The 71,925-nt window shown below is 49.9% G+C and overlaps 1 protein-coding gene across 1 annotated transcript; it reads right to left on the bottom strand.

The window, feature by feature from the left end:
- Positions 1–34,080: 34,080 nt before the first annotated feature.
- On the bottom strand, positions 34,081–35,436 carry LOC123356684 (zinc finger protein 271-like; the record flags this gene model as incomplete). Its single annotated transcript, XM_045000090.1, has 1 exon — positions 34,081–35,436. A coding segment is annotated over one exon (1,356 nt), but the record flags the coding sequence as incomplete, so codon positions are not given.
- Positions 35,437–71,925: the final 36,489 nt, after the last annotated feature.

Here is a 71,925-nt window from a genome sequence, read left to right as displayed (position 1 = left end):
GGAACTATACAAAAATGAGGGGGTTAGTTAAACAAAAGTTAAAAGATACAGTGACTAAAGTGAAATCCCTGCAAGTTGCATGGGCCCTTTTAAAGGACACCATAATAGAGGCCCAACTTCAATGTATACCCCAAATTAAGAAACACAGTAAAAGAACTAAAAAAGAGCCACTGTGGCTTAACAACCATGTAAAAGAAGCAGTGAGAGATAAAAAGACTTCCTTTAAAAAGTGGAAGTCAAATCCTAGTAAGGCAAATAGAAAGAACAAACACTGACAACTTAAGTGCAAGAGTGTAATAAGAAAAGCCAAAGAGGAGTTTGAAGAATGGCTAGCCAAAAACTCCAAAGGTGGTAATAAAATGTTTTTTAAGTACATCAGAAGCAGGAAGCCTGCTAAACAACCAGTGGGGCCCCTTGACGATCGAAATACAAAAGGAGCGCTTAAAGACGATAAAGTCATTGCGGAGAAACTAAATGGATTCTTTGCTTCAGTCTTCACGGCTGAGGATGTTAGGGAGATTCCCAAACCTGAGCTAGCTTTTGTAGGTGACAAATCTGAGGAACTGTCACAGATTGCAGTGTCACTAGAGGTGGTTTTGGAATTAATTGATAAACTCAACATTAACAAGTCACCGGGACCAGATGGCATTCACCCAAGAGTTCTGAAAGAACTCAAATGTGAAGTTGCGGAACTTTTACCAAAGTTTGTAACCTGTCCTTTAAATCGGCTTTGGTACCCAATGACTGGAAGTTAGCTAATGTAACGCCAATATTTAAAAAGGGCTCTAGAGGTGATACCGGCCATTACAGACCGGTAAGTCTAACATCGGTACCGGGCAAATTAGTCGAAAAAATAGTTAAGAATAAAATTGTAAGACACATAGAAAAACAAACTGTTGAGCAATAGTCAACATGGTTTCTGTAAAGGGAAAACATGTCTTACTAATCTATTAGAGTTCTTTGAAGGGATCAACAAACATGTGGACAAGGGGGATCCGGTGGATATAGTGTACTTGGATTTCCAGAAAGCCTTTGACAAGGTCCCTCACCAAAGGCTCTTACGTAAATTAAGCTGTCATGGGATAAAAGGGAAGGTCCTTTCATGGACTGAGAACTGGTTAAAAGAGAGAACAAAGGGTAGGAATTAATGGTAAATTCTCAGAATGGAGAGGGATAACTAGTGGTGTTCCCCAAGGGTCAGTCCTAGGACCAATCCTATTCAATTTATTCATAAATGATCTGGAGAAAGGGGTAAACAGTGAGGTGGCAAAGTTTGCAGATGATACTAAACTGCTCAAGATAGTTAAAACCAAAGCAGATTGTGAAGAACTTCAAAAAGATCTCACAAAACTAAGTGACTGGGCAACAAAATGGCAAATTTAATTTAATGTGGATAAATGTAAAGTAATGCACATTGGAAAAAATAACCCCAACTATACATACAATATGATGGGGGCTAATTTAGCTACAATGAGTCAGGAAAAAGATCTTGGAGTCATCGTGGACAGTTCTCTGAAGACGTCCACGCAGTGTGCAGAGGAGGTCAAAAAAGCAAACAGGATGTTAGGAATCATTAAAAAGGGGATAGAGAATAAGACTGAGAATATATTATTGCCCTTATATAAATCCATGGTATACCCGCATCTCAAATATTGTGTACAGATGTGGTCTCCTCACCTCAAAAAAGATATTCTAGTACTAGAAAAGGTTCAGAAAAGGGCAACTAAAATGATGAGGGGTTTGGAGAGGGTCCCATACGAGGAAAGATTAAAGAGGCTAGGACTCTTCAGCATGGAAAAGAGGAGACTAAGGGGTGATATGATAGAGGTCTATAAAATCATGAGTGATGTTGAGAAAGTGGGTAAGGAAAAGTTATTTACTTATTCCCATAATACAAGAACTAGGGGTCACCAAATGAAATTAATAGGCAGCAGGTTTAAAACAAATAAAAGGAAGTTCTTCTTCACGCAGTGCACAGTCAACTTGTGGAACTCCTTACCTGAGGAGGTTGTGAAGGCCAGGACTATAACAATGTTTAAAAGGGAACTGGATAAATTCATTGGTCACTGTCGGTAGACAGATACTGGGCTAGATGGACCTTTGGTCTGACCCGGTACGGCCGTTCTTATGTTCTCCCGTGCCATGGAGTAGGCGTTCCACAGCTCCTTCACTTTGACCCTGCCTTGCAGCGTGTCCCGGTCATGGCCCCTTTCTGTCATGCATCGTGAAATCTGTGCATATGTATCATAATTTCTAAGGCTGGAGCACAGCTGGGACTGGACAGTGTAGCCTGATTTGAGGTGTGTTAGTGGTGTTGATTTAATTTATTGACTTAATTCAATTTTATTTAATTAATTTAATTGATATTAATAATCATTATTATGGATATTAATTAATATGGGTTTAGGCTTGCCAATGTGTTTGATTAGAAGATAACGTTTGTTTTGAATTAGGCTTTACAGAGTTTATAAAAGGACCTTTGGGGGTATGACAGGAAGCTCACACTCAGACAGGTATAGTTATAAAGACTTTTTATTAAAATCAATTAAATAATAAGTAAATGGTAAATCAGTTAGAATTACAAAATTATAATTGTATCACAGTTATTCAAGATATCTATATATATGGTAATACACGATATTGTGCTGCAAAGCTTTGGTTAATACTCACACCCTGTTTTGATGACCTGGTGTTGAAAGATATCGGATCACACCTTTGGTGGTGCCTCTGGCAGAGGAAACTAATGTCACACTTCTGACGAGGAAGCTAATGCAAAACCTGTTAAAGCTGTTTACGTTCTAACTATGCAAATAAGCATATTAATCCTTAGACAGCAACAGCCTCCTCTCCCCAAATGCTGAGGAGGTCCAGCAGCTCAACATTGCTCCAAACGGAGGATCGCCTAGTACATTAAAAAAACCAAACCGAAAAACCAATGCAGAAAAGCTCCCATCACGCATCCATCACCATTGTAGATTTTGACATCTCCTGCCTGATGTGACATCTTTGCTTTGCAAACAAGAGACCTGGAGAAGTCTGTGGCTGTTACCCTCTAACTGGGTAAAAGGTTACACATACTGTCTCAAGTAATTTTCCTCTTAACAGAAGATTTAAAATTTATCAAAAATTCCATTTGAAATAGAAATAATTACAGTCTATCCTGGGTCTCTATTCTCACACATGCTATTTCTCTCACCTATTCCCCCACTTTAATTCCTTTGGAGTGAGAGTTTAATTTCAGGATTAGCCACCATTTCCTGTATAGTAGGAGGGGGCAGGGAAGAGAACAAGAAAACCTGAATTATATTGTAACACTGAAAGTTAGCACGTAATCAGCCTCTTCCTAATACTAATTAACTTCATGTTTAATTTCATTGTCGCTGGTACCAATTTATTCAACAATTACAACATATAAACCCAGAGGGCAGTTTTCTCTTAATTCCCATTTCCACCCAGTCAGCTTTGTGTGAAGACACATTCTGCAATAACCTAGGAGCCTTCCATTTCTGTGAGTTCATTTCTCCCTGGGGCTTCTCCCAGAAGTGTGGGGGGGAAGGGGTCTCACACGACGTGGGAAGGCTGCATCATGAGAAAAACCACCTGTGCTCTATTTTCACACTTTCTAATCCTTCAAAGTAGCAGCAGGAGGAGAAGCGATACAAATGCATCAGATGCTAGAGCAAAACTAAGACACCAAACCACAGACTCTGGACTCCGCATTCATGTATCCTGCAGTCTGAACTTGGAATCTGATACATTCTCTCATTGGCTACCATCATTTGCCCAGCATGGAAGTGCTTCTTGTCCAACAAGGCAGCCAGATTGGGACCCATAGGCATGGAATGGCTCTGAAGGAATCAGCTGTTTCTCTCTGTGCTTCATGAAACTTTGGTAAAGACAGTTGTGCCCAATTTAATCATGGTATCCTTCAGGAGTGTGACCAATGCCACTTAACTAGGGAGCAGATTCTAAAGACAGTTTACCTGAGCCACAGGTCACCGCAGCTTCCATCTCGGGGGTGAAAATCAACCAGCACTATCTGCAATTTCTACTTGAGTTCTTGTCACACCTTTGACGTTACTTGGAGTAATTTGACACTTCTCTGGCGTAGAATTCTTCACCAACTGCACAACAGATCAGTGGCGATAGTGAGGTACAACTCCCCCAACTATGATCTTTTATTTCTTTAATCTGGTGCCACAAATTTAAATTAGGGACTAAATTCAGGTGCGGCTTAGAATCCCTGTAAGACACCAAATGTCAGGTCTCTATTAAAAATAGTTATATTTCTGCAGCTATAGCACATTCAACACAGGATTTCATTTTCTACACATTTGCAGCATCTCCCGGGGGGAGCTGAACGAAAATGTCACTTCCATTTTCCCATCCCTACCTAGACAGGGATTGCATTTCCCAAATAATAGGCAACATGCACCTGATTAGGAAGGAGATCTCTTCAGGAGTGACCTCCTGCAGGGCCTGGGCCACAACTGCTTTGGGAGCCCAATGCCTGGGTATTTTGCTTAGTTCCAAGTCATTTAGGAGGGAATCCTCTTCCCAGCCCTTTAGAAAAAATATTGACCTAACCAACTGAACAACAGGGGGACTGGGAAAGTGATGGGGAATAAGGGAATCCCTCTGATTTACCCCATCTTCCTCTGCTGTTACAGAGGGTGACATGACATTTTCCCCTAGCCCTGTCCTGTTCCTGCTCTTTGTTATAGTTCAATATATTTGAAGTGAGGAAAATGGTAGCAAAAATATCTGCTCTGCAGCACAACCTGAAGCAACAGCAGAGCAACTGGGACTGAAACAATTTGTTCCCAAAGGGGGGAACTTGATGACTAAGAATTGCTTTGAAATGGGGGAACAGTATAGCCGTGATGCTCAGGGTTTGTTTAGGTCAGGTCACGGGGAAAGCTAATGCCAACCCCTGCACCTGGGCTGCAACTGCTCTACAACTATAATTGTCTTTTTACACCAAGATCACTAACTTGAGCAGCCGACGCCATGTGCAGCCCTAGTGGATGTCAGGCACAGGTAGTTTTTGCCTCAGGGTACCCCACCTGGAGCGGATGAACATTCCTGGCAGGAGGGACACACACTCCTGTGACTCAAAAGGAAAGCAGTTGATAGAAAAGATCATGGGACTGACCCCAAAGAAGGGTGAGCTGCAAAAGGCAGAAGCAGGCAATTCATCTGGTGGACCTGAGAGACCACAGTGAAGATGGTGCACAGATCACTATGTGAGAATTAGCAAATGTGATTTTTTTTAATCTTTTCCCAGCCCTAATCAAGGCATTTGTAACAGTTCTCCAATGTGGATTTTGCGATGTCTAATAAGATGTGAGCTCTTTTTGAAGCTTTTCCCGCACTCAGCACATGTGTAGGGCATCTCTCCTGTGTGGAGTCTCCGATGTGTGATAAGGTTTGAACACTGACTAAAGCTTTTCCCACATTCAAAGCATCCATAAGGTTTCTCACCCGTATGGATTCTCCGATGTGTGCTCAGGGCAGAGCTGTGATTAAAGCTTTTCCCGCACTCAGCGCATGTGTAGGGCTTCTCTCCTGTGTGGATTCGCTGATGCGTGATCAGGTGTGAGCTCCGATTGAAGCTTTTCCCACACTCAAAGCATCCATAAGGTTTCTCACCCATGTGGATTCGCCGGTGTCTGCTCAGGGCAGAGCTCTGATTAAAGCTTTTTCCACAGTCAGAGCATGTGTAGGGCGTCTCTCCCGTGTGGAGTCTTTGATGTGAGATAAGGTGTGAACGCTGACCGAAGCTTTTCCCGCACTCAGAGCATCCATAAGGTTTCTCACCCGTGTGGATTCTCCTATGTGTGCTCAGGGCAGAGCTCCGATTAAAGCTTTTCCCGCACTCAGAGCATCCATAAGGTTTCTGACCCGTGTGGATTCTGCTGTGTGCGCTCAGGGTAGAGCTGTGATTAAAGCTTTTCCCGCACTCAGCACATGTGTAGGTCATCTCTCCTGTGTGGGTTCTACGATGTGTGATAAGGTTTGAATGCCGACTGAAGCTTTTCCCGCACTCAGCGCATGTGTAGGGCGTCTCTCCTGTGTGGATTCTATGATGTACGAGAAGGTCTGAGCTCCGACTGAAGCTTTTCCCACACTCATGGCATGTGTAGCATCTCCCTTCCAAGTGGATTCTGTTGCGGGTTATAAGGTCTGAGTGGCTACTGAAGTTTTCCTCTGGCCTCTGCTGAATCTCACAGGCTTTTGCTTTTTCTGGGAGTGCACAACTCCCATAAACATTCCCTTTGGATCTTCCCGATAACGTTCCATGTGGTTCTACTTGCTGAGCGTCTTCCTGCTGGGGTTTCTCCTCCTCATTCTCACTCACCATCCCATCACCTGATGGGAGAGAGAGAGAATCCAGACATAGGTCACTCCCTGTGCCGGAAAGAAAGGAAATCTCAGAGAGAGGAATGCCTGAACAAGCAGCAGGCAGGGAGGCAGGCAGGTAAGCTGGGGCAAGGGGGAGGGGAGGTGCGGCCGGGTGGCGCGGCTCGGCTCCTGCCCCGGCCCCGGGGTCGGGCCGGGCGGCGCGGCAGGGCTCGGCTCCTGCCCCGGGGTCCGGCCGGGCGGCGCGGCGCGGCAGGGCTCGGCTCCTGCCCCGGAGTCGGGCCGGGCGGCGCAGCGCAGCGGGGCTCGGCTCCTGCCCCGGCGTCAGGGTCCCAGCCCCAGCCCACCTGGGCCCCCATTTTCAGGCAGCAAGGTAAGGGAGCAGGGAGGGCAGGGGAGTTGGGGGGGGTGGATTAATGTTGGAGCAGTCAGAGGGCAGGGAACAGGGGGATTGAATGGGGGCAAGGGTCCCGGGGGGGCAGTCAGAAAGGAGCAGGGGTTGGATGGGGCGGTGGGGGGCAGTTAGGGGTAGGGATTCCAGGGACAGTCAGGGGACAGAGAGAAGGGGTGGTTGGATGGGGTAGGGGTCCTGGGTGCCATCAGGAATGAGAGAAGGGGTTGGATGGGGTGGCAAGGGGCAGTCAGGGGACAGGGAAGGTGGTGGATGGGGCACGGGTCCGGGGGGGGGGGGCTGTCAAGGAACATGGGGGGGTTGGATGGGACAGGAGTCAGGGGAGGGGCATGACCCCTCACGGGGTGAGGAGGAGGGAACCGGTTGTTAATATTTTGGCAGCTCATCACTGATTTTGTCCCTTAGAATCACTGGAGACATTGGGGTTTGTGCTTTTTGTTTCACCTTTTCCTCCCTCCCCCCCTTCCTCCTTTCTCTTTGTCTCTTGCGTATTTTGTCCTTTCTCCTGTTCCCCTCCCAGTACCACCTCTGTGTGTGTGTGTGTGTGTGTGTGTGTGTGTGTGTGTGTTGCAGGGGAGGGCTCTGCAGCTCCCACTGTGGGAGGTCCGCCCAAAACTGTGGGGCTGAAATAGTGCTCGGGCAGTGATCCCCACCGGTGACCTGGGCCATCCTTTGGGCTCTCTGGTGAGAACCCTCAGCCTCCCGTCCTCAGTCTCTACCCTGATTAGCTGAGCAGGGGGTTATTGACAGGGAGGAGACTCAGGTCCTTGTTGTTCTCTTTCAAGACCAAAAGTAGGAGTGGGCTGATAAAGTTTGCGGATGACACGAAGTTGGGAGGTATTGCCAATTCGGAGAAGGATCGGGATATCCTCCAGGGAGATTTGGATGACCTTGTAAACTGGAGTATTAGTAATAAGATGAAATACAATAGTGAGAAGTGTAAGTTTATGCATTTAGGGATGACTAACAGGAATTTTAGTTATAAGCTGGGGACGCACCAGCTGGAAGTAACGGAAGAGGAGAAGGACCTCGGAGTCCTGGTTGATCGCAGGATGACTATGAGTTGGCAATGTGATGTGGCCGTTAAAAAAGCTAATGCGGTCTTGGGATGCATTAGGCGAGGTATTTCTAGTAGAGATAAGGAGGTGCTAGTCCCGTTATACAAGGCGTTGGTGAGACCTCATTTGGAGTACTGTGTGCAGTTTTGGTCTCCCATGTTTAAGAAGGATGAATTCAAGCTGGAACGGGTACAAAGAAGGGCCACTAGAATGATCCGAGGAATGGAAAGCCTGTCGTATGAAAGGAGACTTGAGGAGCTCGGTTTGTTTTCCTTAATCAAAAGAAGGTTGAGAGGAGATATGATTGCTCTCTTTAAATATATCAGAGGGATAAATACCAGGGAGGGAGAGGAATTATTTCAGCTCAGTACTAATGTGGACACGAGAACAAATGGATATAAATTGGCAGTCGGGAAGTTTAGGCTTGAAATTAGACGAAGGTTTCTAACCATCAGGGGAGTGAAATTCTGGAACAGCCTACCGAGGGAAACAGTGGGGGCGAAGGACCTCTCTGGCTTTAAGATTAAGCTTGATAAGTTTATGGAGGGAATGGTTTGATAGGATAACGTGATTTAGTCAATAGGTCAATAACGTGCGACCACTGGTAATTAGTTCCGAGGGTCAATGTTGGGATATTGAAAGTCTTTTTCCTGAGTGTCTGGCTGGAGAGTCTTGCCCGCATGCTCGGGGTTCAGCTGATCTCCATATTTGGGGTCAGGAAGGAATTTTCCTCCAGGGTAGATTGGCAGTGGCCCTGGAGGTTTTTCGCCTTCCTCCGCAGCATGGGGCAGGGGTCGCTTGCTGGAGGATTATCTGCTACTTGAAGTCTTTAAATCAGGATTTGGGGACTTCAACAGCTGAGTCAAGGGAGAGAATTATTTCAGGAATGGGTGGGTCAGCTTTTGTGGCCTGCATCTTGCGGGAGGTCAGACTAGATGATCATAATGGTCCCTTCTGATCTTAAGTTCTATGATTCTATGAAATAAGTCAGAACCAGTTACATGTTTGATGAATTTTGCTGCTTCTGTACATTAATGTTCTCTGAGCAGTTCATGATTCTCTCTAACATTGCAGTTCTCCTGAGATACTTGCTGAATAATTCCTGTGCACTGTTGTTGGTCTGGAGCTCATCTGAGAGCACTTTACTCAGGTCATTCAATGTCTGAAATTCAAGATCCGATGGTTAGTTTGAAAATCAGGGCTCTTGGGTCCTATTCCCAACTCTGCCCCTGACTGGCTGTGTGACCTCAGACAACTCAATTCTCCTTTCTCAGCCTGAGCTTCTCCCTCTTTCAAGTAGGGATAATAATGATCCGCTCCTACCTACCTCACGGTGCGTGGAGGCAGGGCCGGTTCTAGGTTTTTTGCCGTCCCAAGCAAAAAAAAATTTTTGGCTGCCCCCACCCCAGCCCTGGGCTCCCCCCTACACCTCCCTGCCATCCCAGCCCTGGGCTCTCCCCCCCACCTGCACCTCCCTGCCATCCCAGCCCTGGGCTCTCCCCCTCACCTGCACCCCCTGCCATCCCAGCCCTGGGCTCTCCCCCCCACCTGCACCCCCTGCCACCCCAGCCCTGGGCTCTCCCCCCCACCTGCACCCCCTGCCACCCCAGACCTGGGCTCTGCTCCCTCCACCCGCACCCCCTGCCATCCCAGCCCTGGGCTCTCCCCCCCACCTGCACCCCCTGCCATCCCAGCCCTGGGCTCTCCCCCCCACCTGCACCCCCTGCCATACCAGCCCTGGGCTCTCCCCCCCACCTGCACCCCCTGCCACCCCAGCCCTGGGCTCTCCCCCCCACATACCCCATGCTGCCCCAGCTCTTGCCTTCGCCCTTTCCCCCCACTGCTCCCCCACCGACACACCCCCTGCCACCCCAGCCCTGGGCTCTCCCCACACACACACACCCCCTGCACTCTCCTTCCACCCCAGCCCTGGGTCACTGGTAACTTGCTCCCAGGGTGGGTCACTCAGCAGGAATTTTGGATGTGCACAGAACACAGACAGGATTGGTTCCCATATGGTTACAAAACTGCAGTAAAATGGAACAATTTTCAGCTTGTGTGATTGGAGGAGATCTGGATGCATATTATAAGCCTGTCCTCCATAAATGAGGAAAAGTTGAGGTGTCTTTATTATTCTTTTGTTCCACTCCTTCTTTCTCTGGGGAATTTGCCAATGCAATATGACTGTCTTCCTTTTAAACAAATAAAACAAAAACAAACAAAAAGGCAATGGCTGTTGAAAATTGCAATTCCTCCTAATAACCCCTGGGAAGCATTTCTTGCTCAATTTTATCCTACTTTTTCTACAGCAAATGACAGCGGATCAGCATATTTGATTTGGGAGAAATGAAGTAACAGCTGCCCAAATTGAGCTGGAGCACTCCTGAATGTTGAGGTGTTCAAATCTGGAAGGCAGGCGCTAGATTCCCTTTCTGAACATTAGCTAAATCCAGAAAGGAAAAGTCAATTCCTGCTTCCATGGCTCAGGAGTGGAAATCCACCTACATGCCTGGTGCTGTATCTAGAGCTGCCCAGGTCCAGTAGAGCCTCCCCTCCCTCACTTTTCATTTTAAATTCTGGTGGGATCCACGTACCTCCCTTGCCAGGCTTCAGCTAGAGAGGGGCCCTGTCCATTTAGCCCCCCCCCCAGTTCCTTCTTTGGGGGCTGCCAGGTGAGGTCACAGCAGCATCCCTCAGCCAGTCTGGGGGTGTCTTCTGAAGGGGAGATCTGGGGCAAAGCTTTCTAGTCCAAAACGTCGGTGGCTGGAGGGGAGCGCCATTTTCAGTAGTTTAATGTTTGGTGCTGCAGTGAGTGACTGCTGGGTGCAGTGATATAGTGACCCCTGGGTCTCTGAATGAGGCTTTAACTTGGGGGGCGGGGTGAGGAGGCAAGCGGCGAGTTGGCGGATGGAGAGGGGCAAATCTCCCAGCTTCAAAATCTGGGACAGTGTCTGTTGGTCCTTTTTGCTGTGTTTCTCTGGGTTGGGGGTTGTCCCAGTGCTGCACAGAGGGGGTTCCCACAGGAAGGTGCTTGCTCCTAACCCCCGAGGCCGTCAGTGGGTCGGCTCTTCTCTAGCCAGCCCACTTGCCAAGTCTGACTGGCCTTGGTCGGGCTCCCAGCCCCTCTCCAAGGGTTGCAGCTGTCTGGAGGTGCTGCCTTCCTCAGTCCCACCTCATTCACTCCACAGGGCGACGGGTTACCAAGTGGGGGGAAGATCTTATTCTACTTCTAGCAAAAAGACATTTTTCTATTACCTTAATTGCACTACCTTAGGGGCACCCTATAACATATTACCAAGGTTCAATACAAAGTCATAGACAAGTTATACAAAAATGCGTAATGCAGAGATTTATCTACAACCGCATTGAGTGACTGCTGTGTGCAGTGATATAGTGACCCCTGGGTCTCTGAATGGGGCTTTATACTTGGGGGGGTTGAGGGGGCAAGTGGGGAGCAGGTGGGTGAGCGGGTGGGCAAGTGGCAGGTGGGCACAGAGGTGAGCAGTGAGCCAGCAGGGGCTCTAGGGGCGGGCAGGGGGGTTTCTGGCAGGGGAGGGAGGAGGTGAAAGGAGGTGAGTGGTGGGTGGGGGACTGACTAGCAGGAGATGCAGCAGGCCAGTGGGGGGCTAGGGGGTGAAGAGGGGTGTGATGGTGAGATCTGGTCACCCTATGGGGGCCGTTTCTTCTCCCTCCCCCAAACCTTCCTTTTCGGCCCACAGCTGTTTCGGGGGGGCGGAGCTGGGGAAGGAGGGTTTGTTTCTGTGGGGCGGGCAGCGCTGGGGGAGGGTTGTTTCCACAGGGATGGGTGGTGCAGAGGGGGTGTTTCAAGGGGGGCTGGATGGCAGAGCAGGGGGGGCACAATTTTATATTCTTGCCTTGGGTGTAAAAATAGCTAGTTACGGCTCTGGGACCCCATATTGCGCTAGGTGCTGTACAATCCCTGGCCAACACTGGGACACCCAGGGGGTTCCCCTCAATCTCCCTGAGCCTCTGCTGCCCAACTGCTTCTGACTCCATCTGGCTCACCCCACCCCTCGCAAAAAACCCACCTTTCCAAACAGTCCTTCTTTCCCTGCCCCCTGATTCTGCTTTCACACCCTGGGCCCATCTCCTCTCTTCGTCCCTCCCCGCCCCCCCCCCGGGTGATTAGAGATGGAGGCAACTTCAGCCACTGGAGCCAGCCCCAGCGAGTGCTGCAGCCCGCCCGGGGGGTGTTTGCAGACACAGGAAGGGAGCAGCTGGGAGCGGTGGGTGCTGGGAAGTAGGAGGCGGGAGAACAAATCCCAGAGACTCAACACTGGGCAGCTCCTGGGGGCGGGGCTCTGGCACAGGCTGGGGGCGGGGCTCCGGCACAGGCCGGGGCGGGGCAGCTCCTGGGGGCGGGGCTCTGGCACAGCCCGGGGGCGGGGCAGCTCCTGGGGGCGGGGCTCTGGCACAGCCCGGGGGCGGGGCTCTGGCACAGCCCGGGGGCGGGGAAGCTCCTGGGGGCGGGGCTCTGGCACAGCCTGGGGGCGGGGCAGCTCCTGGGGGCGGGGCTCTGGCACATTGTGATGCAGGAGCCCGGGCTCAGCAGCTGCTCCCTGGTGGCCACGTGCTGCCAGCAGCGCTGGAGCCGCCCGGGCCGGAGCGGAGCCGCTGTTCTCAGCTGCAGCAGGAGCTGCCCCCGCCCCGCTGGGCTCCAGGTGGGGACAGAGCCTGGGGCCCGGGGCTCCCCTGGGTGCGGCTGGCGGGAGGGGAGGGGAGAGGCCGGAGCTGCAGGCGGGGAAGGGCGGGGGGGCAGGCGGGGGGTTGATCGGTCTCTGGGCACCAGGGGAGCCCCGGGGCAGAGTGTGTGTGTGAGTGTCCCGGGCCCAGGCGTGCGCAGGGGGGGAGCCCCGGCACCCCAATGCCCTGAGCCCCGGCTGGGGAGGCTGCTCCCCCCCTCCCGTGGGGGCTCCGGGGGGGGAGGAGGCTGCGGTGGCTGCAGGCGGGTGCTCGGGCCCCCCGGGAATGACCCGCTGCCGGCAGCTTGTGGCGCCTCCTCCACGGAGCTTTTCCCCGGGGTGGCCTGGGCGCAGCTGCGATCAGCTGTTTGCTGGGCAGGCTCCGCTCCGCTGTTCCCCCCTGCTCCTGGGGGGCTGAGTGAGCCCCCCCCAAACAGCCCCAGGGGTCGGTGGGGGGCGGGGCCAGCAGCAGCAGAGCCCCCCCTTGCTCCCCTGGGGCTGCCCCGCCCCGCTCGGGCTGGGGGCTCTGCCAGGGTCTGCGTGAATCGCTGCTCCCTGCCCGCCAGGCTCGGCTCCGGCCACAGCAGCGGCGGGTGCCCCGGGGAGCCCAGCTGGGCTGGGGCTGGGGCAGGGGGAGGTTGGGGGGAGGAGAAGCTCCAGATACCGGCGTGTGGGGGGAGGAGCTGAGCTGGAGAAGCCCCTTACTGGGCTGGAGCTATGCTGGGGGCCCAGCCCCATCACGCAGCCATGGATGGATTTAGCCCAGGAGGCAGGGTCAGTGTTGGCCCCATTGGGCAGGTGGGATCTAGGGCACAACGAGGTGAAGTGACTTTCCCAAGGCTAAGCAGGGAGTCTGTGGCAGAGCAGGTTTCAGAGTAGCAGCTGTGTTAGTCTGTATCCGCAAAAAGAACAGGAGTACTTGTGGCACCTTAAAGACTATTTGTTAGTCTTTAAGGTGCCACAAGTACTCCTGTTCTTTTTGTGGCAGAGCAGAGACTCAAACCCAGAACACCTGAGCCTGAGTCCTGTGCCTGAACCTCCTCCGCACCTTTGAGTGTGTGAGTGGGAGCAGCCACTAGACAGAGCTGCCAGGAGGTGGGAGGGGGAGGGGGGTTGGATAGTTGTGGGGGTGATTAGGGGGTGGGTGGGTCTCTGGAGGGGGCGGTCAAGGGACAAGGAGCAGGGGGGTTGGATGGGTTGAGGGTTCGGGGGGTGCCTGTCTGGGGGTGGGGGGCGGAGTGGGGTCGGGGCAGGCAGGGAGCAGAGGGAGTTGGATGGGTCGGGAGTTCTTGGGGTCCTGTCAGGGGGTGGGGAGCAGTTGGATGGGGCGTGGGATTCCCGGGGATTTGTCTGGGGTTGGGGGTGTAGATAAGGGTCAGGGGGACAGGGGGGTAGGGTCCTAGGAGGCAGTTACAGTGGTAACTGGAGGGGGCAGTCAGGGGACAAGGAGCAGGGGGGTTGGGGGTTCTGAGGGGGGCAGGAAGGGGGAGGCAGTGGATGGGGTGGGGCTAGGGCGAGGCTCCCTGGGTGCACACCCTAATGAAATGTGCTGCACATGCCTATGGTCACGGGGGTGAGCCACTTGCATCCTTTTCCTGTTTGTGCCGTTTCTTTCCATCTCAAACGTGAGAACAATTCTCTCTGGTTCTTCCCCTTTTCTCTCCCCTCCCCACATGTGGCTAGAAAATCCAAGGAGATTCCCTCGTTTTCCCTAAAATTATTGACTCTCTAGTCTCTTATTTTCCCTATTTTGTCCATAATTCTTCAATTCTCCTCAGCTTTGGGATGTGAACCCAGCCCATTTTATCTGCAACAATTTGCCCTTGGGTAGGTGGGAATTTGCTGTCCTGTGTCATTCCCTGTGATGTTATTGATATAAACTGGGACCATATAGAATATGGTTTGCAACCAAGGTCCTGTAGTGCCACCAAATCTTATGTAAAAAGGGGTCATATAAGGTGTCTAAGGCCAGGTTATGGGTTGCTGGTTATTATTATGCTGTCTGTGTGTGTGTATCATTTTGTAGTTGAAGTTATGAATATTGGCTCTATACTGTCTGTATTTCAAGCTAGTGCTGTGCTTCTGGGAGACATCGCAGACAAGTTGGTGTTAGCTCTGCCTAGCCTGCTTGATGGCCCATTAAGGACCATCGGCTACACAATTGACCCATGGAGAGAAGGCAGATACGCCTTGTGACTCAGCAAAGTATGCAGGGACTGGCCCATGTGACTCCAGACTCCATTTTGCTGTAATTTTCCACAGTAAGGAACAAAGAGGTTCTTACACCTGGAAAAGCCTATATAAGGCTAATGCCTCATCTCCATCTTGTCTTCAATCCTGCTTCTTACCTCTGGAGGGACTTTGCTACAAACTGAAGCTCTACACAAGGGACTGACTGACCCATCCCAGAGGAGGATGTACTCCAGAGACTTGATTTGAACCTGCAGTTTACTCCATCACTGCTACAAGCCTGAACTAAGAACTTTGCCTTTACTGTCTGTAATTGATTCAATTTAACCTATTCTAGCTCTCATCTCTACCTTTTCCCCTTTATGAATAAACCTTTAGATTTTAGATTCTAAAGGATTGGCAACAGCATGATTTGTGGGTAAGAGCTGATTTGTATATTGACCTGGGTCTGGGGCTTTATTCCTTGGGATCGAGAGATCCGTTTTCTTTTATTGGGGTGTTGGTTTTCATAACCATTCATCCACAGGACGAGTGGCCCTGGTGGTGATACTGGGAGACTGGAGTGTCTAAGTTTCAGAATAGGTGTATTCTATTTGCTACCCAAGATCCATAAACCTGGAAATCCTGGACACCCCATCATCTCAAACATTGGCACCTTAACAGCAGGATTGTCTGGCTATGTGGACTCTCTCCTCAGGCCCTATGCTACCAGCACTCCCAGCTATCTTCGAGACACCACTGACTTCCTGAAGAAACTATAATCCCTTGGTGATCTTCCAGAAAGCACCATTCTGGCCACTATGGATGTGGAAGCCCTCTACACCAACATTCCACACAAAGATGGACTACAGGCCATCAGGAACAGTATCCCCGATAATATCATGGCAAACCTGCAGCCTGAACTTAGTGACTTTGTCCTCACCCATAACTATTTCACATTTGGGGACAATGTTTACCTTCAAGTCAGTGGCATTGCTATGGGTACCCGCATGGCCCCACAGTATGCCAACATCTTTATGGCTGACTTAGAACAACGCTTCCTTAACTCTCCCTAACGCCCCTACTCTACTTGCGCTACACTGCTGACATCTTCATCATCTGGACTCATAGAAAAGAAGCCCTCGAGGAATTCCACCGTGATTTTAACAATTTCCATCCCACCATCAACTTCAGCCTAGACCAATCCACACAAGCAGTCCATTTCCTAGACACTACTGTGCTAATAAGCGATGGTCACATAAACACCACCCTATACCGGAAACCCGCTGACCGCTAATACTTACCTACATGCCTCCAGCTTCCATCTCGGACACACCACACGATCCATTGTCTACAGCCAAGCTCTAAGATACAACCGTATTTGCTCCAATCCCTCAGACAGAGATAAACACCTACAAGATCTCTATCAAGCATTCTTAAAACTACAATACCCACCTGCTGAAGTGAAGAAGCAGATTAACAGAGCCAGAAGAGTACCCAGAAGCCACCTACTACAGGACAGGCCTAACAAAGAAAATAACAGAACGCCACTAGCCATCACCTACAGCCCCCAACTAAAACCTCTCCAGCGCATCATCAAAGATCTACAACCTATCCTTAAAGATGATCCCTCACTCTCACAGATCTTGGGAGACAGGCCAGTCCTTGCTTACAGACAGCCTCCCAACCTGAAGCAAATACTCACCAGCAACCGCACACCATACAACATAAACACTAACCCAGGAACCTGTCCTTGCAACAAAGCCCGATGCCAGCTCTGTCCACATCTATTCAAGTGACACCATCATAGGACCTAATCACATCAGACACGCCATCAGGGGCTCGTTCACCTGCACATCTACCAACGTGATATATGCCATCATGTGCCAGCAATGCCCCTCTGCCATGTACATTGGCCAAACCAGACAGTCTCTACGCAAAAGAATAAATGGACACAAATCTGGCATCAGGAATCATAACATTCAAAAACCAGTGGGAGAACACTTCAACCTCTCTAACCACTCAGTGACAGACTTGAAGGTGGCAATTTTGCAACAAAAAAACTTCAAAAACAGACTCCAAAGAGAAACTGCTGAACTGGAATTAATATGCAAATTAGATACAATTAACTCTGGCCTAAACAGAGACTGGGAATGGTTGGGTCATTACACTAATTGAATCTATTTCCCTATGTTAAGTTCTCCTCACACCTCCTATGGATCATCTTAATTACCACTTCAAAAAAATTTTCCTCCTGCTGATGATAGCTCATCTCAATTGATTAGACTTTTCTGGTTGGTATGCATACTTCCACCTTTTCATGTTCTCTGTATGTATAAATATCTCCTGTCTGTGTGTTCCATTCTATGCATCTGAAGAAATGAGCTGTAGCTCACGCTAAAATAAATTTGTTAGTCTCTAAGGTGCCACAAGTACTCCTGTTCTTTTTGTGGAGTGTCTAAGGAAATTGCTTGTGTGACTTGTGGTTAGCCAGTGGTGTGAAACCAAACTCCTCTTTGGCTGGCTGGTTTGGTTTGCCTTACAGGTGGAAAAACCCCAGCCTAAGGCTGTAACTGCCCTGTTTAAGCAATTGGTCCTGAACTGGCACTCTCAGTTGGGTCCCGCCAGGACCGTATCGTCACACCCAACAAGCTACACTGAGGCAAAAACTACCTGTGCCTTCCATCCACTAGGGCTGTACATGGCGTTAGCTGCTCAAGTTAGTGATCTTGGGGTAAAAAGGAAATTTTTAGTTGTAGAGCAGATGTAGCCCAGGTGCAGTGGTTGGCATTGGCTTACCCCTTGACCTGACCTAAACTCCATCACTGTTCCTAGTCTAAACAAACCCTGAGCATCACGGTTATACTGTTCCCCCATTTCACAGCAATTGTTAGTCATCAAGTTCCCCCTTCAGAAACCAATTGTTTCATTCCCAGTTGCTCTGATGTTGCTTCAGGTTGTGCTGGGGAGCAGATATTTTTGCTACCATTTTCCTCACTTAAATATATTGAACTATAACAAAGTGCAGGAACAGCATAGGGATAGGGGAAAATGTCATTTCTCCTCTATAACAGCAGAAGAACATAGGGAATCCCTCTGATTGAAGATATGGAATGAAGATATGGGGATAGACATTACGGTATCTGAGGTAGAAGCCAAACTTGAACAGCTTAACGGAAGTAAATCAGGGGGCCCGGATAATCTTCATCCTAGAATATTAAGGGAATTGGCGAGTGAAATTGCAAGCCCGTTAGCGATGATTTTTAATAAATCTCTAAACTCGGGGGTTGTACCATTTGACTGGAGATTAGCTAATATAGTTCCTATATTCAAGAAGGGGAAAAAAAGTGACCCGGGTAACTACAGGCCTGTTAGTTTAACATCTGTAGTATGCAAAGTCATGGAAAAAATTTTAAAGGAGAGAGTAGTTACGGACCTTGAGGCCGATGGCAACTGGGACAAATTACAGCATGGTTTTACGAAAGGTAGATCGTGCCAAACCAACCTGATCTCCTTCTTTGAGAAAGTAACAGATTTTTTAGACAAGGGAAATGCGGTGGATCTAATATATCTTGATTCCAGTAAGGCGTTTGATGCGGTACCGCATGAGGAATTACTGGTTAAATTGGAAAAGATGGGGATCGAAATGAAAATCCAGAGGTGGATAAGGAGCTGGTTAAAGGGGAGACTGCAGAGGGTCGTATTGAAGGGTGATCTGTCGGGTTGGAGGGGGGTTACCAGTGGAGTTCCTCAAGGTTCGGTTTTGGGTCCGATTTTATTTAATCTATTTATCGCTGACCTCGGAACCAAAAGTAGGAGTGGGCTGATAAAGTTTGCGGATGACACCAAGTTGGGAGGTATTGCCAATTCGGAAAAGGATCGGGATATCCTCCAGGGAGATTTGGATGACGTTGTAAACTGGAGTATTAGTAATAGGATGAAATTCAATAATGAGAAGTGTAAGGTTATGCATTTAGGGATGACTAACAAGAATTTTAGTTATAAGCTGGGGACGCACCAGTTGGAAGTAACGGAGGAGGAGAAGGACCTAGGAGTCCTGGTTGATCGTACGATGACTATGAGTAGGCAATGTGATGTGGCCGTTAAAAAAGCTAATGCGGTCTTGGGATGCATTAGGCGAGGTATTTCTAGTAGAGATAAGGAGGTGCTAGTCCCGTTATATAAGGCGTTGGTGAGACCTCATTTGGAGTATTGTGTGCAGTTTTGGTCTCCCATGTTTAAGAAGGATGAATTCAAACTGTAACGGGTACAAAGAAGGGCCACTAGAATGATCCGAGGAATGGAAAGCCTGTCGTATGAAAGGAGACTTGAGGAGCTCGGTTTGTTTTCCTTAACCAAAAGAAGGATAAGATGAGATATGATTGCACTCTTTAAATATATCAGAGGGATAAATACCAGGGAAGGAGAGGAATTATTTCAGCTCAGTACTAATGTGGACACGAGGACAAACGGATATAAATTGTCAGTCAGGAAATTTAGGCTTCTCTGCATTAATGGTCTCTGAGCAGTTCATGATTCTCTCTAACATTGCAGTTCTCCTCAAATACTTGCTGAATAATTACTGTGCACTGTTGTTGGTCTGGAGCTCATCTGAGAGCACTTTACTCAGCATCTCTCTGTGAGGTCACCACCTCCCCACCACCTTGGACCAATAGTCTGAGGTCCTGCAAAAGGCCTTTGTGATGTCACTGCCACACCCCTCCCTTGCTGTGCTAATGTCCTGCCCCTGGCCAGGCACTTTGGAGGTTTGAGCTACTCCCTGGGGATCACCCCACTCCAGGAGCGTTCGTTCTAGGCAGCAAGCCGGCTAGACAGGAAAACATCAGACGCTGCTCCCAATGCTACACTCCGTTTTTCAGAAATTAGTCGACTTTATGGCCAGAAGAGACCATTAGAGCTCACTAGAAGGCATTTTTCTCCAGCCCTCAGAACATTTGGTGGCTCTTTGCTGCCTCAGCTCCAGTTTCACAACATCTTTTTCAAATGAGGAAACCAAACCTGGAGGCTATTCCAGTATCGGTCTCACAGATGCCGTGTCACCTCCTGTGACTTTATTGACATAATCTGTAACTGTATAGATCACCGTTGCGACCACTGTTCTATATTTGCAGCCAATATTGTAGAATGGTTGTCGTGTAAGGGGTCTATGAAGAGGTTCTGATTGGCTGATTATAATGATGCTATCTCTAGATGTGTATCATTTTTGTAGTTGATGTTATGAATATTGGCTCTATGCTGTCTGTATTTCAAACTTGTGCCATAATGGAGGAGTAAACAGCTACCTTGTTAGAAGTGGCTTTACCAATAGATGGAACCTGGGATTTAAAATCTAAATGATCACACTGTGTTTGGGATCCATTTGAATTCCCCTTCCAGGTCTTTGACACTTTCATCTCCACTCATAGCGACTCTGATATAGGATTAAAGAATTCAAAGCATCATCTCCAAGCACAGACAACAGAGAATGCTTCATCACATGACACTTTGAGAAGTGGATGGATAGAATGTGATAAAGATAAACTCTGCCTGGCTCAGACAAAGGGTAACAGTTCTGCAGTGATGAGGAAGGAGGGAATCTCTGAGTCACCCGTCCACGGTCGGGTCTTCCCAGTGCTCCCGAGCTGGAGAGTAAAGAACACCATCGGTCCCGCCGTGAGACTGAGGAACAGGAGGCCTGTCACCCCCATTCCTGCCGTCCTGCATTCCTGGTGTCCAGCCTCCCACAGGGCCTCCCTGCCAGCGAGGAAACCCACCCGTCGTCTGGACGCCCCAGGGCTCCTCCTCAACGGCTCTAAACCAGCCAGAGAGTGGAAGGTCCTGGGCCTCGCGCCGGCCCATGGGATCCGCTGCACCTGCACAGGGGGGAAAGGTTTCTGTGCTGGGGCATCGTTTAATGTTTTCCGGTTTCCAAGGGAGGGTTTCTGGGCCTGAGCGTTAAGCTCCCAAAGCCAGTCACTGTTTCATTGGATTCATTGTTTGCATTTTCCCCTCTTCCCCCAGTTTTCTGTACCTTTACCCTGACTACACTGACCTTTGTTTGTGCCAAACCACCTTGTCTCCTCTTTATTTTATTTACAGCTCACAAGGAGGGAGGCTAAATCCACTGGTGATAGAGACAGGAGGGAGTCGAGTTTGTATCTTCTGAGAAAAGGGGCGTTTTCCTTTCCTATTTCTCCCCTGCCATTGCTAACGTTTTCCTTTTGAAGCGCTGCCTTATTCAGCTTGAGGTAACATTACCTTTTGAGATAAAAACTACAAAATACAGAACTAGAGAAATTTTTTAGAAATCTGGGATTTAGACATTTTATTTAAAGCAAGGGGGGGGGTGTCGGAGTTTCTGAGAAGGTTTTTGTTTGCAAGAAGCAACATTGTTGGGTCTGTTATTGTACCAAGGGGGGAGATGGTTGTCTATAAAGGAGGGGTGAAAACTAAATGCATCTGATGAGGATGGGATTTGAACCATGTGTGCAGAACACAATAGATTAGCAGTCCACCACCTTAACCACTCAGCCACTTCATCTGAGCTGTAAAAAAAGAGACAGGAGGAGAAATCTAAGGCCAGCAGAGATAGGGACACTAAGGAGTTTTTAAATCCTAAGCGTAAGCAGGGGCTGAATGAGCTCCCCCCTCACAACTAGTGAGGAGCTGGGGGAAGACTTCAGGAACAGGCCGTGTTTGCACAGACACCCCTACTCTGCCCAGCTATGCAGCATGAGGGGGCCGCTTCCCCAAAATGACCAGTTTGGGATGGTGGTGGGTTGCAAATCACTTTAGGATTGAGTGCAATGAAATGTTATTCTCCTCCCTGTACGAGTGAAGGGCAGCGGAACGTACCTAGGCCGTCCTGACGGAGGGGTGGGTGGGTGAGGAATCGCTTTCATTGGACTGCAGAGAAGTGATTGAGGACGTCACCCTAACCCAGTGGTCCCCAAACACGTCACACTGCGCCCTCATATCTATGGCTGTGGCCCCTCGGAAGCCGCGGTCGAGAACCGGGGCTGGGAGTGGGGCCGTTGCTTGCTGGGGAGGGGGGTGTGGACAGGGGTAAGGGGGTCGAGGCCGGGCTGGGAGCCAGGGGCCCAGGCTGAGGGTGGGGTTGGGGAAGAGCTGGGACAGAGTGGGACTGAGTGTTGCTCCCTCCCTGCCCTCCATGGGGGCTGGCTCAGGCCCTGAGGTGCCCCTATCAATCTTCCTCTGTGTCCCCCTAGGAGTCACGCCCCACATTTTGGGGACCACTGACCCCTACTCGCTCAGCAGGGGCTAGTGATGCCAAAGCCCAGGGAAAGGGAGAACAAGTGCGGGGGCCCCAGCACCGGAACCCTGCCCCCCCCACTTCTGTGTGTGGCTCCGCCCCCTTCCACACCTTCCACCCACGGCCCCACCCACTGTCACCTCTGTTCCACCCCTTCCCCCACTGGCCCCACCCGGTCACTCCTTTACCCCAGCCCCGCTGCGGCCCCGAGACCAGAGACGCTCTGTGCCCCTGCTGCAGCCCTCGGGCCGTAGCAGGGAGTGGGAGCTCCTCCAGCCCTGGGGCTGACATGGGGGAGACTTTCCCAGGGGGGCCTAATTTGGCCAGGGCCCCTAGTCATGGGTCCCACTGCCCCCTTGCCGACGCAAGGTTTGGGGAGGCTGAGCCCCCCCCCAGCCTCCATTAGGAGCCGCCCAGGCTACCTCTGCTCAGTGGGTGGCCAGTCTCCCTGTGTCTCTGCTGTTCGTGCTGGGGAGCCCGGCCGGCCTTAGGGGTGGGGCCCCCGGCAGCCGCCCAGGGCTCCAGGGGGTCAAAGGGCACCGTGTGGCCATGCAAAGGTGCTCACTGCTCTCCCCTGTCCCAATGCTCCTCCGTGGCCCCACAGAGGGTGGGGGGAGCGAGGAGCAACACTATGTGCTCCATGCGTCCTGGTCACTTTCCCCACCTGGGCCGGGCTGTGAGGGGAGCATCAGAAGCTGCTGCTCTCTGCCCTCCCCTGACGCAGCCCGGCTGAGGAAAGTGACCTGGATGCAAGGAGCTCGGATGACGTCCCTTCTCGCCCCCCTGCCCCTGCTAGGGAAGGCTGCTGTGTGGTGTCTCCATGGCTGCACTTTCAGCGATGCAGGTTTCTCTCTCCCGTTGTTCCAGGGGCATCCTACTAGATAAAATTGAGCAAGAAATGCTTCCCAGTGGTTTTTAGGACTGGAATTGCTATTTTCAACAGCCATTGCCATTTTTTTTCTAGTTTTGTTTGTTTAAAAAGAAGACAGTGATATTGCACTGGCAAATTCCCCATAGAAACAAAGAATAATAAAGGCACCTCAACTTTTCCTCATTTATGGAGGACAGTCTTATAATATGCATCCAGATCTCCTCCAATCACACAAGCTGAAAATTAGTCCACTTTCCTGCAGCTCTGTAACCATGCGGGAACCAGTCCTGTCTGTGTTCTGTGCACATCCAAAATTCCTGCTGAATGACCCACCCTGGGAGCAAGTTACCAGTGACCCAGGGCTGGGGCGGAAGGAGGGTGCAGGTGTGTGGGGGGAGCCCAGGGCTGGCACGGCAGGGGGTGCGGGTGGGGGGGAGCAGAGCCCAGGGCTGGGGCAGCAGGGAGGTGCGGGTGGGGGGGAGGCCCAGAGCTGGGGCGGCAGGTGTGGGGGTCAGAGCCCAGGGCTGGGGCAGCAGGGGGGTGCGGGTCGGGGGGGCAGAGCCCAGACCTGGGGCGGCAGGGGGGGCGGAGTCCAGGGCTCGGGCAGCAAGAGTTATGGAGGGGAGCCCAGGGCTGGGGTGGGGGCAGCCAAATTTTTTTCCCTTGGGGCAGCAAAAAACCTAAAGCTGGCCCTGCCTCCACCCACCGTGAGGTAGGCAGGAGCGGATCATTATTATCCCTACTCAAAAGAGGAAGAAGCTAAGGCTGAGAAAGGAGAATTGACTTGTCTGAGGTCACACAGCCAGTCACTGGCAGAGTTGGGAATAGGACCCAAGAGCCCTGATTTTCAATATACCTGCCCCTGGAAATTTCCGCTACATGCATCCGACGAAGTGGGTATTCACCCACAAAAGCTCATGCTCCAAAACATCTGCTAGTCTATACAGTGCCACAGGACTCTTTGCTGCTTTTACAAACTAACCATCAGATCTTGAATTTCAGACATTGAATGACCTGAATAAAGAGCTCTCAGATGCGCTCCAGACCAACAACAGTGACAGTAATTATTCAGCAAGTATTTGAGGAGAACTGCAATGTTAGAGAGAATCATGAACTGCTCAGAGACCATTAATGCAGAGAAGCAGCAAAATCCATCAAACATAGAACTGGTTCTGACTTATTTCCTTGGTCTTAAAAGAGAACAAGGACCTGAGTCTCCTCCCTGTCAATAACCCCCTGCTCAGCCAATCAGGGTAGAGACTGAGGACGGGATGCTGAGGGTTCTCACCAGAGAGCCCAAAGGATGGCCCAGGTCACTGGTGGGGATCACTGCCCGAGCACTATTTCAGCCCCACATTTTTGGGTGGATCTCCCACAGTGGGAACTGCAGAGCCCTCCCCTGCAACAGATGGATCAGACTGAACAGGTTTCAAACCTCCAGGAGGCTCTTACCTTCTAAACAGGGATGGCTGTTTTCTAGTAAAATCACTAAAAGGGAAGGAGGAAACTCGAAAGAGGTTCCTCCTGGCGCTCACGTCCCTGAACCCGAATACTCTCTCAGTCCTCAGAGAGAGACCTGGAGAAGGAGACTTGCTGGAGCAAAGCCACAGGGGTCTCTGAGGTTTCCCTGGCCCCTCGCCCCTGTCCTGCCTCCCTGATGTCAGCATCTCTCTGTGAGGTCACCACCTCCCCACCACCTTGGACCAATAGTCTGAGGTCCTGCAAAAGGCCATTGTGATGTCACTGCCACACCCCTCCCTTGCTGGGCTAATGTCCTGCCCTGGCCAGGCACTTTGGAGGTTTGAGCTACTCCCTGTGGATCACCCCACTCAAGGAGCATTCGTTCTAGGCATCAGACGCTGCTCCCAATGCTGTACTCAGTTTTTTAGAAATTAGTCGACTTTATGGCCAGAAGAGACCATTAGAGCATCTAATCTGACCCCCTGCATATCACAGGCCTCCTGTAGGACACAATAGCTACTTTTGGGGCAAACACGTTCCAGAAAGGCATCTAGTCTTCATGAAATGACATCAAGAGATGGCGAATCCACCACTTTCCTTGGTAGCTTATTCCTGTGATGAATATTTGTGCCTTAGTTGTAATACGAATTTGTCTCTTTTCACCTTCCGGCCATTGGGTCTTGTTAGGCCTTTCTCTGCTAGATTAAAGAGCCCTTTAATACCCAATCTTTTCTCTCCATTAAGGCCCTTCAACACTTCAATGAAGTCACCTTTCAATCTTCTTTTGAGAAGCTAAACAGGTTGAGCTCTTTCAATAGCTCACTAGAAGGCATTTTTCTCCAGCCCGCAGAACATTTGGTGGCTCTTTGCTGCCCCAGCTCCAATTTCACAACATCTTTTTCAAATGAAGACACCAAAACTGGAGGCAGTATTCCAGTATCTGTCTCACTGATGCTGTGTCACCTCCTGTAACATTATAGACATAATCTGTAACTGTATAGATCACCCTTGCGACCACTGTTCTATATTTGCAGCCAATATGGTAGAAAGGTTGTCGTGTAAGAGGTCTATGGAGAGGTTCTGATTGGATGATTATAATGATGCCATCTCTAGATGTGTATCATTTTTGTAGTTGACGTTATGAATATTGGTTCTATGCTGCCTGTATTTCAAACTTGTGCTCTGCTTCTGGGGAACACCCCAGATAAGTTGGTGTCAGTTCTGCCTAGCCTGCTTGATGGCCCATTAAGGACCATCAGCTCTACAATCGACCCATTGAGAGAAGGCAGATACGCCTTGTGACTCAGCAAGGTCTGCAGGGACCTGCCTATGGACAGAACTCGAAGGTTTTTCTATGCCACGTGCTGGATAGAGTGTCCTTGGGACAAAGAAAGCAAAGACCACATGGCAAGAGGCTATAAAAGGCTGATGCCTCATCTCCATCTTATTTTCAGTCCTGCTTCATGTCTCCGGAGGTACTTTGCTACAAACTGAAGCTCTATACATAGAATCATAGAATCTCAGGGTTGGAAGGGACCTCAGGAGGTCATCTAGTCCAACCCCCTGCTCAAAGCAGGACCAAACCCAACTAAATCATCCCAGCCAGGGCTTTGTCAAGCCTGACCTTAAAAACCTCTAAGGAAGGAGATTCCACCACCTCCCTAGGTGACCCATTCCAGTTCTTCACTACCCTACTAGTGAAAAAGTTTTTCCTAATGTCCAACCTAAACCTCCCCCTCTGCAACTTGAGACCATTACTCCTTGTTCTGTCATCTTCTACCACTGAGAACAGTCTAGATCCATCCTCTTTGGAACCCCCTTTCAGGTAGTTGAAAGCAGCTATCAAATCCCCCCTCATTCTTCTCTTCTGCAGACTAAACAATCCCAGTTCCCTCAGCCTCTCCTCAGAAGTCATGTGCTCCAGCCCCCTAAGCATTTTTGTTGCCCTCCGCTGGACTCTCTCCAATTTATCCACATCCTTCTTGTAGTGTGGGGCCCAAAACTGGACACAGTACTCCAAATGAGGCCTCACCAGTGCTGAGTAGAGGGGAATGATCACATCCCTCGATCTGCTGAAAATGCCCCTACTTATACAACCCAAAATGCCATTAGCCTTCTTGGCAACAATGGCACACTGTTGACTCATATTCAGCTTTTCGTCCACCGTAACCCCTAGGTCCTTTTCTGCAGAACTGCTGCCCAGCCATTCGGTCCCTAGTCTGTAACAGTGCATGGGATTCTTCCGTCCTAAGTGCAGGACTCTGCACTTGTCCTTGTTGAACCTCATCATATTTCTTTTGGCCCAATCCTCTAATTTGTCTAGGTCCCTCTGTATCTTATCCCTACCCTCCAGCGTATCAACCACTCCTCCCAGTTTAGTGTCATCTGCAAACTTGCTAAGGGTGCAGTCCACACCATCCTCCAGATCGTTAATGAAGATATTGAATAAAACCGGCCCCAGCACCGACCCTTGGGGCACTCCACTTGATACCGGCTGCCAACTAGACATGGAACCATTGATCACTACCCGTTGAGCCCGACCATCTAGCCAGTTTTCTATCCACCTTACCGTCCATTCATCCAGCCCAGACTTCTTTAACTTGCTGGCAAGAATACTGTGGGAGACTGTATCAAAAGCTTTGCTAAAGTCCAGAAATAGCACATCCACTGCTTTCCCCTCATCCACAGAGCCGGTTATCTCATCATAGAAGGCAATTAGGTTAGTCAGGCATGACTTGCCCTTGGTGAATCCATGCTGACTGTTCCTGATCACTTTCCCCTCCTTTAAGTGGTTCAGGATTGATTCCTTGAGGACCTGTTCCATGATTTTTCCAGGGACTGAGGTGAGACTGACTGGCCTGTAGTTCCCTGGATCTTCCTTCTTCCCTTTTTTAAAGATGGGCACTACATTAGCTTTTCTCCAGTCGTCTGGGACCTCCCCCGATCGCCATGATTTTTCAAAGATAATGGCCAATGGCTCTGCAATCTCATCGGCCAACTCCTTTAGCACCCTCGGATGCAGCGCATACGGCCCCATGGACTTGTGCTCATCCAGCTTTCCTAAATAGTCCCGAACTACTTCTTTCTCCACAGAGAGCTGGTCACCTCCTCCCCATACCATGCTGCAGAGTGCAGCTGTCTGGGAGCTGACCTTGTCTGTGAAGACAGAGGCAAAAAAAGCATTGAGTACACTAGCTTTCTCCACATACTCCGTCACTAGGTTCCCTCCCTCATTCAGCAAGGGGCCCACACTTTCCTTGACTTTCTTCCTGTTGCTAACATACCTAAAGAAACCCTTCTTGATACTCCTAACATCTCCGGCTAGCTGCAACTCCAAGTGTGATTTGGCCTTCCTGATTTCACACCTGCATGCCTGAGCAATACTTTTATATTCCTCCCTGGTTATTTGTCCAATCTTCCACTTCTTGTAAGCTGTTTTTTTGTGTTTAAGATGAGCAAGGATTTCACTGTTAAGCCAAGCTGGTCGCCTGCCATATTTACTTTTCTTCCTACACATCGGGATGGTTTGTTCCTGCAACCTCAATAAGGTTTCTTTAAAATACAGCCAGCTTTCCTCGACTCCTTTCCCCGTCATGTTATTCTCCCAGGGGACCTTGAGAGCCCTACAAAGGACTGAATGACCCATCCCAGCTCTGGAAGAACTCCAGAGACTTGATTTGAACCTGCAGTTTATTCCATCACTGCTACAAGCCTGAACCAAGAACTTTGCCATTACTGTGTGTAATTAATTCCTTTAAAAATTTTAACTCTCATCTATATTTCTTTCTTTTTATGAATAAACCTTTATATTTTAGATGCTGTAAGGGAAAATCCAGTGTTATCCAAGGCCTTGTAGGCCCAGGCCTCATGTCAGACTGCCAGGGCCGGCCAGACAAGCCAAGCAGGGGGGCACGGAGGAGACAGTGGAAAGTCCTAACAGTCCCCGACTGAAAAACAATTTTGTAATATCCCCTACTGTCAACACGTAACCGCATAGAACAGATAAGTAAGAACAGGAAAAGCCTAATATGGAAGAAATGTACTCCTGCTCCAATCAGCATTAACTTTGCAATATTTTTTTAGCAAAATAATAAGGAAATGATGTATGTAACTTGCATATTACGATTGTGGTTTCAAGCTTTATAAGGCTCTCTGTAACCAGCTTCGGTGAGGCCGTTTCCATAACGGTTCTCCCCTGCGTGCTTCTAATCAATAAAAGGCCTCAGGCTGATCTGACTGAAAACACAACACATGGATCAATTTTTCCATAACAACACTAAAAGATTTGCAAAAGCGTGATTTGTGGGTAAGACCTGACTTGCCTATTGACCTGCATCTGGGGCTTGGTCCTTTGGGGTCCTTTGAGAGAACCTTTTTTCTTTTACTGGGGTATTGGTTTTCATAACCATTCATCCCCATAAGGAGCGGGGCTGGTGGTGATACAAGGGAACTGGAATAGCTGAGGGAATTGCTTGTATGACGTCTGATTGGCCAGTGGGGTGAAACCAAAGTCCTCTCTGCATGGCTGGTGTGACGTGCTTTAATAGTAAAGGGCACCCAGCCTCGGGCTGTGACTGCCCTGCTCCAAGCAATTTATCCTGAATTGATACTCTCAGCAGTGTCCTGACAGAGGCTGCATTGTTACAGGGGTCGTCCGGGATTACAGCTGGGAACTCTCCGAAGCTCAGGATGCGCTTCCTCAGCTAGGGGAAGTATGTAACCCACACACCTCCAGGGTGTGGTGGGGTGTCCCAGCTAGTGGCACAGAGATCACTTAGAGGGAGCAACAAAACATGTCTTCTATACAGCCTTCGCTAACAGCCGGGTGGCTTTTAGTTTATGTTGTAGAGGCCCACACACTATCCTCCAGAGGTCCCCGGTTCAATCCCACCCACCGACAAGTCACCGACCCGGATCTGTCGGCATAACAGAGGCAGCTGCCACCCCAAGGAGAGAGCTGCCATGCCACGCCCAGCTGCAAAGAGGCACCAAACAGTGAGCTGACACCCTTCAGAGCTTCCTGTGATGAACTGAGGACAATAGCGTGGTGGTAAGAAGTGTTGCCCTCAGAGTGGCCTGGGTCAGAGCCCATGGGAGGCCCTGGGCTGCCCCCCACACACACGCCATCTGCTGCATCCTTCCCCCCAAAAGGGCCGAAACCCTGACCAAGAGGCAACATCCCCACGAGCAAAGGCCATCACGAGGCATCTGTCTTCAAAAGTTTGCAGAGGATGCGGGAGCAGAAAGGGGAGAGAGGATGAGGGTGGCTCTTGGGAAGAGGGAGGGAGGGAGCCTTATGGGAAGCTCTTGTTTACCGCCATCAACCCAATGATCAGATCATTGATGCCTAGAATCTTCCCGGACGTGTTGTAATTGATTGGATCTAGGTTTTAAAATGGGTACCACATTTGCAGACGGAGAAATGTCAGGGAGTTGAGTGGAAGGCCATTGCAAGCTCAGCTAATTAGGCAACGGGGCTTATGCCCCATCTAACAAGCTCCTTAAACAATAGCTCCCAGTTTTCATTCGCATTGTTCTGTTTAATGTTTTTCTCCAAAACACTTTTACTAAACCTTTGGGTCAGCTTTGGAAAGTTGGCCCTTTCAGTGCACCAAATATAAATATTGCTGGTGGGGACTGCCCTCTATTGGTCATAAGAACGGCCATACTGGATCAGATGAATGGTCCAGCCAGCCCAGAATCCTGTCCTCCCACAGTGGCCAATGCCAGGTGCCCACGAGGGAATCGACAGAACAGGGAATCATCAAGCGATCCATCCCCTGTCGCCCATTCCCAGCTTCCGGCAAACAGAGGCTGGGGACACTTCAAGAGCATGGTTTTCTATCCCTGCCCATCCTGGCTAATAGCCAATGATGGACCCGTCCGCCATCAACTTATCTGGTTCTTTGATGGACCTTGTTATAGTCTTGGCCCTCACAACATCCTCTGGCAAAGTTTCCCCAGGTTGACTGTGTGTTGGGTGAAGAAATACTTCCTTTGGTTTATTTTAAACCTGCTGTCTATTCCTTTCATTGGGTGACCCCAGTTCTTGTGTTATGAGGAATAAATAGCACTTCCTTACAGATCCAGACTAACACGGCTACCCCTCTGATACTTTCTCCAAACCCATCATCATTTTATAGACCTCTATCCTAGCCCCTCCTTAGTCATCTCTTTTCCAAGCTGAAAACTCCCCTCAGTCTTAGTAATCTCACCTCACATGGAAGCTGTTCCATACCCCAATCATTTTGGTTGCCCTTTTCTGTGCCTTTCCCAATTCCGATATATCTTTTTGAGATGGGTGTCCAGCTCCAGTATTCAAGATGTGGGCAGACCACAGATATATAGACAGGCAATATTATATTTCTGTCTTGTTAGCCATCCCTTTCCTAAGGACTTCCCAACATTTTGTTCGCTGTTTTGACTGCCGATGCATATTGAGTAGATGTTTTCAGAGAAGTATCCACAGTGACTCCAAGATCTCTTTCTTAAGTTGTAAGAGCTAATTTAGACCCCATCAGTTTAGATGTAGAATTGGGATCATGTTTTCCCATGTGCATTACTTTGCACTGATCCACATTGAATTTCATCTGCCTTTTTGCTGCCCAGTCACTCAGTTTGGTGACATCCCTTTGTCACACTTTGCACTCTCTTTTGGACGTAAATAACATGAGTTGGTTTGTTTCATCTGCAAATGTTGCCACCTCACTGTTTACCCCTTTTTCCAGATCACTCAGGAGTATGTTGAACAGTGCTGGTCCCAGTACAGACCCCAGGGGGACACCACCATTTACCTCTCTCCATTCTGAAAATCAGACCCTTTCTTTCTTGCCTTTGGATCAGTTACCTATCCCAGAGAGGACCTTCCATCTTATCCCATTTTGCTTCAGAGCCTTTGGGGAGAGACCTTGTCAAAGGTTTTCTGGAAATCTAAGTATACTATATCCACGGGATCACCTTTATCCACATGCTTGTTGACTCCCTCAAAGAATTATAGTAGATTCGTGAGGCATGATTTTCCTTTACAAAAACCATTCTCCATTATGTTCAGGAGCTCCACCATACGAGGATGCTTGAAATGAATGTGAACACTCAACATTTCGCTGTCCAAATGCATAAAAACCTAGCAAACCTGTCCATTAGCTGAAATCAGTTCAAATTCTCTAAGTGTCTAGTTTATGTTTTCATCAATTAAACAAAGGGATCATATGAATGTACATTTGCAGATCCCTCTTCTCCAGGGCTGTGCTGTGCAGAAGAACAAGAACCACATCCAGTTGGGGTTCAGGAGTCTGACGAGCAAAGGCAACTTGGTGTGGGCTAAAGTCACCAGCACTTTGGCTCCTTCACATTCAGCCAACGGCTGGGCCCCCAGGACAAGGCATGAGAAGAAGACAGTGGCTGTGAGCAGGAAAATAGCCACCAAGAAGCTGGCTAAAGCTGTCAAGATCCCCAGGGAGGTCACCATGCCCATGTCTAGAATGTACTGACTGCAGCGGGGACCAAAAAGGCAGAGAAAAGCCCTCAAAAGTTGTAAGTTGCCAAGCCCCAGAAGGTGATCAAAATCCTACCTAAAATCAAGACAGGATAAGGCTAATGTCACCTCCAAAGCCAGGGCTAAGAAGGTAACACTGAGAAAGAAGTGATTTCCATTGGGATGACTCCTGCTCCCCTAATGGCTCTGTTATGAATCACCATGGACCACCCGGAGAGATCAAAGTCCTGCAGGACAAACAGCCCCATGGACAGTATAATGAATTGGTGGCAGTGGGGGGGGGGGAAGTGCTGTGTTTTGTGTAGCACCTGCCAGGTGAGTGATGCACTGACAGGGCAGCTGCCCATAGCTCCCACATGAGCTCATTCTCTTCGATCTGCTCCTGCTGTTATTTCAGAGCCAGCACTAGCGGGAGTGTTCCCCTGTCACTTCACCAGCTATAGAACAGGCTCTGTCTGCAGCCCAGCTCTGATTAATCCCACTCGTTAATGTATTCCTACTGTGATACTTTCCCAGTTCTCTGCCTCATTCGAACATTCTGGTCAGAGACTGAATATGGGGAGGGATGGACTAATTTGTGTGACATTCGGTAAGTTGTCATCGTATGTGACTGAAACCTCTGCTGGAGGTGGGCAGGAGCCTGTTACACACATAAAATAGCTAAGCTTGACCAAACTACCTGCTACACATTCAAACCTTCCTGTACACATACAATAGAAATTGGGGCTCTGAGAAATGGCAACTTTTCTTTAACACAGATCATTGTTTTCTGTACTTCCAGAGGCACTGAAGTAGCAGCTGTTTAAAGGCAATGTGCTTTTATTTCATAATCAGCAGCAGAGCCTCTGTAAATTTACCACCTGTAGAGCTAATTGTTTCTAACTGCAGGGTTAGCCAGACCATTCAGTAACATTATCGCTCTGTTCACAAAGCCTTTGGTTAGTGATGAATCATGAGACTTATCCCTCCCTGCTGTAATTCCACTGACTCCAGTGTCTCTTTCCCCATTTCTGGTTCCAAGAAAATAAATTAAAACAACCATCAGAACTAACATGGCTGTGGGAAAGTGGAAATGTTGATAGCTCAAATAGTGCAGTTTCTTCTGTGTCTTGTGTGTGTCTATCTGCTTTGTGTGTGTGACCAGTGGGGCTTTTTGTTTTCTCCTGGCAGGTGCAACCATGTCAGATTTGTCTCTGGGGAGGGGCCAGAGAAAACAGACACCCTGGCCTTCGAGGTTGGGGTTAGGCAAAGGAATAACAACCCTGTCCCACAAAGAACAAAATATGTTACAGAAACAGTGGTAGGAACAGTGCTAGAGAAACTGGTAAATAATCACAATGCCCCGGCTTGAAGTAATCGGAAACACAGAATTCAAAAAGCAAAGCTCAGGGGCTATTGGGGGTTTATTCTCTGAGTTTAGCCATATGTTATAGCACAGGGAGCACTTTTGGAAGTCTCCCATCCCACAACTGGGGAAAGGAAAAGGATTCTTAGGTTCTAGCATGGATTGAAGGAGGATGGTGATGGGGAATAAGGGAATCCCCCTGACTTACCCTAACTACGTCTGTTGTTACAATGGGTGAAATGACTTTTTTTCCCTATCCCTGCCCTGTTCCTGCTCTTTGTTATAGTTCAATATAGTTTAAGTGAGGAAAATGATCATAAAAATATCTGCTCCCCAGCACAACCTGCAGCAACATCAGAACACCTGGGAATGAAACAATTTGTTCCCCAAGGGAGAACTCGATGACTAACAATTGCTGTGAAATGGGGGAACAGTATAACCGTGATGCTCAGGGTTTGTTTAGACTAGGGAAAGTGATGGAGTTCAGGTCAGGTCAAGGGGAAAGCTAATGCCAACCCCTGCACCTGGGCTGCATCTGCACTACAATTTTTTACATTAAGATCACTAACTTGAGCAGCCAACGCCATGTACAGCCCTAGTGGATGTCAGGCACAGGTAGTTTTTGCCTCAGTGTAGCTTGTTGGGATCAAACCTCTCTCCCCCCACCTGGAGGTGATGAACATTCCTGGCAGGAGGGACACACACTCCTGTGACTCAAAAGGAAAGGAGCTGATAGAAAAGATCACAGGACTGACCCCAAAGAAGGGTGAGCTGCAAAAGGCAGAAGCAGGCAACTGATCTGGTGGAGCTGAGACACCACAGTGAAGATGGTGCAAAAATCACTATGTGGGAATGAGCAAATGTGATTTAAAAATTTTTTTTTGGCCAACCCTAGTCAAGGGATTTATTACAGTTCTCTCTCATGTGGATTTTCCTATGTTTGATAAGGTTTGAGCGATGATTGAAGCTTTTCCCACACTCAGAGCATGTGTAGGGCTTATCCCGTGTGTGGATTCTCTGATGTAAGATGAGGTCTGAACGATTAAAGAAACATTTCCCACACTTAGAGCATCCATAGGGTTTCTCACCCATGTGGATTTTCCTATGTTTGATAAGGTTTGAGAGCTGATTGAAGCTTTTCCCACACTCAGAGCATGTGTAGGGCTTCTCTCCTGTGTGGATTCTACAATGTCTGATAAGGTTTGAGATCTGACTAAAGCTTTTCCCACACTCAGAGCACGTGTGGGGCGTCTGTCCTGTGTGGATTCTCTGATGTGTGATAAGGTGAGAGCGCTGCCCGAAGCTTTTCCCACACTCAGAGCATGTGTAGGGCTTCGCTCCTGTGTGGATTCTACGATGTCTGATAATGTCTGAGCTCTGACTAAAGCTTTTCCCACACTCAGTGCACGTGTAAGGCGTCTGTCCTGTGTGGATTCTCTCATGTCTGATAAGGTGAGAGCTCTGACTAAAGACTTTCCCGCACTCTGAGCATGTGTAGGGCTTCTCTCCTGTGTGGATTCTACGATGTCTGATAAGGACAAAGCTCTGACTAAAGCTTTTCCCACACTCAGTGCACGTGTAAAGCGTCTGTCCTGTGTGGATTCTCTGATGTGTGATAAGCTGAGAGCTCCGCCCGAAGCTTTTCCCACACTCAGAACATGTGTAGGGCTTCTCTCCTGTGTGGATTCTCTGATGTGTGATAAGATGAGAGCGCCGCCTGAAGCTTTTTCCACACTCTGAGCATGTGTAGGGCGTCTCTCTTGTGTGGATTCTACAATGTGTGTTCAGGGTAGACCTCTGACTAAAGCTTTTCCCACACTCAGAGCATGTGTAGGGCGTCTCTCCTGTGTGGATTCTCTGATGTCTGATAAGGTCTGAGCTCTGACTAAAGATTTTCCCGCACTCAGAGCATGTGTAGGGCTTCTCTCCTGTGTGGATTCTATGATGTCTGATAAGGGCAGACCTGTGACTAAAGCTTTTCCCACACTCAGTGCACGTGTAGGGCGCCTCTCCTGTGTGGATTCTCTGATGTGTGATAAGTTGAGAGCTCTGCCCAAAGCTTTTCCCACACTCAGAGCACGTGTAGGGCGTCTCTCCTGTGTGGATTCTCTGATGTCTGATAAGGTCTGAGCGCTGACTAAAGATTTTCCCGCACTCTGAGCATGTGTGGGGCGCTTTTCCGGTATGGATTTGCTGATGTGAGATGAGGGCAGAGCTCCGATTGAAGCTTTTCCCACACTCATGGCATGTGTAGCGTGTCTCTTCCAAGTTGATTCTGTCACTTGTTATAAGGTCTGAGTGGCTACTAAAGTTTCCCTCTGGCCTCCCCTGAGTCTCACAGGCTTTTGTTTTTTCTGGGAGTGCATAACTCCCGGAAACATTCCCTTTGGATCTTCCTGATAATGTCCCAGGTGGTTCTCCTTGCTCAGCATCTTCCTGATGGGGTTTCTCCTCCTCATTCTGACTCACCAGCCCATCACCTGATGGGAGACAGAGAGAATCCAGACACAGGTCACTCCCTTTGCCGGAAAGAAAGAAAATCTCAGAGAGAGGATTGGAAAGGGATGAACAATCCAAAATATGTGGGGGAGAGATCAAACCTATCAGGAGCTGATTTTCCCCAAAACCTTCCCCAGAGGAGAGAGGAAGGGATCAGTTTTGGTCTGCATCTCATGAGAACACTCAGGGGAAAGAGAGATTGGGGAGGGACCTGCTGCCAGTTGTCAGTCAGAATAGGAGGGAAGCCATGAGTGACATCTGCCGTAACGATTCCACATCTGCAGGGAACAATCCTGAACTTGGAGAGCTCACAGGGTCTTTGTAGGGCATCCCAAATGTTTCCTGCATTCCCACACAGTTGTTGAGTTGGTTTAACCAAGTCCTCACCTGTGCAGGCAGCTGTTTGAAGCACTTCTTTCTCAGAGCCCTGGAGGTCTGGGACCCATGGCTCTTCCCCTCGTTCCAGCTGGGAGATCACATCAGGTTTGGAAACTGGAAACCCTACTGCAGGCAAAGAAAACAAGGGAGGTCAGTGGAATTTGTGGGATACTTGTCACAAAGAATAGTCCATGGTTTTAACCCCCAGCTCATTTTTAGGAAGTAACATCCCAAGGCCAGCTTCCTTGGCTCAAAGTGGCAGGAGAGTTATTATGATTATAAATCATATTCATTACCTTAGTGCCTAAGGACCAACTAACAGTGGGTCCCCATTGTGCTAGGACAAGTACAAACAGAGAATAGTAGATGGCCCATGCCCTGAAGAATTTACAATTTAAATACACAAGACAGACACAGAATGGGGGAAGGGATAGACCCCACTGTTAGAACAGAGATATTCAGGCCTGCCTGTAAAGCCTATAGTTTAAGAACTTAGGTGTATTTTGTATCACTTAGCTACTTACAGGAGTGTGAAAAGAGAGAATCAAAATCACTGTCTGTATTTGTAAGGGCCTTCTCTTACTGTGACCGTCTGAGGCCTTGTTCTTAGGCTAAGGCCTTTGGCTAAGCAGCAGGGGCAGCCATAAGCTGGGAAGCGAAGGGTCACATCCTCACATCCCAAACCAGTCACACTGAAATAAGGTGCAATTGGGCTGTTAGGAAGATGATCCTGTCCTGATAGTGCCCATCACCACCAGATAAAGAAATAGATCTTAAGATGGATAAAGAAAACTTAGTTTGACAGCAGCCTGTCTGGCAAGAAATCACTTCTCAGTGCTTGTGGTTGTGAAACCCTCATTTCTGTATTGTTTTATCTTTATGGCCACCACTTTTACAATGTTAATCAGTCTGGTTCTCTAATTGTTTTTGTCTGCTGTACAATTAATTTTGCTAGGTGTAAGTTAATTAGGGTAGTGGGATACAATTGGTTAGAGAATTATGTTTCAATGTGTTAGGATTGGTTAATTAAATTTCAGTACAATGATTGGTTAAGCAAAGGTATCGCTGAGACTATTACTATATAAACTGAGTCAAACAGGAGGGGGAACAGGGGACACAGGGTAAATGCTCTGCGGCATCAGAGCTGGTAAGGGGGACACGGGGAAAATGCTCTGCGGTGTCAGAGCGGATAAGGGGGACACGCCGCCGAAGACCCCAGGCCCCCTGAATCCTCTGGGCGGCCCTGGGTGACAGTCATTCCCTTGTCTCTGTCGGGTATTCCATTGATGTAGGTTACTCCCAGACAGTCCTTAATGACCCATCCATATCACCCCATGACAGCTACATGAAAGCAAAGCACAGGAACTGGACGTTAGTCCAGTGAACACAGTGGAGGACAAGCTGCAATCCTCACACCCTGGTCAAAAAGGAGAGGCATGTGGGTCCCTGCCCATAGAGAGGGGCTGGCTACAGGCCTGATACCTGAGGGGCCATTCCTTGAGCAGACCATGGAGGCAGGTCAAAGGCTTCGCTACCCCAGAACTGTCACATTGCAAAAGCACATTTTGGGGAATTAGGAAATCTAGTGACTCTGGTGTAATGGGAGGGAGAATTAAACTCCCCCAGTGGGAGGAGAAGGCTGGGGAATTACACACTAACATTCAGGAGCAACAGCCTCTAATTCTTCTGGAAAAGGAGAAGGTCAGAAACAAGAACTGGGCCACACAGCCTCAGGAGGGACAGGCTCAGAGATCCAAGGAGCCTGGAGGGAGACAGCTTGTGGCTGCTGCAGATGGGGAGAGGGGGGACAAGACTCTCTCCAAACTCTCACTCTTCTTGACCCCGACCTGATTTTACGATCTATGACACAGTCTCACGTCTTGTGGGCAATTTCATACTCGCTAGAGGTAAGATGTCATAATCAGAGTATTGCTTATTAGCTTGGAACATGCGTGGAGGGGCAAGGAGGTGAACATAGATAAATGGGTTATTCAGGGCAGGTCGACACTACAGCCGGGATTGACGCTCTGAGATCGATCCAGCCGTGGTCTATTTAGTGATACGATTTAGTAAACGTGGCCTACGTTTGCTACAGTTCAGGGCCTTATATTAAGTTGAGGCTTTGTGAGAGTGGTTATGCTGAAGTCTGGGATTTACCTGAGGTTTGGGTAGGGATTCAGGGTTAAAGGTCTGGGATCCCCCATAGCTCTAGATCCCCAAACCTCTCCTCCCTCCCACTGATCCACCCAGCCCACTTCCTGGGTGCCCTTCCTCCACACTCCCCTCTCCTTCTTCCCATTACTGGCAGCTAGCACCACCTCCCGGCACCTTGGGAGCTTCTTCTGTTCCCTCCTCGTCTCTCATTACCTCCTCCCTCCCTGCTGCCTGCTAGTGTATGGGAGAGAAGGAAAAAAAGGGGGACAAAGAAACTTGTCAAACTTGGATGATGAATAAAGTTATTACTGTTCAGGTTCTTTAGAGACCCCACAGCTTCTAATAACCCAGGGGACAGGACTCCTTACCCAGCGAGGTCACCGTCTCATAGTTCTCCTGCATGACATCCCTGTAGAGGGCTCTCTGAACAGGGTCCAGCAGAGCCCATTCCTCCTTGGTGAAATACACAGCCACCTCCTCGAAGGTCACCGGCCCCTGAAAGAGCAAGAGTCCAACACTCAGTACCTGCTGCCCCACTCACAACCCCACTATTCACGGAACAGCAGCACCAGGGAAATGGAAGCTCCGGGAGGCACATGTTAACAGAGTCCCACCCCACCTTGCCTAGAGCATCCAGGAGGCATCAGAGGGTGGAAAGAGAGAACCTTTGTGTCTCCCAGCTGACAGATGGAAGCAGGGTCTTCACATTTATCACATAGCTACTAGCCAGAGATAGATATAGGCAATGGGGCTGTCTCTGGACCCTACTGGTGGCTCTCTGGTAGGAATCCCAACACTCTCCAAATAAAACATATGGAAGAAAGGGGGAAGTCAATAGTAAAGAATCTAAGTTAGAAAGTCAGAATTGTAGAAAGCTGGCAAGGGAAGCAATCAGAAATCAATGATCAACCAATGAAAATAAGAAGGAAGTTTTTAAAAGTACAAAATTAATCCTAACAATGGTAGTGTACATTACTAGATGGAAATGGCAGAATCATCAAAATAATGCAGAAGAGATAAAAGTGTTCAATAAATATTTCTCTCCTGGATTTGGAGAAAAACAGATGATGTAACTCATATCATAAGATGTTGACGCTGACAGTCTTTCCATTCCAACAATAACTCACGAGGACATTAAACAGCAGCTATTAAAAGTTAGATGTGTTTAAATTAGTGAGTCCAGATAACTAGAGTTTTGAAAGACCTGCTGGAGGAGCGTGGTGGACTGTTAATGTTGATTTTAATTAGGACTTGGAACACTTGGGAAATTCCAGAAGACTGGAATAAAACTAATGCTGTGCCAATATTTAAAAACTATCAAAGAGACGACGCAGCTAATGACAAGTGTGTCGGTCTGAAATCGATACTGGGCAAGAGAATGGAGCAGCCGATACTGGATTTCATTAATAAAGAAAGGAGGGTAATATAATTAGTACCCATTAAAAAGGTGTAGACACAATAGATCCTATCAAACTAACTGTATATCCTTACTGGATGAGATCAAAAGTTTGGTTGCAGCTAATAGTACTGATGTAATATACGTAGGCATATGAGTTGCTTCAGCACAATATTTTGACTAGAAAGGTACAAAATACACACGGCATACATTAAATAGATTAAAAACTGGGATTGTAAATAGGGAACCATGGTCGAGTGGATTTCCTTCTAGGGGGTTCCCACAAGGATTGGATCTTGGCCCTCTGCTATTTAACATTCTTATCAATGACCTGGAAGAGAATGTAAAATCATCACCGATAACGTTTGCAGTTGCCACAAAGACTGGGGGTGGGGGGTAACTAATGAAGTGTCAGTAGGTTCAGGCTCCAGCATTGGGAGTCTGGGAAGTTTTCCCATCCCTGGCTGGAGGGTTATTTCCTGTTCCACAAAGACGGGAAGTTCCATTCCCAACTCCTGTGCCTTGAAATTAGGCCCTATCTGACACTACAGTCCATATTCAGCATAGTGGCAGGATTATAATATGATTAGGACATGAGCCATTTTGTACAAGATGAGTCATGTGCGGTGTCAGTGGAAAAGTTATGATTTGCTGAATATGATACCTGTGTGCATGGATCATGTTTGCATCTGAAGTTATGGATATTGACTCTGTATCTGTCTTTCAAATGTGCTTACTCTGGGTAACAGCCACAACGAGCCTTTCAGGTACAACAATGAAGAAGCCAGACAGTGCTGATGGTTCAGCAACAAAGACATGTGACCAGACCACATGACAATGAACTTCATTTTGGTACCTGTATTTTTCCACAAACTGGACTGGGAACTGAGTTTAGAAAAAAGGGTTCCCGCCATATGGAAAAGCTACATAAGGTGGGTGTGACATCATCTCTTGGCCTCATTCCCTGCACAAGAGAACTCCTGGAAGCACCTGAGGAACAAAGACTGAACTGGGGGAAGTGCTGGTCCCAGGGTAAAGGGATTTCTACCTTGTGTATGGAAACTTGGGGGACGGCTTGTAACATCAGTCAGGGTGAGAAATTGCTAATTCAAATTCTATCCATCTAGTATGTTAGGCTTGGTTTGAGTTTTTGGTTATTTGCTAAGTAATCTGCTTTGATCTGTTTGCTAACACTTATCGCCGGGAAATTGGCTGTTGTCTTCTCTCTCTCCTTGAGTGGCTCAGGTAAAGCACTCAAGTAGCTTAGTTGGATGCCTGGCGCCACCTGCTGTCGTGTTGGGTGATAACAGGCCCTGGAGAGGCTGGCTGAATCTCCAGCAAAGCAGTGTGAGAAGGGCCAGCCCAACTAGAGGGTTAGAGGGCACAGCGGTTCCCAGAAGCCCCCCAGACTGCACCCTGGGGTGACAACCCATCACACCCTACATTACACAAGTCTCAGCAGGTTTGTCCATCCTGTCCCCTCCTTTCTCCACCCGAGATATTTCCTGCCTCCCACCACCTCTAGCAGCTCCCACCAGTGGTGAGCTCCAGCCGGGTGGCATGAACCAGTTGTTAAATTTAGAAGACTTTTTAGAACCGGTTTTTCCAGGATAAGCGGTTCTAAAAAAGCTTTTAAATTTAACAAAGGCTCGGGCAGCTGTCCACCCGGCCCCCGGCCCCAGCTCGCCTCCCCCTCTCCTGTGAACGCTCCGCCCTCCTTCTCCTCCCCCTCCCCTGCTTCCCACAAATCAAATGTTTGCAGGAAGCCTGAAACAAGCAGCAGGCAGGTAAGCTGGGCTGGGGGGGGGGGACAGCGCGCGCGGCCCAGTCCGGCTCCACCTGAGCGGCTCCCCCTGGCCCCAGCCAAGCACCCCTGGCTCGGGCTGATCCCGGCTGAGCGGCTCAGATCCGGCCCAGCATGGGCCCTGCAGCACCGGTCCCGGCCGAGCGGCTCCAGCCCAGATCGGGGAGTCGGGTCCTGTGACACCAGTCGTGGTCCTGGCAGAGCTGGCCGCGGTCCCGGCCGAGCGGCTCCAGCCCGGATCGGGGAGTCGGGTCCTGCGGCCCAGTCGCGGTCCTGGCAGAGCGGACCCAGTCCTGGCCCCAGACAGTGTGATAAGGGGCTAGGGAACAGGGAGGGGGTGTTCGGTGGCTTGTGGAGGGCTGGATAGGGGTCGGGGCGGTCAGAGGGCAGGGTACAAGGAGGTTGAATGGGGGCAAGGGTCCTGGGGGGCAGTCAGGAAGGAGCAGGGGTTGGATGAAGTGCTGGGGGGCAGTCAGGGACAGAGAGAAGGGGTGGTTGGATGGGACAGAGGTTCCAGGGGGGCATCAAGAATGAGAGGAGGGGTTTGATGGGGCAGCAGGGGGCAGTCAGGGGATGGGGGGATGGGTCAGGGGTCCCCGGGGGGTGTCAAGGAGCATGGGGGGTTGGATGGGGCACGACCCCTGGGGGGCATGACCCCCTTGTGAGGTGAGGACAAGGGAACCTGTTGTTAATATTTTGGCAGCTCATCACTGGCTCCCACCCTCCTATACATTTACTGCTTCTCTCCCTCCAAGCAGAACCCACCACCAGCTCCCTGAGAATCCCTTACCTGAGCCAGCTCCATTGCAGCCATTTTCTTCCCCCTGGGAGGAGGGGATGATCTGGAGCAAAATGTGGACATTAATCTGTAGCCTGCCAGGGCGAGAAGGGCAATGTGAGAGAATTCAGACAGGGTTTCTGTCCTTTCCACATGTCGATTCCCCCCAGGATTTTCCCTTGCTAATGGACATTCTAGGTTCTGCCACACTGTGAAGCACAGAGTGACCTTCTCCCAGTACAGGCCTAGCCCCGTCCCACCAGGGTATAGCCGTCTGACACAGGGTGAAACCCTCCCAGCAGCAGAGTCTCTCCGTTACACTTATCAAGTCTGTGGGTGATACCAAGCTGGGAGGGGTTGCAAGGACTTTGGAGGATAGAACTGAAATTCAAAATCATCTGGACAAACTGGAGAAATGGTCTGAAGTAAATAGGATGAAATTCAATAAGGACAAATGCATAGTACACCTCTCAGGAAGGATCAATCAGTTGCACACATACAAAATGGGAAATAACTGCCTAGGAAGGAGCGCTGTGGAAAGGGATCTGGGGGTTCTAATGGATCACAAGCTAAATAGGAGTCAACAGTGTTGCAAAAAAGCAAGTATCATTTTGGGAAGTATTAGCAGGAGTATTGTAAGCAAGACACGAGAAGAAATTCTTCTGCTCTACTCCACGCTGATTAGGTCTCAACTGGAGTAGTGTGTCCAGTTCTGGGGGCCACATTTCAAGAAAGATGTGGGCAAATTAGAGAAAGTCCAGAGAAGAGCAACAAACATGATTAAAGATCTAGAAAACATGACCTATGAGGGAAGATTGAAAAAAACTGGGGAAGACTCAGAGGGGACGATCACAGTTTTCAAGTACATAAAAGGTTGTTACAAAGATGCCGGAGAAAAATTGTTCTTCTTAACCTCTGAGGATAGGACAAGAAGCAATGGACTTAAATGGCAGCAAGGGCGGTTTAGGATGGAGATTAGGAAAAAAACCTCCCTGTCAGGGTGGTTAAGCACTGGAATAAATTGCCCAGGGAGGTTGTGGAATCTCCATCACTGGGGATATTTAAGAGCAGGCTGGACAAACACCTCTCAGGGATTGTCTAGATAATACTGAGTCCTGCCTTGAGTGCAGGGGACTGGCCTAGCTACCTCTCGAGGCCCCTTCCAGTTCTATGATTCTAAGAACCAAAGGCCAGAGACGAGCAGAATGAAAGGAGTCACTCTGGGGATTCTCCCTGTCACTGTCCCCAAGGCAGCTCTCTCAGGTTTACAAAGCTGTTTGATGCTCCAGCCCTTATCCAGTCTCTCCTGGCAGTGCCCCTTTCATGGGCTGGGCCTAGTTTTAGCCTTTGGGAAGCGTGACCCCGGGGGCTCTGAGACTGGGCCTTCTTGCCTCAGCACATCTTGTTCCTTTCTGTGGCTCCCCAGGGAGTCCCAATGAGTAGATACTCCTCATACAGACTGCGAACATAAGAGCTGCCCACTCCATCAGACCAATGGTCCGTCTAGCTCAGTGGCCAATGCCAGGTGCTTCAGAGGGAATGACCAGAACAGGGAATCATCAAGTGATCCCCTCTGTCACCCATTCCCAGCTTCTGGCAAACAGAGGCTAGAGACACCATCCCTGCCCAGCCTGCCTGTGACACTGGCAGATGAGGTGTTAGCTCTTGCAAAAGCCCCCATGTCTTCACTGAACAGGGACAAATGCATCGCTGGAATCAGTCTGACTCACCTGTGTTAGTATTAGGTATTAGGATTATAAGAATGCGCTTACACTTCGTTGAATGCTTGTGAGTTGCTGCCTGGGTTAATATCTGACTAGTTGCATTGGGAGCCTCTGTGGCTCTGTAAATCACCAGACAGGAGAGAGACTTTACCTAGGTGAAGTGCTGATTGACAGCCGAATGCATTACACCCTGCCTGGTAGGAAAGGTTCATCAACACCAGATAGACTATTATGGAATGTTAAAGACAACAAAAGACTGTTGCTGTGCTCTTGACTTCCCAGTAGCTGAGTTTCCAGCTCAAAGCACATGGCAGGAAGGGGATAAAAAACCCCATGCAGAAGGAACTGATTATCCGTATGCTGCTTGGACTCGGGAGGGGGGGCGGGGGGGGAGTTTCTAGGCATAAGCACAAGATCCCCAGCTGATTAGCCTGGGTTAGTCCTAAAGAATATGCAGAGCTGGCTTATTATAGAAGCTTCTATTACCTTTTGAAATTTAAGACTGTAACTTGTCTGCATCTATAGGATTACCTGCTTTGACTTCATAAAGGTAAAGGTAATAACTGGAGATATACCAATCTCCTAGAGCTGGAAGGGACCTTGAAAGGTCATTGAGTCCAGCCCCCTGCCTTCACTAGCAGGACCAATTTTTTGCCCCAGATCCCTAAGTGGCCCCCCTCAAGGATTGAACTCACAACCCTGGGTTTAGCAGGCCAATGCTCAAACCACTGAGCTATCCCTCCCCCCTGTTCTTAAACAACTCTCCTTTCCTTTTAAATAAGTCTTAATACAGGTTATTACAGGACTGGCTACAAGTGTTGCCTTTGTTGTGAGATCTAAGATTCAATTGACCTCAGTAAGTGACTGGTCCTTTGGCATAAGGTCAGGCTTGACAAAGCCCTGGCTGGGATGATTTAGTTGGGGATTGGTCCTGCTTTGAGCAGGGGGTTGGACTAGATACCTCCTGAGGTTCCTTCCAACCCTGAGATTCTATGATTCTATGACTGGCAGTAACCTGAACATTGCTGTGATTCGTGGGGTAAGGCAGTGGTTCTCAACTAGGGGTCCTGGGCCCCCTGGGGTCCACTAGCAGATTTCAGGGCAGGGGCCAAGCAAGGGCAGCATTAGACGCACTGAGGCCCAGGGCAGAAAGCTGAAGTCCAGGGCCCTGAGCCCCACCACCCGGGCCTGAAGCCAAAGCCTGAGCAATGTAGATTTGTGGGGCCCCTGTGGCATGGTGTCCCGAGAGAGGAAGAAAGTGCCCTGAGGACGCAGCCAGAGGGTTGAGCCCTGACACACGACTGGCTCAGAGGGTGTCATAAACAGTTAGTTAAGGGTTAAAGTCTCTTTTACCTGTAAAGGGTTAACAAGCTCAATAACCTGAGGAACACCTGACCAGAGGACCAATCAAGGGACAGGATAATTTCAAATCTCTGTGGAGGGAAGGCTTTGTCTGTGTTCTTTGTTTGAGTGTTCGTGCTCTCTTTGGATCTAAGAGAGGCCAGACATGTCTCCAAGTTCTCCTGGAGTATTTCCTACTATCCAGTATAGTGAGTATTAGTTAAAAAGGCGGATTAGTCTTTTGAGTTGCTTTCTATATTTGCAATTGTGTGTTTGCTGAAGTAATCTCTTTATTTCTATTGCTGTACTTTGCTTTTACTGAGAAAGAAAGGGGGAGGGGGAGTTCTCTCCAGGTTTATGATTTAGACTCTGTGTATTGTTCCATCTTGGTATTACAGAGATAGTGTACTTTCTTTTCATTCTTTTAATAAATTCTTTTCTGTTAAGGACTTGGTTAATACTTTCCTTGGGTGGATTCTCAGGGAAAGAGGGAGGGTGGGGGAAGTGGGTTACTTCCCTTGGTATAGAGATTCAAGGTGATTTGAATCTGTGTTGATCTCTCTCCAGGACCAGGGAGAGTCTTGGAGGAGGGGGAGACAGGGCATGGGTCAAACACGTAAACATTGACTGGTGGCAACGAAGAAGATCTAAACTAGGATTTTAGTTTAGGGGAGTCCATGCAGGTCCCCATCTTGGAACCCAACAGCTCTAAGTGGGGGTGAGACCTATGACAGAGGGTCTCTGCAGTCAGGAAGGGCTCGCAGCGAGGGAAGCCTGGCAACTGATGGCTGGAGGGGTGAAGAGGTTTGGGGTACGGTGGGGGAAGAAGCGTCTGGGACTGGATAACCTGGGGCTGGGCACTCGCCATAGGGGACACTTGCTCCTCCTGTGCCCTTTCCACACCCTCTTGCGAGTCGAGAATGACCACCCTGTCCCCACCCCAGAAGCAGCCGTGTCTCAGGACTCTCCCCAGTTGCACCCACTAACTCTCCTCCCATTTGGGGTACAGCTCGGGGCAACAAATTCCCACCAAGATGAACCCAGCTGGCTGCTGCCTGTTCTGGTGCCACAGGGGCCTCTGGTGGGTGAAAGGCAGAACTGTAGCACTTCTCAGGCAGAATGTATCTTCTTCAAGCCAAAAAAAGAAATTCTGCGCTGGACGTGAATTCTGTGCGTACGCAGTGGTGCAGAATTCCCACATGAGTAACTCACACCTGGCACAAACATAACCTGCTCACTCCCATCTCTTCTCCCTATGTGTTGAGTCCCAGAGCTGCTGCTGTCATTAATGCACACAGGCTTTCACTCCCGTTAGTGCTGGCAAGAGCCAATCCAGTGACAGGACTGAACCCTTATTTCCCTATCACATGGGACAGTCTCAGCTGAGAGGGAGGTAAGATGGGGAGGGGGTACAAAGGGGAAAGTTGTTGTACCCATGTTAGTCCCAGGATAGCAAAGAGGTATTTTTAATTGGTTCTAAAAAAATTACCTCCCCCACCTTGTCTGTCCAAGAGATCTGAAAGTGGCAGGAGGAGACAAACAGGAAGACAGAGCTCAGGACTCTAAACTAAACATTTCAAACCCCATTTCCTTTCTGCCCCTGGGTATGTTTGTATCCTACAGGAGGGACCACCCCATTCCCCTCACAGCAGCAACGGGAGACTGCAGCCAGCCCCAGATGGTCTTTCCCCATCCTGGGATGTTTGTTGTGACAAAGATTGTGTGTGGTGGGTGCACGGGCTGGGGACACCTGGACTGATCTGCAGATTGGAAAGTCAGGGCAACTCTAGCACAGCTTAGGAGCTGTGGGCAGGGGGAGCAGTTCTAGAGCTGGGCCTCTGTCCTCTCTAGCTCGCATGGCAGATGGCTCTGGCAGCATCAAGTGGGTCCATCACTGCAGGGGAAGGTTGGGGCCGTGTCTGAGATCAGGGTGAGAATTGCTCAAGAATGGGGGATGGAATTCACCTCCCCACCCCTCTGCAGAGCTCAGCAACTAGGGCTTTATCCAGTGAAGTGAAATTCAGTCTGGGTGACTTTGAGTCAGCCACTCAAAGATCCTTGTGCCTTCGGTTCCACACTGGCCACAGGAGTTGACTAGTTCTCCCTCCCCAGACTGCCGGGGGCAGCCAGGGATAATTAGTGGGTTATGGGAATTAGAAGATGAAAATTCACTCAGAACAATGATATTTGTGTGTTTATTATTAAATCCCCAGACACCCACCAATCCCCGTCCTCCTTCCGATGAGCTATAAATATCTAAGGGACTCAGCTACGGATCCTGCAGTCAGTTCCTGCCCATCCCCACTTTCTACAGCAGCACTTTTAAGAACAGGGCAGGGAAACATGTAAATACTTTGAACCAAATTCCAGAAGCTGCTGAGCATGGAGAAGTTAAAATGAAACCAAGATTCCGTCTCTCCAAGGACCTGGCCCCTAGTGCAAAACAACAGACACTCCCCAGGAATCTGAAATGGCCACTTCATAGCTGATAAAATGTTATTAATCTGTTCACTTCTGGGAATTACCACTAAGAGAAACAACCCAGTGACGTTGATATCCTGAGGAAAAGATCTCATGTGTCTTTAGATCATACCGATTTGTAACCTGGAACAATATACACTAAAATGCCTAATTCGTAGCCCTACGGCAATTGCCTGGTGTCACTACAGGGCAGAACTAAGGTTGGTGCCTTAGTTGTGAATTTCCATCCCCTAGCATATTGCAATTGCTGTTAAGTGCGTTTGACAAAATTCATTGTGTCTATTTCTTTCTTTTAATTTCAATAGATAGCGATATTTATTTTTAAGCCCTTTTTTCAATGTTTACAATTTCAATGTTCAGAGCTGTGGGAAGTTATGGGGGTCGTCAGACAATTATTTAATAACAGTAGCTGTTGAGATTCCAAAAGCCAAATCATATAACTGTTGTGATAGACCCAGGCCAGGTGGGTACAGCAGACTAGCAGAAGGCAGATATACTGGCCACTGGATTAACAGTTTTCTGTTCCCTGACTGACCAGAGCAGGGGCTGCACCAGGCTAATGAGAACATCTGACTCTAATTAAGCTGTAAAGAGTCAGGTGAGGCCATTCAGTTAATGTGACCACCTGACTCTAATTAAGGCCCTGCTGATACTATACAAAGGGCTCACTCCAGTCAGGCAGAGGAAAGCCGGGGAGCCAGAGGAGAGGAAGTGCGGCTGAAGGGCTGGTTACTGAAGACACCCTCAAACCATCGTTAAAGAAGCCCTAAGGTAAGGGTGAAGAAGGAAGAAGCAGGAGAGCTGTGGGGAAGTGGCCCAGGGAAATCTAGCAACTCTGGCAGTGAAAGGTTGGCTGCCAACAGCTGCTACCATTAGGGTCCCTGGGCTGGAACCCGGAGTAGAGGGCGGGCCCGGGTTCCCCCCAACCCACCACTACAGGAACAGCTCCTGGAAGGGGAAGTCAGGTCCCTGTCAGGACAGGAGGCTGAACAGAGACTGTGGGAGTTCTCTCACCAACCTCCTTGCAGCCTATGATGAAAAGGGCTCAGTAGACTGTAACCCTGGCCCTAGAGAGAGAAGGGCTACGTGGAGAGTCACAGTGAGCCACTGAGGCAGCATAAACCGCCTAGAAGCGCAGGACCCACAGGAGCAAGGTCCGAGCTCTGCTACATAGCCATTCATTGACTTAACCTCCATGAATTTATCCAGTTCTCTTTTAAACGCTGTTATAGTCCTAGCCTTCAGAATCTCCTCAGGCAAGGAGTTCCACAGCTTGACTGTGCGCTGCGTGAAGAAGAACTTCCTTTTATTTGTTTTAAACCTGAAACCCATTATTTTCATTTGGTGGCCCCTAGTTCTTATATTACGTGAACAAGTAAATAACTTTTCCTTATTCACTTTCTCCACCTGAGGAAGCACCTGAGGAACAAAGACTGAATTGGGGGAAGTGTTGGTCCCAGGGTAAAGGGATTTCAAGCTTGTATATGGAAACTTGGTGGACTGCTTCTATCATCAGTAAGGGTGAGAAATTGCTAATTCAAATTCTATCCATCTAGTATGTTAGCAAATAACCAAAAACTCAAACTAAGCCTAAGTAATCTGCTTTGATCGCTTTGCTATCACTTACCGCTGGGAAATTGGTTGTTGTCTTCTCTGTCCTTGAGTGGCTTAAGTAAAGCACTCAGGTAGCTTAGCTGGGTGCATGGCACCACCTGCTGTCGTGTTGGGTGATAACAGGGCCTGGAGAGGCTGACTGAATCTCCGGCCAACCACTGTGAGAAGGGTCAGCCCAGCTTCAGGGTTAGAGGGCACAGCGGTTCCCAGAAGCCCCCCACAGTGCACCCCGGGGGTGACAACCCATCACATCCTACATTACACAAGTCTCAGAAGCTTTGTCACATCCTGTCCCCTCCCTTCCTCCACCCTAGATAGTTCCTGCCTCTCACCACCTCGAGCAGCTCCCACCCTCCTATACATTTACTGCTCCTCTCCCTCCAAGCAGAACCCACCACCACCTCCCTGATAATCCTGTACCTGAGCCAGCTCCAGTGCAGCCATTTCCTTCCCCCGGGAGGAGGGGATGATCTGGAGTGGACTTTATTCTGTAACCTGCCAGGGCGAGAAGGGCAATGTGAGAGAATTCAGGTGGGGTTTTTGTCCATTCCACAAGCCGATTCCCCCCAGGTTTTCCCCTGCTAATGGACATTCTAGGTTCTGCCACACTGAAGCACAGAGTGACCGTATTCCAGTACAGGCCTAGCCGCCTCCCACCAGGCTGTAACCCTCTGACACAGGGTGAAACCCTCCCAGCAGCAGAGTCTCTGTGTTACACTTATGTTTGTGGACGATACCAAGCTGGGAGGGGTTGCAAGTGCTTTGGAGGACAGAACTGAAATTCAAAATCATCTGGACAAACTGGAGAAATGGTCTGAAGTAAATAGGATGAAATTCAATAAGGACAAATCCCAAGTACTCCACTTAGGAAGGAACAAGCAGTTGCACACATACAAAATGGGAAATGACTCCCTAGGAAGGAGAACTGCGGAAAGGGATCTGGGGGTCACAGTGCATCATAAGCTAAACATGAGTCAACAGTGTTACACTGTTGCAAAAAAAGCAAGACACGAGAAGTAATTCTTCCACTCCACTCCGCGCTGATTAGGCCTCAACTGGAGTAGTGTGTCCAGTTCTGGGGGCCACACTTCAGGAAAGATGTGGACAAATTGGAGAAAGTCCAGAGAAGAGCAACAAAAATGACTAAAGGTCTAGAGAACATGACCTATGAGGGAAGATTGAAAAAATTGTGTTTGTTTAGTCTGGAGAAGAGAAGACTGAGAGGGGACATGATCACTGTTTGCAAGTACACAAAAGGTTCTTACTAGACGACCTCTCGAGGTCCCTTCCAGTTCTGTGATTCTATAAAGCAAAGGCCAGAGAAGAGCAGAATCAAAGGAGTCACTCTGGAGATTCTCCCTGTCACTGTCCCCAAGGCAGCTCTCTCAGGTTTACAAAGTTGTTTGATACTCCAGCCTTTATCCAGTCTCTCCTGGCAGTGCCCCCTTCATGGGCTGGGCCTAGTTTTAGCCTTTGGGAAGCGTGACCCCGGGGGCGCTGAGACTGGGCCTTCTTGCCTCAGCACATCTTGTTCCTTTCTGTGGCTCCCCAGTGAGTCCCAATGAGTAGATACTCCACATACAGACTGCGAACATAAGAGCTGCCCACTGCGTCAGAGCAATGGTCCGTCTAGCTCAGCGGCCAATGCCAGGTGCTTCAGAGGGAACTAACAGAACAGGTAACCATCAAATGATCCATCCCCTGTCGCCCAGTCCCAGCTTCTGGCAAACAGAGGCTAGAGACACCATCCCTGCCCAGCCTGCCTGTGACACTGGCAGATGAGGTGTTAGCTCTTGCAAAAGCCCCCATGTCTTCACTGAACAGGGACAAACGCATCGCTGGAATCAGTCTGACTCATCTGTGTTAGTATTGTTAAAAGAGGTATTAGAATTATAACAATGGGTTTAGACTTTACTGAATGCGTGTGATTTGCTGCCAGGGTTAATATCTGACTAGCTGCATTGTGAGCCTCTGTAAATCACCAGACAGGAGAGAGACTTTACCTAGGTGAAGTGCCTGACTGGCAACCGAATGCATTACACCCTGCCTGGCAGGAAAGGTCCATCCACACCAGATAGACTATTATGGGATGTTAAAGACGACACAAGACTGTTGTTGTGCTCTTCACTTCCCTCTGGCTGAGTTTGCAGCTCAGAGCACATGGCAGGAAGGGGGTAAAAACCCCCATACAGAAGGAACTGATGATCTGTATGCTGCTTGGACTCTGGGGGGCAAAGTTTCTAGGCATAAGCAAGAGATCCCCAGCTCCTTATTCTTTAGGACTAACCCAGGCTATGTAGAACCTGCTTATTATAGAAGCTTCTGTTACCTTTTAAAATTTAAGACTGTAACTCATCTGCATCTGCTTTAACCTGCCTTAACTTTGTAAACAACTCTGGTTTTAAATAAATCTTAATACAGGTTATGACAGGACTGGCTACAAGTGTTGTCTTTCTTGTGAGATCTAAGATTCAATTGACCTAAGGAAGTGACTGGTCCTTCGGGACTGGCAGTAACCTGAACATTGCTGTGACTCGTGGGGTAAGGCAGTGGTTCTCAACCAGGGGTCTGGGGCCCCCTGGGGGGCCATGAGCAGTTATCAGGGGGCTGCCAAGCAAGGCCGGCATTAGACTCGCTGAGGCCCAGGGCAGAAAGCTGAAGTCCCAGCGCATGGGGCTGAAGTCCAGGGCCCTGAGCCCCACCACTCAGAGCTGAAGCCAAAGCCTGAGCAATGTAGCTTTGTGGGGGCCCCTGTGGCATGGGGCCGCAGGCAGTTGCCCTGCTTGCTGCCCCTAACGCCAGCCCTGGCTTTTATATGCAGAAAACCAGCTACTGTGGCCCACGTGGGCCGTGGAGTTTTTATAGCATGTGTGGGGGGAGGGCTCAGAAAGAAAAAGGTTGAAAACCCCTGGAGGAAGGGACCATGTGTCACACAAAGGTGAGCTCACCTGCGTGGTGAGATATATGGGATCACCCAAGGGGACTGTCTGTGATTCCATGTTAATGCTGTTACAGAGCCTGAAGTGTTTACACTGGATTCTTGGTTGGTGAAATCTCCATACAGACCTCACACCCAGTTTGGGGTTTGTTCCCTGCTTCTCACCAGTCTGCCTGAGGCTGGTGCTCGTGCTCTCGAGTCACTCTCTTGAGTCACTGGGGACAGCGCTACAGAGACTAACGGGCACAACGTTCCTGATCTGGATGTCAGTAAGGCTTTTGATACAGTTCCACAGGGGAAACTATTTGTTAAATTGGAGACGATGGGGATTAATATGAGAACCAAAAGGTCAATAAATAATTAGTTAAAGGGGAGTCTACAAGGGGGTCATATTGAACGGTGAGTTGTCAGGCTGGAGGGAGTTACTAGTGCAGTTCCTCAGATCAGTCTTGGGACCAATCTTACTCAACACTTTTATCAGTGATCTTGGCACAAGAAGTGGGAGTGTGACACAAAGCAGGGAGGGATTGCCAATATGGAGGAGGACAGGAAAATCATACAAGAAAATCTGCATGTCCTTGAAAGCTGGAGTAATAGAAATGGGATGAAAATCAATAGTGCACAAATTCTACTTGTTAGTCCCCAAGTGCATAATTTTGCAATAAGCTGGGGATTTGTCAATTGGAAGTGACAGAGGAGGAGAAAGACCTGGGTGTATTGGTTGATCACAGGATAATTATGAGCTGCCAATGTGATGCAGCCGTGAAATAGGTTAATGCAGTCCTAGGATACATCAGGTGAGGTATTTCCAGCAGACACATGAAAGGGCTAGTACTGTTATACAAGGCACTGATGAGACCTCATCTGAAATACACCTCTACCTTCTGCCCTTAAAGTCTGTGATTCTATCAACTGTGCCTTGCGTTGCACAGACACTGATGGAGATCAGGGCCCCATCGTGCAGCACATGGCAGAGAACCTGACTGAGATCAGCAGCCCCATTCTGCTGGGCATGGCACAGACAGAGAGGGACAGTCCTTGCCCCAAAGAGATCACGATCCAAGTAGACAATGGGGAGGAGGAAAACAGAGAGGGGCTGTGACTTCCCCAAGGTCACCAAGCAGGTCAGGGACAGAGCCAGGAACAGACCCCGGTAACTCCAGAGCCCCGTCACCCGCAGCTTGGAAAGGTCCCCAGACCCCACTGTATTAGGCTGCAGGAAGAGGTGGTTTGTCCATGGATGCACAGGCTGTCTTGGCAGGCAGCTCAGCTGCGGTCCCTGCACACAGCTGGGGGGTGTCCCCTGGGTCAGGAGAAGTCAGTGTCCAGCCCTGTGGGGCTGTGCTCCTGGCTCATACCTCCAGCACTCACTGCTGCCCCTCCCTTACCAGCTGCACTGTTCAGCCAGCCCCAGGCCTCAGGGAGGTCACTGCCCCCCGTCACCCATCTCCTGCAAGCCTTCAAACAGGGACATGGTGCACCAGTGCCAATCAGAGTGCACTAGTGTAAATTCTGTCTGTACTAAGGGTTTGCACCAGTGCCTAAAACACCAGGGTGGCAGAGACCTTCAGTGCCCAAAACAGCAGTACGGTGGCACTAGAACTGGGCTCTAGTTCTAGCTCCATCACGGACAGCCTGGGTGACCTTGGACACGTCAATGTTTCTCCTCCCAACTTCAGTCTCTTTACCCAGCTGCCCACTCACCAGGGTCTCCTCTCTCTCCAGAGCTGCTCACCACTACAATCTGTGTGGGTGTCCCCAGAGCTAAGGCAGGTCAGCTCGGGAATAGTCTTACAAGGGGGGCTGGGGAGTCTCTGTCCCTGGAAGTTTTTAAGAACAAGTAGGACAAAGCTCTGTCAGAGACAATCTACATATACTTGGTCCTGCCTTGGCAGAGAGAGCTGGACTTGATGACATCTTGAGGTCCTATCTAGCGCTACATGTCTAGGATGCTATGCGATATATACATATAAAACAACATACAGAGAAAAACCGCACGACAACATGATGTCAGGCCATTCAAAAAAACAACAACAAAACAAAAACCTACATTGCACAGCATAAAATGACACAATACTAAGGAGAAGAAAGCAACACAATGCAAACTAACACACTTTAGGACAAAAGTACACAATGCAAAATAGGTGAACTCAAATCAACACAACACAGACACCAAACAAGTTGAGGCAAAACAATGCACCATAAAACTATGGAACACAACATGGGGCAATCACAGTTCCAAATGGCACCATGCAAAACAGCTCAGCGTAGAACAGGACACAGCACAAAAGAGAATTATTTCAATGTAGGCCTGGAAGGGATCTTGAGAGGGCGTCTACTCCAGCCCCCTGTGCTGAGGCAGAACCAAGTGTTAGGATATAGATATTCAGGCCTGTCTGCAAAGGTCTGTACTTTAAGAATGTAGGTGTATTCTTATCACTTAGCTAGTTATAGAGGTATAAAAGAAGGAATCAAAGATCGCTGTCTGTGGAATAGCCTTCTCTTACTGTGACAGGCTAAGGCCTTCAGCCAGTACAACGGTGCGACGTGATCTGGTTGGGGGTCAGTGCAGTGCCAGACCCAACGGGGACACAGATCTCAGTCGAGGTCTCTGAAGTGCCCAGCACAATGGAGGCAGCAGTTTGGGTCGCAGTCGTTTGCTGCCTGCGACAAGTGGGGCCGTGATCTCGGTCCAGGTCTCAGTTTTACCTGGCACAACAGTGGGGTCTGATCTCACCTCAGGTCTCTTCAGCGCCTGGCAGAACAGGGCCCAGATCTCACTTGGGGTCTCTGCAGCACCTGGCAGAACAGGGCCACGCTCAGTACGATAAGAGCCCTGATCTCAGTCACACACCTGGAGAGAAAAGGGGGAAGATTTTTGAGCATTAGATATCAGTATTTCAGAACTGAGGAGAAAATGGGGCACAAACTAAATATTTGCCAATATAAGAGAGAAGCACCAACCTCTGGGAGATTTTGTGTCACCATTTAACAGTTGAAGAGAGAAGATGGGAAATTTGAGGGGATTATACAGGGATATTGAACAAAATAAGGACAGCCTGGAGGTAATTCTTCTGTTTTCCCTGCAATTAGCAAAGACATTTGTAAAAGGAATTGGTATTATTTTTAAGAAATAATCTGTCCCGACCAGGGGGGTGGAAATTGTTTCTTTTGTTTTTCAGACACTCTACAACCATGCTGGCGCCAGCGGAAGAATAACCCAGAATACAATGGATCTATGTTGTGTGGTGTTTGTCTGTGGTCTTGGTCTTGCTGCTAGCATGAGGTGGGTGGGGAACGGCTTCAAAAGGCTGACCTGGGGGGAGGAAGATGTGTATGGGAATGCAAAATGCTCAACTGGGAGGCCAGCACCTGGGTAACGGCTACTATGGTGCCTGGAAATAGAACGGCAACTAAGGTGGGCCCTACAAGCCCTATGGGAATAATGAGCAGGGGAGGAGCTCACTGGGAATCAATGGAGAGGTGTAAAAAATGGTGCACATCAAAGGAAATGTTTGGCTGTGCCCCTCTCCTATGACTATGCAGGAGCAGGATCAATGGCCTATGGCAAGGGGTGGACAATTGGGCGTACTGTGTATGAGGGGTTTTGTTGGAAATGTACATATTTCTGGGGGCACAATTACACCAGCCCAAACCAAACTACACACATCTATATGCTGCTATCTGGACTTTGGTGCACAAATGGATCTGTAAATCTTATTGCTGTGAATAATTGAACCAGGGCATACCGCCTGATTCCATACCAAGTGGTTACGTTGGCTTGGACAATAACCCATTTCTCTGTGGACATTCAATGGACTTATAATATGGACAAAAGCACGTAAAACCTGCAGGGGCAGCTTGCTGCCGCTGCCAGCAACGGGACACATTAAGATCCTGACCCTGTCGAAGGAGGAAAGGCAGTGTTTCGGTCGTGGCTCGGACGTGGGACCATACTGCAGTGGTCAGGACTCGGTATTGCTGTGCATTGTATATTGTTAACAGTACTTGTGTCATGCTGCATATGCAGATAATCTATAAGTAATGTAGTAACCCCTTCCCACCCCGCAGTGTGCAAGACAACCCGGACCCAATCTAATGGGAAGTCTGGGACACTAATTGGACTAGGTGTGGTATGCCCGTAGGAGAGAAGGTGCAGGGCACGGGACTACACAAGGGGCAGTGGGACAAATGGAATAGCGACACCTTCCACCTTGATGCCTGGCCCTATCAGAAAATGTGTCGCCATCTGTCCTGTGCTTTTCCAGGGATACCTGGGCAGGAGGATCTCAAAAGAAAAAGAAAAAAAAAGGGGGTGGAGTGTTAGGATAGAGCTATTCAGGCCTGTCTGCAAAGGCCTGAACTGTAAGAATGTAGGTGTATTCTTATCACTTCGCTAGTTACAGAGGTATAAAAGAAGGAATCAAAGATCACTGTCTGTGGAATGGCCTTCTCTTACTGCGACAGGCTAAGGCCTTCAGCCAAGATGTAGTTAGGCAGCCATACGCTGGGAAGTGTCCGGTCACATCCTCACATTCCAAACTAGTCACATTGAAATAAGGTGCTATTGGGCTGTTAGGAATACAATCCTGCCCCGATATTCCTGTCACCTCCAGAGAAAGAGAAGAGCCTAGAAGATGTAAAAGGAAACCTGGTTTGATAGCGTCCTGTCTGGCAAGAACTCACTTATCAACAGACACAGCTGGAAAACCCTTATGTCTGTATAAATGTAGTTGTGAAATCCTCACTTCTGTATTGTTCTGTATGTTTATTTGCATGGTCTCTGTCTGGTTCTGTGATTGTTTCTGTCTGCTGTACAATTAATTTTGTTGGGTGTAAACCAATGAAGGTGGTGGAATATAATTGCTTAAATAACCATGTTACAATATGTTAGGACTGGATAGTTAAATTTCAGTAAAATGACTGGTTAAGGAATAGCTAAGCAAAACTCAGGTTTTACTATATAGTCTGCAGTCAATCAGGAAGTAATGGGGGGGGGGGGGGGAAATGGGAACAGGGACTGGGGGAATTGGGATCATGTTTTGCTAAAGGGGGAAATGGGAACAGGGGATGGGAACAGGGACAGGGACATCTGGAATCATGCTTGCTGGAAGTTCACCCCAATAAACATCGAATTATTTGCGCCTTTGGACTTGGGGTACTGCTGCTCTCTGTTCATGCGAGAAGGACCAGGGAAGTGAGAGGGTGAAGGACTAAGCCCCCTAACACCAAGTATCCCTAGACATTCCCAGACTGGTGTATCTGTAACCTGGCCTTAAAAACCTACAATGAAGGAAATTCCACAGCCTCCCTTGGAAGCCAATGCAAGGCAAACACAGACCAAAACAACGCTGCACACACACACGCTGGGCCTGGGGTTAAGGGGAGAGGTAAGAGGGGAGGTAGAAGCTCTCTGAGCTTCAGTTTCCCCATCTGTAAAATGGAGAGTTGCCTCCCACCATTGGCCTATTTAGCCTTTGAGCTTTTTGTGGCAAGGACTCTCTGTCCCTGTGGGCATGTCTACACTGCAGTCAGACACCAGCGGCTGGTCTGTGCCCGCTGACTTGGGCTCACACGGCTCAGGCTGTGGGGCTGTTTAATTGTGGTGCCCATGGTCCAGCTGGAGCTGCAGCCCAAGGTCTGGCACCCTCCCACCTCGCAGGGTCCTACAGCCTGGCCCCAGCCCGAGCCCAGACACCTACACTGCAATTAAACAGCCCCTTCGTCTGAGCCCTGTGAGCCTGAGTCACCTGACATGGGCCAGCTGGGGTTTTTTAACGGCAGGGTAGAGATACCCTTGGTGTCTGTTCAGCATCTGTCACAATGGGGACCCTGATCCTGGTCAGTGTCTGTGCAGAGCCCTGCACAACAGGAAGCCTGATCTCAGTCGGGGGCTCTGCAACTCCTGGCATTACAGGATCCCTGATTTTGTTTGGGGTCCCTGCAGCATTTGGCAAACTGTGGGGCCAGGATCCCTGTCAGGGTCTGTGCAGTGCCCAGTACAGTGGTGCGACGTGATCTGGGTCGGGGTCAGTGCAGGGCCAGACCCAACGGGGACACAGATCTCAGTCGAGGTCTCTGAAGTGCCCAGCACAATGGAGGCAGCGCTTTGGGTCGCAGTCATTCGCTGCCTGCGACAAGGGGGGCCGTGATCTCGGTCCAGGTCTCAGTTTTACCTGGCACAACAGTGGGGTCTGATCTCACCTGGGGTCTCTTCAGCGCCTGGCAGAACAGAGCCCAGATCTCAGTTGGGGTCTCTGCAGCGCCTGGCAGTACGATAGGAGCCCTGATCTCAGTCACACACCTGGGGAGAAAAGCGGGAAGATTTTCGAGCATTAGATATCAGTATTTCAGAACTGAGGAGAAAATGGGGCACAAACTAAATATTTGCCAATATAAGAGAGAAGCACCAACCTCTGAGAGATTTTGTGTCACCATTTAAGGGTTCAAGAAAAAAGAGGGGAAATTGGAGGGGATTATACAAGGATATTGAATCAACAACAGAATGGGAGGGAATCTTCTTGCCTCACACTCACATGGACAGCAAGGAGCCCTGGGTGATGTCTTTTCACAGGGGACAGGAGTGGGGCTGGAGTGAGAAAGTCACTATCAGTGGGGAGGGGCTGGCAGTGGGGTCTGGGAATGTGACTAGCAAGCGGGGGGGGGGGCTGCTGGGTTGGGCAGGTTGGGGGAGGGGAAGTAGCTGGACTGGAAAACCTGGGGCTGGGCCATCTCCATGGGGGACACTTGATCCTCCCTCCCCTTCCTGGCCCTTCCCAGGCCCCGTTGCCAGCAGAGAGGGGCCCCCCCAGCCCAGCCCAGAGGTGTCCCTGTCTCAGGCCCCCCCCAGCCTCTGCCCAGCTCAGGAATCACTCGGGGGAACCATTTCCCACCCGCACAAGGACAAATCCCTGCAGCTGGAAATGGGGGAAACCCCCCAAACCTGAGACCTGAACTGGCCACTGGCGAAGGGGAGAGAAAATGGGGCACAATCGGGGGGGGGGACAGGGAACTTCTCAGGGGTTGGGGGAGGGGGGGTCACCCTGGGGGCTGCTCGTGGCTCTCTAGGGAGAAAGGGGGCAGGACGGGGGAGGAGGGGGGTCCCCACGGGGGGGGCAGCGGTAAATCCGAGGGGATCTCAGCCCCCCCCCTTTCTCTCCCCGCTCCTCGGGGGTCACCTGCCCCCCCCCGCCATGTCCGGGCTGCACCGACATTTCCCGCCCGCCTCCCCCCCCCCCGCCCCACGCAGGGACCCCAGGGTTAATGACGGGCTCTCCCGCCGCGATCTGCGCATGCCCAGAGCCCCACCGGCACCAACCCTTCTCCGGCCCGGGAGAGGCTCCAACGGCCCCGCGCGAGCCAGGCAGAGCCGCAGCGCCCAACGCTCCTTTACAGCCCGGCTCCGGCTCCGGTTCCGGGTCCCCCGGTGACGTCACTTCCGCTCCGGGGAGGGTCAGGAACTACATCTCCCAGCCTGCCCCGGGGCCGCTCCCGCCCTCCGCAGCTCAGGTAACGAAGGGTTTCAGCAGCTGTTACTGCACATGCGCCGTGCGAGTCCCGCTGGGGGTGAGAGAACAAAGCAGCAGCTGCTCCCCGGGGGGGCTCGGCCGGGCCGGGGGGGTTTCTCCAGCTGGGCCCCGCCCCCCGGGCAGCCCCGGGCTCTGCCCGCCCCAGCCCCGCCCGGAGCCCCCGGTGAGTGAGAGACCCCGGGGGGGGGGGGGGGGGGGCGGGCCCCTGACTCTGCCCCGGGGCCCCCGGGAGAAGCCTCGGAGCTGCTGGGATGGGGGGCGGGGCCCGGCGGGGGGCGGTGCATTAAATCGCTCCCAGTGGCCCTGTGCTGCTCCCGGGCACTGCGCATGCTCAGTAGCAGCTGCTGAAGCCGCTGCCCTTCCCCCCGCCCGCATCAGCCGGAACGTTCCGCTGGGAGGGGGCGGGGCTGGGACGGGGCGAGGGAGCAACAGGCCGCGGGGCGGGGCCGGGGGCTGAGCAGGGAATAGATGGGGGGGGGGGTCAGGCAGGTGGGGGCGGGGCTGGGGGGGCTAAAGGGAAGATCGGGGGGGGGGGAGCAGGAGTTGAGCTGGGGGGCGCAGGGGGGGAGTCGGGGTTGCGGGGGGGGGAAGGTCATTGGGGCGGGACATTTGAACTGTTTTGTGCAGCCAGGAAATTCCCGTGGGGGGGGGGAGGTGAGTTCACTGAATCCTGCCCTGTTTGTGCCCCGTCCTCCCACCTACAAAGTCTCTCCAGCTTTTCCCCTTTTCCCCCATTATCACACGTGGCTAGAAAATCCAGGGAGATCCCCCCAATGATGAGCTCTCTCATCTCTGATTTCCCCCTGGTCTCTCTCTCTCTACTTCTCAAGTGTCAATTTAAAATCTCTCCGGTGGGGCAGTTTTCCCCACCCGTTTGATCTGCAGCGATTTGTCCTCATTTAGGTGGGAAATTGTTGCAGTTTACACCTTTTCTCAAATTCTTGAACCTGGATATAAAACGTTTGCAATGTCACCATCGGAGCATCGATCCGGATCGGCAGAAGCCCGGCTCCATCCCTCCCCCATCTAACTCACCTGGCCAGTGCAGTTAAGGGGAGCAACTAGTTGGTAACAGCAGCAAGACGGAGTGTGTGTGTGTCTGTGTGTGTGTGTGTGTGTGAATGCATGACTGTGATATATATCTCATATGCATATCATAGAGTATTAATTAATACCTGTATTACTAATAAATGTGGCGTTTTGCCTTAATCCCCCTGAAAAGATCCTGTATGGTACTTTGAGTACAACATCTTCACGTCAGCGGCACTGCTATGGGTACCCACATGGCCCCACAATATGCCAACATTTTTATGGCCGACTTAGAACAACGCTTCCTCAGCTCTCGTCTCCTAACGCCCCTACTCTACTTGCGCTACACTGCTGACATCTTCATCATCTGGACCCATGGAAAAGAAGCCCTTGAGGAATTCCACCATGATTTCAACAATTTCCATCCCACCATCAACCTCAGCCTGGCTCAGTCCACACAAGCGGTCCATTTCCTAGACACGACTGTGCTAATAAGCGATGGTCACATAAACACCACCCTATACCGGAAACCCACTGACCGCTATATTTACCTACATGCCTCCATGCTTCCATCCCGGACACACCACACGATCCATTGTCTACAGCCAAGCTCTAAGATAAAACCGCATTTGCTCCTGTTGTGTATTTGGTTGTCATGGTTTTTGCTGCTATGGCAACTGAGTTAGAGTATTATGGTCTGTAAATAAAATGGAGGTTTTGGTTAGCTGTCTGCTCTCTGGCCTCAAGTGATTGCTTCCTACTCCGGCTGCCCCAAGGATATAACACTGGCGACGAGGATGGGATTCTGGTGCTGCTCCAGTAACAGAAGGAAGTAGAAGTCAAGGTAAAGACCAAACAAAGAAAAAAAGCTGCTTCTTTGCACTGACTGTGAAAGTGAAACTAAAAATCATGGCTACTCTGACCAGGCCCCTGGAGCCTTTTGATGAGAATACAGAGCAGTGGCATGTGTATACTGAGCGTTTTGAGCTTTTTTTTATTGCAAATGACATTACAGAAGCGAAGAAGGTGCCAATATTCTTAAGTGTTGTAGGGGCTAAAACCTACTCCCTGCTACACAGCTTACTACACCCTGTTAAGCCAGCAACTAAATCTTACAGTGACATTGTGGAAATCCTGGGGTCCCATTTTTCCCCAAAACCACTGGTAATTGCTGAAAGATATAGGTTCCACAAAAGAGACCAAAAGGAAGATGAAGCAGTTGTACAATTTGTAGCCATTCTAAAAAAGCTAGCAGAACACTGTGAATTTAAAGAAATGTTAAATGATGCCCTGCGTGACAGGTTAGTGTGTGGCCTGTACAGTGAAGCTATACGGAAGCGCCTACTGACAGAGGCTCAGCTTACCTTACAGAAGGCTGTTGATATTGCTGTCTCCATGGAACTGGCTACAAGGGAGGCACAATACATCGGTGCACCCCCTAGGGTGCAAAAAGTGTCACAAGAACCGACCCACAAAACTGTGCAGAGTCAAGAATGTTACCGCTGTGGTAAGCCAGGACACCAGGCATCAGAATGCTGGTGTAAGGACCTGGTGTGTCGACACTGTGGCAAAAAGGGACACATTGAGTGTGCCTGTAAACAAAAGAAAAAGAGGCCTGTGGTCTGGCCGACAAAAAGAGGAACCTTGCATACTCTAGAGCAGACCCAGGATGATCAAGGAGACACCTCATCACAAGAGGAAGTGCCACTGCATGTTTTGTCTTTGGCAGCGGGCTCACATGAATACTGGGTAACCCCCTTATTGGAGGGCAAACCTATACGCATGGAACTGGACACCGGTGCAGCTGTCTCGCTGGTCTCTGAGACTGTGTATAAAGAAAAGCTACAGCATCTTCCGCTTAAGGCAACAAAAACTGTTCTGAAGACGTATACGGGAGAAGCTGTGCCCATGGTGGGCACTATTGATGTTAAGGTGGAGCTCAATGAACAGGCCGCTAGATTGCCACTGTTTGTAGTGAGAGGTAACTACCCAGCCTTAATGGGTAGGTCTTGGCTTGGGAAGATTCAACTGAACTGGGCAGAAGTGCACCGGATGACTAAAGAAGAAACCAGTCTAACCTCTATACTAAGGAAACATGCTGCTGTTTTTGGAGATGATTTGGGAAGTATGAAGGGAATCACTGTGACATTGAACATTAAACCTGGCAGTCCACCAAAATATCTGAAAGCCCGAACTGTGCCATATGCCATCAGGCCAAAGGTTGAAGCAGACCTGGAGCGCCTGGTCACCAATGGAGTCCTAATACCAGTTACCCATAGCTCATGGGCCACTCCTATCGTTCCAATAGTGAAGAAAGATGGCTCTCTCCGGATTTGCGGGGATTTTAAAGTCACTGTCAACCCAGTGTTGTGTGCAGAGCAATACCCGCTTCCCCGCATCGATGACCTCTTCGCAGGCCTGGCTGGGGGACAAAAGTTCAGTAAGATTGATTTGAGTCAAGCATATTTACAGATGCACGTCGATGAAAAGTCCCAAGAGCTGTTGACTATTGTGACTCATAAGGGGCTTTATCGATACTGTCGCCTACCCTTCGGAATAACATCGGCTCCCGCCCTGTTCCAGAGAGCTATGGACCAGATCTTGTGTGGCTTGTCAGGAGTTCAGTGCTATCTGGATGACATCCTGGTCACTGGAAGAAATGAAGAGGATCACTTAAAGAATTTAGAGGCTACCCTACAAAGATTGGAAGAGTATGGCCTACGAGTTCGCAAAGACAAGTGTGAATTCTTCAAGCCCTCTGTTGAATATTTGGGACACATAATCGATTCTGCAGGTCTTCATAAGGCCCCTGCAAAAGTTAAAGCTATTGTGGAGGCTCCCCCACCACGAAATGTAAGCCAGCTGTGCTCGTTTCTAGGACTACTGAACTATTATGGAAAGTTCATCTCACAGTTAGCCACACTGCTAAAACCACTTCACGAGCTCCTTGGGCAGAACAAGGCCTGGAAGTGGACTGAAGCCTGTGATGTTGCATTTAACAAAGCTAAGGATGCATTGCTAAATTCTGAAGTTCTAACGCACTTTGATCCATCCTTACCCCTACAATTGGCCTGCGACGCCTCCCCTTATGGAGTGGGAGCAGTCGTGTCACATATTATGCCTTCGGGAGAAGAGAGACCTATTGCTTTTGCTTCACGCACTCTAAGCAAAGCAGAAACTAACTACGCCCAAATCGAACGTGAGGCATTAGGAATTGTTTTTGGAATTCGGAAGTTTCATCAGTACCTCTTTGGGCGAAAGTTTACTCTTCTTACAGACCATCGACCTCTGACGTCAATTTTTGGACCCTACACAGGCATTCCCCCATTAGCTGCTAGTCGTATGCAACGTTGGGCATTGATACTTTCAGCACACACATATGAAATCAAATATCGGAAATCCACTCTGCACGGCAATGCAGATGGCCTCTCGAGGTTGCCTTTGCCGGTCAAACATCAAGATAGTGCCCAAAAGGAAATCTTTTACTTTGAACAGGTAGAGAATACACCCATCACTGCTACTCAGATAAAGAAGGCAACTCGCGTTGACCCAGTATTGTCCCAAGTTATGGACCTGGTGATGCATGGAAAATCTCGACAAACCTCTCCGGTCTCATCCGACCTTGTTCCCTACATGTCCAAACGGATGGAGTTATCGGTCCAATCTGGTTGTTTGTTGTGGGGGAGACGTGTCATTATTCCACCACCGCTGAGATCACAGATGTTAGAACAGCTACATTCCGGTCACTGTGGAATAGTGCGCATGAAGGAAATTGCACGAAGCTATTTTTGGTGGCCTGGATTGGACAGCGCTATTGAAGAGAAGGCAAAAGCTTGTATGTCATGTCAGGGTGTGAGGAATGCACCCCAGTGGGCACCCCTACACCCATGGGACTGGCCTGAAAACCCGTGGCAACGTATTCACGTTGACTTTGCTGGCCCCCTTGAAGGAAGCATGTTCTTGGTGGCAATAGATGCCCATTCTAAATGGCCAGAAGTCTCTATAATGCAGTCCACTTCTGCAGAGAGTACTATCCAAAAACTACGAGGACTCTTTAGTCGTTTTGGTCTGCCAGAACAACTTGTGAGCGACAACGGACCGCAGTTCGTTTCTCAGGAGTTTCAAAATTTTATGAAGGCAAATGGGATACACCACATCACGTCAGCACCATATCATCCGTCCACCAACGGATTAGCTGAAAGATTTGTGCAGACAATGAAAAACGCTTTGAAATCAGCAAGGGGACAACACTCCATTCAAAAGCGTCTGGATATCTTCTTACTTTTCCTACAGAAACGACCCAGGCATCCCCAGCCTTTCTAATGTTGGGACAACAGCTGCGCACTTGCTTTGATCTGCTGAAACCTTCTGAACCCCGACAAATTGTGCAACATCAGCAGCAATATCAAGTCATCAGACGGGCACCCAGAGCAAAAGACCGAACCTTTAGCCCGGGACAGCCAGTTTTGGCTCGGAATTATACTTCCAGAGCTAAATGGGTCCCGGCCACAGTCATCACTCAAACAGGACCTGTTTCCTACACAGTCCGGACTGCAGAGAATGTAACCTGGCGGCGACATGTAGATCAGCTGTTGCCAGGTCATGCCAGTCCTCAGGACCCATCTGCAGTTGAGGAGTCTGACTTCACCTCTTCTGGTGAGGCACCGAATCACGAGTCACCTGTTCCTGACTGTTCTCCTCCATTACTGCCGGCGGCTGAGATACCCCTTTGCCCAGCACGAGCTGATACCACCTCCTCACCCGTTCGTGCTGCGGACCCTGAGCCCCTAGTGCTTTCGGGTGCAATAACACCAGAAGTTCGCCATAATCCACCTAGAGACAGAAGGCCTCCTCATCGGCTGGATCTCTAGCTAGGGCGAACCCACGGTTATGGGGCAAAATAATCCCCAGGGTTTAGCCGGGAATGGAGGCAGTCTACCCTCCTTCTCTAGTCTAGTGTGTTTTTTTTTATTTAGGGGATGTTCTTATTAGGGGGGGAGGAATATGTTGTGTATTTGGTTGTCATGGTTTTTGCTGCTATGGCAACTGAGTTAGAGTATTATGGTCTGTAAATAAAATGGAGGTTTTGGTTAGCTGTCTGCTCTCTGGCCTCAAGTGATTGCTTCCTACTCCGGCTGCCCCAAGGATATAACAGCTCCAATCCCTCAGACAGAGACAAACACCTACAAGATCTCTATCAAACATTCTTAAAACTACACTACCCACCTGCTGAAGTGAAGAAGCAGATTGACAGAGCCAGAAGAGTACCCAGAAGTCACCTACTCCAGGACAGGCCCAACACAGGAAATAACAGAACCCCACTAGCCGTCACCTAGAGCCCCCAACTAAAACCTCTCCAGCACATCATCAAAGATCTACAACCTATCCTGAAAGATGATCCCTCACTCTCACAGATCTAGGGGGACAGACCTGTCCTCACTTACAAACAGCCCCCCCAACCTGAAACAAATACTCACCAGCAACCACACAACAAAAACTCTAACCCAGGAACCTATCCTTGCAACAAACCCCGATGCCAACTCTGTCCACATATCTATTCAAGTGACACCGTCATGGGCTCGTACACCTGCACATCTACCAATGTGATGTATGCCATCATGTGCCAGCAATGCCCCTCTGCCATGTACATTGGCCAAACTGGACAGTCTCTACACAAAAGAATTAATGGACACAAATCTGACATCAGGAATCATAACACTCAAAAACCAGTAGGAGAACACTTCAACCTCTCTGGTCACTCAATAACAGACCTGAGAGTGGCAATTTTGCAACAGAAAAGCTTCAAAAACAGACTCCAATGAGAAACTGCTGAACTTGAATTAATATGCAAACTAGATACCATTAATTTAGGCTTAAATAGAGAATGGGAATGGCTGAGTCATTACACACATTGAATCTATTTCCCCCATGTTAAGTATCCTCACACCTTCTTGTCAAACTGTCTTAAATGGGCCATCTTGATTATCACTACAAGAGCTTATTTTTTTCCCTCCTGCTGACAACAGTTCATCTTAATTAATTAGCCTCTTAGAGTTGGTTGGACAACTTCCACCTTTTCATGTTCTCTGTATGTGTATATATCTCCTCACTGTAAGTTCCATTCTGTGCAGCCGATGAAGTGGGCCCCCGAAAGCTTCTGCTCAAATACATTTGTTAGTCTCTAAGGTGCCACAAGTCCTCCTGTTCTTTTTGCGCATACACGGCTGCTGCATGCCAATTTAGTGACTGTTTGGAAATTTGAATTGAAATGGAAACATTAATACCCACTTTAAAAGCAGATACAGTGTGTGATAAAATACGTGTATCTGAAAGTAGAATAGATTTGAAAAGTGTGAACACAGACTAGCTTCCTTACACAGCTGTTGTGTTTTATGACAATGTCAGTGCATTCATTTCGGTGATGTTGGCCAGCCTAATAATTTCAAATGATGATTTGCAAGCAAAGGCTAAATGAGCTCTCCCTGACAGCTAGTGATGGGCTGGGGAAAGGCTTCAGGACCAGATTGTATTTACATTCACACCTAATCTACCTAGGGATCCAGCAACCAGAGCTGTGTTGCCCAAGTGATAGATTTTGGCTGGGGTTGGGTTACAAACCACTTGAAGGTGGGGTGGGGGGGATGAAATGTTGTTCTTATTGTATGAGTAAAGGGCAGTAGAACTGTACTTAGCCTGTGCTGACTGAGGGCATCAGGAGAGAGGGTGGGGACCTGACCCTCTCCTCTGTTTAAAGACAGAGCTGATTAGACTCCATTTTTATTCTGTTAAGTGACCACTGCAGCTGAAATCACTGATAATCAGGTCTAAGTGCTTAGTCCTGCTGTGGGGACAGCGTTTCTGTGGAAGAGACGGCCCAGACTGCACTAGCAGCGAGGTTCCCCCACTGAAATCACTGAGAGCTGGTGCAACCTCAAGAGACCAACTCGCAGAGGTCACAGTGGCAGGTGGCAGCAGAAGGTGACTGTGCACAACAGACCGATGCAGTGAACGGTGGCACAATGAACAACAGTGAGCAGCTGGAGGAACGAGCAAGGTGCCATCTTGACCCCCACCTGGGAGGTGAACTCACGTGAAAACACCTCTGAACTCTGAGTCTCCACTGACCAAGGACAACACCGGTGAGCGGGGTGCGGTGGAGGGAAAAGTGAGGGGCACGTTAAATAAACATTTGTTTGTTGGACTATATTTTAGTCACTTTGCGCCAGAATGCTGGATTTGTGCCTGGGAATGGAAACGTATATAAATATGTTTCCTAGTAGGCCAAGATTTTTAAAATGCAGTATTTGCCAAGGTTGTTCGCTCACATTGTTGCTATCTTGAGAGGTCATTATGCTGGGGAGTTTCTGTACGAAGCATTTTTACTATAATTAATTTTTACATAAGAATGGTCAGACTGGGTCAGACCAATGGTCCATCTAGCCCAGTATCCTGTCTTCCGACAGTGGTCGAGGCCAGGTGCTTCAGAGGGAATGAACAGAGCAGGGAATCATCAGGTGATCCATCCCCTGTTGCCCATTCCCAGCTTCTGGCAAACAGGCTAGAGACACCATCCCTGCCCATCCTGGCTAACAGCCACTGATGGACCTGTCCTCCAGGGATGTATCTAGTTCTTTTTTTAATCCTGTTATAGTTTTGGTCTTCACAGCATCCCCTGGCAAAGAGTTCCACAGGTTGACTTTATGTTGTGTAAAGAATTACTTCCTTTTTAAAAACAAAACAAAACTCTACTGTCTATTAATTCCATTGGGTGACTGCTAGTTCTTGTGTTATGTGAAGGATTAAATAACATTTCCTTATTCACTTTCTCCACGCCAGTCAAGATTTTATTAGACCTCTCTCATATCCCGCCTTAGCCATCTCTTTTCTAAGCTGAAAATTCCCTGTCATTTTAATTTCTCCTCCTGTTTCATACCCCTCATCATTTTAGTTGCCCATCTCTGTGCCTTTTCCAGATCATTTATGCGGGTCCTTAATAGGCCATCAAGCAGGCTGGGCAGAGCTAATACCAAGTTGTCTGGGATGTCACCCAGAAGCAGAGCACACATTTGAAATAGAGACAGTACAGAGCCAATACTCATAACTGCTTGTAGTTGTGGGGTGCTTGATTTGAGACATGTCTGTCTCCTAGCATCCTGCTTTAAGATCTCAAATAAACTTTGTCTGCTTCTCCATCTTGGTGTGTTCATTGGCGCGAAGCACACCGGGCAACGAACCCCACTGTTGCCCCCTCGGGCCCACTGTGCCGGCAACAGCTCCCCTGCTGAGCTCCCCCACCTAGACACCCTCTCGCTGAGCACCTGTGGTGACCAGCTAAGACCGTGCATGTGACGTCTGGTGGCCACGTGGGGCAGTGGCCTGTGTGAACCATCTCCACTGGAGCAGTGACCGCTTGTGTCCTGTTGTGATGATGCAACCAACTCTGGTCTATAGGCCAATGGGGAGAGGCCCCCCTGTTCCCAGAGGTAGGGGAATGTCTGGTGCTCGGGGCAGAGCGCTCCACCTCATACTGAACTGTGACGCTCTGAGCACCTTTCCCCGGGTGGCTCCAACGCTGGTCCAGGAACAGGTGTCACCTCACTGGCCTTGTCTCCCTGGTATTCTGGCAAGTGTCCATCTTCCCCTTCGCTGCTGCTTTTCAAGCCCTCCCGTCCCTTCACCTGCCGAACCTCCCCTGACCCCACACCTGAAAACCCTACAGAGCTGGGGGCGGGGGCTGCTCCGAGGAGGGGAAATCCTGGGACCACAAAGAGCAATGGGGTTCAGGCTGCCCCGGCAAGGAGAAGCGGGTGGGCGGGGAGAGAAGAGTGAAGCAATGCATGCTGGGAGATGCAGCGCCTCCACAGGGCTCCATCTCCCCTGAGCCACGGCTGGACCAGCGGCACCATGGGAGTGGTCGCGTCCGCTGTCTCCATCTCCCACCAGCCACAGCGGGCCCCATGGCATCATGGGAGTGGTCGTGTCCGCTGCCTCCATTTCCTGACAGCCGCTGCCAGGCCCGGCCTGGACGTCCCATTTCCGGTGCGAGTCCGGAAGCAGACGTTGCCGTGAGGCGGTGCCGGGAAGGGTGGGGCTGGTGACTGGAGAAAGCCGGAGGAGCAGTTGGGTCTGTGCTACAGCGGGGAGGAGCCGCCCTGGCTGCGAAAGGGCCCTGCCATTGTGGGAGATGTCGTCTCCCTGCCCTGCCACACTCTGCACCAGCCCCTGCCTGGCATGGGAGGAGCAGGCTCCAGCCTGCAGGGCTGCAGCAGGGGACCCCACAGCCCAGTGCCTGTCAGGCACCCGCCTTCTCCATGCCCCTAGTCCCTGTGACACCTCATAGAACAGGAGATAATTTAACTTCCGCTCATTGTTCCCGGTGGGACACTAATAGCGCGCGTACCGGAGCAGCTGAACTTCCCCTCACTGTTCCTGGTGGGACACTAATAGAGAGCGTACCGTGGCAGATTAACTTCCGCTGTGTCCTGTTTAGAGACGCACAATCTAAACCCTCCGCTGTAGTGACCCCAGGGCCCAGTGCCTGCATGTATCCCCACAACCGTCCGCTCACTATTCCCAGTGGGACTCTTAATAGAGCGTTTACCGGATTCACATAACTTCCGCTCACTGTTTCCGGTAGGAATCTGATAGAGAGTGTACTAGAGCAACTAAACTTCCGCTCACTGTGCCCGGTGGGACTCTTAATTGAGCGCGTACCATGGCAGCTGAACTTCCGCTCAGTGTTCCCAGTGGGACTCTAATAGAGAACGTACCGGAGCATCCTAACTTCCGCTCAGTTTCCGGTGGGAGTCTATTACAGATCGTACCAGAGCAGCTGAACTTCCGCTCACTGTTCCTGGTGGGACTCTAATAGAGCGCGTACTGGGGCAGATTAACTTCCGCTCAGTGTCCCGTTTAGAGAGGCACAGTCTAAACTCTCCGCTGTACCGGGCTGGGCAGCCAGGGGGGTGACGCAGGTTTTCTCACCCCGCTGGATATTGCAGCCCCTAGTGCAGAGCTTTGTTCCTTAAACGTGGGTCAATCTCCAGTGGGGTTGGGGCCCCTGCACCCCCCTCCTGTGCGCCTAACCTCTGCATCCCCTCCTGCACCCCCAAACCCCTAGCCCCTGCACCCCCACGCACCTGTAACCTCTGTGCCCCCTCCTGCACCCCGCTCCTGGGCTTCTAACCTCTGCACCCCCTTCTGCACCCCTAAACCTGTGCCCTCCCCCACACCCCTAGCCCCTGCACCCCCCTCCTGCACCTGGAACCTCTGTGCCCTCCTCCTGTACCCCTAACTTATGCACCCCCTAACCCTGTGCCCCCTCCTCCTGTCCCCCTTCCTGCACCCCTAATCTCTGCACCCCTAACTTGTGTCCCACTCCTGCACCCCTAAACCTGTGCCTGCTCTTGTGCCCCTAACCCTGCACCCCACTCCTGTACCCCTCCTATAGCCCAGGGCCCTGCATGTATCCCCCCCCAACCATCGCTGCAGTGACCCCAGGGCCCTGCATGTATCCCCCCAACCGTCGCTGCAGTGACCCCAGGGCCCTGCATGTATCCCCCCACCCGTCGCTGCAGTGACCCCAGTGTTTGGGGGGGATACATGCAGGGCCCTGGGGTCACAGCAGCGACGGTTGGGGGGATACATGCAGGGCCCTGGGTCACTGCAGCAGTGATTGGGGGGGAGATACATGCAGGGCCCTGGGGTCACAGCAGTGACGGTTGTGGGGATACATGCAGGCACTGGGCCCTGGGGTCACTGCAGCAGTGTTTGGGGGGATACATGCAGGGCCCTGGGGTCACAGCAGCGACGGTTGGGGGGATACATGCAGGGCCCTGGTTCACTGCAGCAGTGATGGGGGGGGTACATGCAGGGCCCTGGGGTCACAGCAGTGATGGTTGTGGGGATACATGCAGGCACTGGGCCCTGGGGTCACTGCAGCAGTGTCTGGGGGGATACATGCAGGGCCAGGGGGTCACAGCAGCGACGGTTGGGGGGATACATGCAGGCACTGGGCCCTGGGGTCACTGCAGCAGTGTTCGGGGGGATACATGCAGGGCCCTGGGTCACTGCAGCAGTGATTGGGGGGGAGATACATGCAGGGCCCTGG

The sequence above is a fragment of the Mauremys mutica genome, chromosome 26, assembly GCF_020497125.1.
Source record: "Mauremys mutica isolate MM-2020 ecotype Southern chromosome 26, ASM2049712v1, whole genome shotgun sequence".
NCBI lineage: Eukaryota > Metazoa > Chordata > Testudines > Geoemydidae > Mauremys > Mauremys mutica.
This window is presented reverse-complemented; position numbering and strand designations above follow the sequence as displayed.